General features: G+C 35.9%; 2 protein-coding genes across 2 annotated transcripts; both read right to left on the bottom strand.

Annotated features, from left to right (window-relative positions):
* Positions 1–40,498: 40,498 nt before the first annotated feature.
* LOC149202723 (uncharacterized) lies at positions 40,499–44,079 on the bottom strand. Its single transcript, XM_089403233.1, has 6 exons — positions 43,241–44,079; positions 42,326–42,558; positions 41,923–42,199; positions 41,584–41,669; positions 41,342–41,433; positions 40,499–41,186 (listed from the first exon to the last, which is right to left on the bottom strand). Exons 1-6 carry the CDS (start codon positions 43,367–43,369, stop codon positions 40,915–40,917), a joined length of 1,089 nt encoding a protein of 362 aa, XP_089259359.1. The 5' UTR covers positions 43,370–44,079; the 3' UTR covers positions 40,499–40,914.
* Positions 44,080–51,408: 7,329 nt separating this feature from the next.
* On the bottom strand, positions 51,409–56,572 carry LOC149202722 (uncharacterized). The gene is made up of 2 exons (XM_089403232.1): positions 55,216–56,572; positions 51,409–52,355 (listed from the first exon to the last, which is right to left on the bottom strand). The coding sequence occupies exons 1-2, from the start codon at positions 55,239–55,241 to the stop codon at positions 51,707–51,709; spliced, it is 675 nt and encodes a 224-aa protein (XP_089259358.1). The 5' UTR covers positions 55,242–56,572; the 3' UTR covers positions 51,409–51,706.
* Positions 56,573–72,089: the final 15,517 nt, after the last annotated feature.

The raw sequence follows: 72,089 nt of genomic DNA, 5'->3' as shown, positions 1-72,089 counted from the left end.
GAGTTATGGTTGTTTTTTATTTCTCCAAAGCATAATTGGACTTTGATTCTATTGATAGCCCCACTATAATTGCAATGATTATGGGTTCTAAGTTTGTTAGCTTTAAGAACCTTGGTTCTCTCGTATGTATTTGCATTTATGGTTGGCACTTGTTCTCTTTTCTCTACTTGTTATTGTTGTTATCTCTTGTCCTTGTATTTCTTTATGCAGTGGTTTCTCCAAATAAGACACTAGAGAAGAACCCTTCCCTCACCTCACCTCAACTCAAATTTTTCCAAGGATCTTCCCTCATTCTTGGCTCCATCTTAGTTCTCCTATAAATTGTCCCCATCCCCCATAATTTTTGACTTGTTGTAGGCTTCTCCATGGGTGGTTGTCTTTGTCCCTTCTCACCCTCTTAGCTCCTATAGGGGATGCCTTAAGGGAAGAATCATTTGTTGAGAGGATTAGATAGTTCCACATATAGGTATAGGATATGTTGTAGAAGTCATAGGAAAAATACAAGGTAATGTATGATCAACACAGAACAGAGAAGTCATTCCAGGTGGGAGACATAATATGGTTACAGTCAAACAAGGAGAGGCTACAGGATCCTGGTAAGAAAATCAAGGATCTCCAATATGGTCCCTTTGAGCTACTAGAAAATATGGGATATAACACCTATACACTTAGTGTCCTCCCATACATGCACATTTACACAGTGGTGAATGTACAAAATTTGAAACTCTATGAGCCTTCCATGCTAGATAAGGAAGAGTAATAGGTCCTCCCTTTTGTGGAGGACCTAACAACACATGCTCGAGAAGAGTTAACAAAGGATATAAATTTGCAAAAGATATCTAGAATTATAAGACTAGGGAAGTATGACCTTTTTCAGATTGGGTTGAAAGGATAGCTTCCAAGCAAGGCTAAATGGTACTCCAAGGAGAAGGTAGAAGAAAAATTTCCTCACCTCATTCAATAAAAGATTTTGGGGACCAAACTCCTTGCAAAATTGAAATATATTATCTATATTAGACCAATATATTATTTTTCATCCATATTGATGCTTTTAGAGTGGAAAATTTTGAGTAATAATCTTGCATGGTCGCTTTTACCTACAATCCCAGTTTGAAAAAAATTTGGTTCAAAATTTAGGATCCATTTTGAGGCTTTAAATGACCACTCTCCATGGTCATGACCTTTCTATGTGATATAGTAAATAACATACGCATTGATACATTTATAACGGTGCAATAATCACCTCAATTGGAGCTTGTAACATAAATTTTTACCTCTCGAAAGTTGACATATTGAAATTGACCACCATAATTTGAGAGGATTCCATGTCATCCCCCATTACTCATAGAAAAGGGGATATCTAGGTGGGCACTATGAAGAAGAACGGTTTGTGTCTTATAGTATCCTAGAGCCACAACTCTCACTTCTTTATAGTTTCACCCATTTCCTTTAAGAGAAAGAGAGTAGAGAAACCTCACCTTCCAATTCGGTTTTCTGCCAAAAGGGTTTCCAAGGTCATATGTTGTGTTTTTTTTCCCATGAAAAAATCGTAATTTTATTAACAAAAACAAAATTACATGTTGTAGATGCAGAAGCATTCCATCAAGCCAGTCAATGACTGGTGATCATAAAACCATGAACAAACTAGTAAAAGGAGGAAACATTATACTTTTCTCCACTTCTTCTTTTCAACTTTCTGCCATTCAACTTGTGATGGTGTGGAAGATATGATAGCTAGTTTATTGTCTTCTTCCATTCTTGGAATTTATTTTCCTGAATCTGATCTTTCTGAAGCATGATGGAACTTGATACCCCCCAAATCTATTGTTTCAGAAAACTTCTACGGTTGCACTATGGGAATAGGTATGCCTATCCCAACATCGTTTGTATCCTCCTTGTATATATTTTCTGGTATACTCGGATTTCCTTCATTTGAAGGGGGTTCCAATTCTTCTTCTTCCTCTTCCTCTTCTGGCGGAGGAAATTGCTAACCTTTGTGTTGCTTTCCTAGTTTCTTCTTCCATTGTGTCTCGCTTTTTGCATTAGAACATGTATTTTGTAGGTGTCCTGTTTGTTGGCATATTCGGCATCTAAATGTCGTGTTTTCAAAATATAGATACTGTGTAGGTCATATGTTGTGTTATTGTAGCTTTGTGAGTGATTGTTTTGTTTGTTCTCTATTTTCTCCATATTTATATTTTTAGGCATATGTTGTAAACAATAATTTAATAATTCTAGAAATCTAATAAAAAATTAACCCTCATAGTATAGATTTTAAAGTTTAGTAAATTTCGTTTATGATATTTGTGGTGACAAACTATCCAACGAAATATCCATGGGCGTTTACATATCATATTGGTATAAGAGCAAGTTTCTTTGGGTATATTGCGGGGAGTTGTAAGCAATCTAGATCAGTTAAGTTGAAAGTCATAAAACCCTATCCATTGCCAATGAATCTATTGATAACCCTCAAGATCCTATAGAGGAGAGGTTTACACAGATGGAAGCATAAGTTGTAGATACAAATTGTAATGTGATCCTCCTCATGTTGTCCCTGACAAATAAGTATGGGCTATTTCGAGAAGAAAGAGGTTCTAACACAGAGGTCAGATTGGAGGGGAGATTAGGGGTTCAGGAAGAAACGAAGAGGGAATCTAAGAAGAACTTAAATAAGAACAAATTAATTTGAGTAACATGAACCATTCATACTCCCTACTCAAGATGGAAGCGAAGGTTGACATCAAGCCATATCAAGGTGATATTGATGCTTTAAATTTAAATCATTGGTTTCAATAGTTAAAGGTCTATTCACCACATAGAGGAAGAATAAAAAATTTAGATTTCTCACTTGAAATAGAGGGCCATGCCTTGAATTTTAGGGAAATTCGAATGGAAACCTTGAGAATAGATGGATATCCTCATTTGAATAAGTGGTAGGATTTAAAAACTCTCATAAAGTCACATTTCTACCCTATTGAGTATGTAAAGTACTAGTGGATCCAATGGCACTACTTTAGGCAAAGACAGGGGTAGAGTGTGTAGGAATACATCGCTAAGTTTAGCAAGATGGAAATATTGGTGTGTATCTCCACAAAGAACCCATACATACTCCTCAAGTATATGGAGTCTACATAGTCATATGCATAATCAAATGATGATTTTCAAACTCAGGATGGTGGATGAGGATTGAGTATGAGCACAATACCTAGAGAACATAGGCTAGAAGAAAGGGAAACCAAGTGGGTCAAAGCAGAAGTGGCACAATGAAGCTTCCAAGGATGGGAAGAAGAAGTGGAAAGGGGGAAGATAAAATGACAACAACCACATCACACTAGTGCAAAGATACCAACAACCATTGTAACATTCATGGTCATACAGAGGAGAAGTGACATAAGTTGCTTCTAGAGTTAAACAAAAGAATTAAAAGAAAGTTGATAATCATAAAAATTCATGGTCACATATTTGAGTAATCAATTGGAAAGAAAGTTAGTCGTGGATGAGAGGATAATCCTTGTAGAAGGGGATAATATAAGTAGCCTTCAACAATACAAAGAGGAGGAAATGACTAGAATCTTCCAGAATATGTACATTGGTACCTTTATAATGGCACAAGAATCACCTCAATATTATCTCATGTAAAAAATTTATGCCTCTCCAAAGTTTACCTATTGTAATTGACCAACATAATTTGAGAGGATGTCATGTTAGACCTCACTACTCATGGAAAAGGGGCTATCCAGTTGTGAACTATGAAGAATACTTTAGAAGGGTCAAATTTAAACTCATATTGAGGGTTGAATGGGTCTAATTTATACCCTAGTTGGAGAGGGAGAGAGAGGGGGGATTATGTCTTTTAGCAGCCCACGGGCCATAGGTATCATTCTTTTGTTCTAGCATTCAAGGGTTAGATATTATTCTAGTGAATTATGTTCCATAATTGAGCAGAGTAAATGAATGTGTGTGTGTGTGTGTGTGTGTGTGAGAGAGAGAGAGAGAGAGGGGAGGTCTATGTCTTTTAGTAACCCACGAGCCACAAGTCTCATTCTTTTGTACTATCATTCATTTCCATTCAGATAAAGAGAGAACAGAATAGCCACACCTTCCAACTAAGTTTTATCCCGAAAGGGTTTACCAAGTCATATATTGTGTCATTGTGGTTTTTTAAGTGATTGTTATATTTGTTCTCTATTTTGTGCATATTTATATTTTTCATGCATCTGCAATAATTAATACCTTAATTATTCCAATAACATGGAAATTTTTTTCCTCATAGTGTATATTTTAGAGTTCATTAATTTTTCGTTTTATCATATTTATTATGATGAGTTATCCAATGGAATATCCATGATAGTTTACAGATCATGAGAGGCCATGGCCGCAAAACATTTATTGTGATTCTTGATATTTTAATTGTTGACGGAGACAAATCTTAGATATTAGAAATTGGAAATGGTGGACAAATGTTTGGACCATTTCCCCAATATCCATTAGTTTGATTCCTCTATTCCGAATTCACCCATCCCTTGGAAATTGAATCCTTACTAGTTCAATCACACCCCCCCTTCTTACAATCTATAAAGGCCATGCAACAACCATATAATCCTAAATAGTGTGTGTTGGGTCCCTATAATACTAGTGATTACCCCATTACTATTATAGGTATACCCCTTATTTATATTGTTGTGCCCCTATTACCCCCATATTGTTATTTCTGTGCCCCATAGAATCCCTCTATTGTTATTTTTGTGGCTTTATATTATTATTGTTAGGTCGGTTGGATTATATTGTGACTCCTTAGACTCCTATATATAGAAAGGAGGTTTTGTCATTTGAATCATCAAAGAATTGTTCATTTATGTAATGTAAAGGAGGTTTCCCCCTCGAAGAGGCTGAATTCTAAGGCGTTGATCTATCTTTTCTATCTTTTCTTGAGCTGGTTTCATAACATTTGGTATCAGAGCTTTGGATTCTAGGGTTTCGCTGCTCCAAACAAGTCATTGTGGTATTTACGCTATAAATTTTTTTCTGTGACGTTTCAGGAGTCGCAAAAAAAACCCATTTGAGAAGAAATCGTGTTGAACCTTGGGTCCAAATTTCAGAGCTTTTCGCGTGATATTTTTGGAGATATGATCTGAGGAAGTTGGTCTTTTTGCAGACTCCTGAATTACATTCAAAACAGGTGACCTGGGGAAAATTGTCATAACTTTCTCTCTGGGAATCAGATTGAAATTTCGTAAGAAGGTGCAGAAAGAGGACAGATTTTAGTTTCTTGTATATCTTTTTCAGAACCAAATATTGAAAATTGTACACGTGGCACTTCATACAACTTCGCTATTCTGGAAAGGTCTATAATCAGGTCATCTTGGGAGATTGTGCATAACTCTTTCTTGGAGAATCCAATTTGGATCAGACTGGTGGCATTAAGAGGACAAAGAGAGCTACTACAGGTCACAAATTCAGAACTAGATGATTGGAAAGTACAGAGATACATCAGAGGCAATATCAAGCTCCTACAAAGTGAAAAAAGGTGTGTAGATTTTTTTAAATTTTTGCTTAAGCTTGGTTTGAAAATTTATTTTGAAGGAATTAAAAGGGCATAGTAGAGCATTATTATCGGTAACTGATGCCCCGACGAAAGAAAATGCAAATACCTAGTAAGGAACTTGAAAGCTCTAGCATGACTCATGAAGAAGAGGAAGAAATGCTACATGATATATCAAAATTACAAGAACAAGTGCAACAAATGTCACGCTCACAAAAGTTAACAGATGCTAAGATAAATGGCGTGGAAGCTAATATAAATGGCGTGAAAGCTAAGATGAATGGCATGGAAGGTAAGATGGACAATTTGAAGATAGATTTGAACACAAATTTGAAGACAGGCATGGCAAATTTGAAGACAGATTTCACAAATTTTCTACAAGAAATACTTACTAATGGTGAAAAGGTAGTAAAGGAAACTCATGATGAGAACAAAAGAAATGTTAATCATGATTCCATAGATGCTAATGTTGGATCGAAGACTCACCATATTCCAAAAATCGATATGAGGAAGTTTGATGGCAAGGATCCCACCACATGGATATTATAGATGGAGCAATTCTTCGATCTCAATAATGTGCAAAACGCACAAAAGGTACGTATGGAAACTGTATATTTGGAACCAAATCAGTTTGTATGGTATCAATGGCTTTGCTCTCGTAAACAATTTATCACTTGGGCAATTTTTACGGAAGAATTGATAGCACATTATGAGGATACAAAAAGCAACACCTTTTTTAGCCAATTGATAAGTCTCATACAAAAGGGTTCAATAATGGAGCACATTGAGGAGTTCCAAAAATTGAACATAAGGGTAAAAGATATTCCAGAGGAGCATAGGATTGATGTGTTCATAGGGTCTTTAAAAGATAATATCCAACATGATGTTCGCCTTTGGGAACCTGATTCATTAGAGAAGGCATTCAGGTTAGCAAGAAAAATGGAAAGCAAAATTATGGCAACTAGGAAGCATAACACTCACAACTATAAAGACGGAAGTGTTGTTTCCCCTAGTCTTCCACAACCTACAAGGTTGACACCACAACAATTGGAAGAAAAAAGAGCAAAAGGGCTTTGTTACAATTGTGATAGCAAATACACAATAGGTCATAAGTGTGCTGAGAAGAAATTATTCTAAATAGATTGTGAAGAGGAAGAATAAATGGAGCAAGAAAGGTCAAAAGAAGAGGATATATTCCAGGAACAAAGCCTAGATGAAGAACAAATAAATCCGACCATATCTTGTAATGCATTGGCGGGAATTACCACTCCTCAAACCATCAAGATAGAAGGACAAATCAAGAAGAAAAAGGTAATAGTGTTGATTGATTCAGGAAACACCCACAATTTTATTCATTGTAGGGTAGCAAAAGAATTGAATTGCTTCCTATATCTAGCACCGGAGTGTCAAGTGATGATTGCAAATGGAGGAACAATAAATTTCTCTAGAAAGTTCCATAATATCAAGCTATCCATGGGAGAATATGTATTGACTAGCCCAATGCTTTCCATTCCAATGGGAGGTGCCGATGTTGTACTAGGAGTCCAATGGCTACAATCCTTGGGTACAATAGCTTTTAATTTTCAAGAACTTTTCATCAAATTTTCTACGGAAGGAAAGGAAGTTGAATTAAGGGGTATTGCAGGGAAACCAGGAAAGATAATCAGCTCTAATGGCATGACTAAGCTTCTAAAAAAGGAGCAAAGAGGTGTAATTGCACAATTATGTTCGCTAGATGTTTCCACATTGGAATCATCTATTTCTCCAGATCTCCAAAAAGTCCTGGACAATCATTCCAAGGTATTTGAGACTCCAAAAGGTCTCCCACCTATGTGTGATCATGATCATGCTATTCATCTGATTCCAGGAAGTGTTCCTCCAAACATCAGGCCGTACAGATATCCCTATGTCCAAAAAAGTGAAATTGAACGTATGGTTGCAGAAATGCTAGAGGCTGGTATAATTCAACCGAGCCGAAGTTCTTTCTCAGCTCCAGTAGTATTGGTACCCAAGAAGGATGGATCATGGCGCATGTGTCCAGATTATAGGGAGCTCAACAAGCTCACTATTAAAGATAAGTTCCCCATTCCTGTCATTGATGAATTACTAGATGAATTGCATGGATCAATTTACTTCACCAAGTTGGATCTTCGTTCGGGATATCATCAAAACCGAATGAAGATTGAAGACATTCCGAAAACAGCATTTAAACTCATGAGGGTCATTATGAATTTTTGGTCATGCCTTTTGGCTTTACCAATGCACCTTCAACATTTCAAGGTTTGATGAATTCAATTTTCAAACCATTCCTTAGAAAATTTGTGTTGGTATTTTTTGATGATATACTAATCTACAGCAAGTCTTGGAAGGATCATGTTGAACATGTTGACAGGGTGCTACAACTATTGGAGGAGAAACAATTATATGCAAAAAGATGCAAATGTTTCTTTGGAGTCCAGGAGGTGGAATATTTGGGTCATATTGTATCTCATGAAGGAGTTAAGGTAGACCCTATCAAAATTAAATCCATTAAGGAATGGAAAATCCCCACATCCATAAAGCATCTGTGAGGATTTCTTGGGTTGACAGGGTATTATCGCAAGTTTGTTAAGAATTATGGGAGAATAGCAGCACCTCTAACAACATTATTGAAGAAAGATTCATTTTCATGGACTCCGGAAGCAACAAAGGCCTTTGAACATCTTAAAGAGGCAATGTGCCAAGCACCGGTCTTAGCTACACCGGACTTCACAAAAACCTTTATTGTGGAATGTGATACTTTAGGAAATGGAATTGGTGATGTTCTAATGCAAGATGAAAGACCCATTGCTTTTGAAAGTCGTCCAATCAAGGGAAAGCTTTTAAGCAAAGCTAAGGGAAACTGAGAGTCCAATGCAGGAAATAGTCACCTTACATGACAATGGAGTAAAAGGAAAAGTGATTCCTTGCACACCAGCTGATGAACAAGAAATCAGGAATCAAATTCAAGAATTACTAAAATTGCAGCTGATAGAATCTAGTGAATCCCACTATGCATGTTCTGCATTTTTAGTTAGAAATCATTCTGAGATAGTAAGAGGTAAACCACGGATGGTTATAAACTATAAACCTCTTAATGCCATTACTCATAATTTTAATTACCCATTGCCAAGACCAGAAGTGATTATGCAAAAAATTCAGCATAGTAAGGTGTTCAGTAAATTTGATATGAAGTCAGGTTACTATCAGATACAGATTCAACCAGAGGACAGACATAAAACAACTTTCATATGTCCAGCAGGATTCTATCAGTGGAAAGTTGTTCCATTCGGTTTGAAGAACGCTCCAGCCTTCTTTCAAAGAAGAATGGATTATATCTTTGCTAAATATGATTTCATAGTCACAAATATATATGATATTTTGATTCATAGTCCAGATGTACATACTGATTTGAAACATCTAGAGATTTTTCTTGAAGAAGTTAAAAATCATGGCATTGTTTTGTTAAGAACTAAGATGTCCTTATTTCAGGATAGCATTGATTTTCTGGGCATAAATGTTGCAAATGGTTCTATTCAAATGCAGCCCCATGTGCTAACAAAATTGACACAGTTTCCTGATGAACTGAAGGACAAAAAGACAATTCAAAGATTTATTGGAGTTCTGAATTACTTGCACAAATACATCCCAAATCTCTCAGAAAATATAGCTCCTATAAGAAGATATAGCAATGGAGGATGGTCAGATGAAGCTACTGAAGCAGTGAAGAAACTCAAAGAAGAATGTCAGCATCTACCAAAGCTTCAACCACCAGGTGACGGTTTATTAATTTTAAAAACTGATGCTTCACTTGATTTTTGGTCAGCTGTAATTTTAGAGCAAAGAAGAAATAGTAAAGGAGAGATTGAAGAAAATATGTGTGGATATGCTTCTGGGGAGTTTACAGCAAGTCAGAAAAACTACTTCATAGCTGAAAAGGAGAAGTTAGCTATCTTCAACGGAATTCAGCGGTTTGAGGTATATCTAACCCCGGTTAAATTTTTAATCAGAACAGACTCCAAAAATTTTAAATATTTTCTGTCAGCAAAGATTTCAAGACAACTTGCAAAAGGCGGAATTTTGGCCTGGCAAATCTGGTTTCAGCAATTTGAGTTTGAAGTTGAGTGTATTCCAGGCAACTCAAATTTCAAGACAGGCGTTCTAACCAGAGACATGAGTAAAATGTTCATAACCTGTAAATATTCAGTTTTTGAGATTCTGGGCAAAAGCCCTGCAGATGATAGTTTTGCCACTTTTGTAGATAGATTTAGAATCTTAGAAAATTATGCAAGTTCTGTGACAGATGAAATCAAGAAAGTGGTCAGTTTCAAACTAAGGAGAAATTGGTGGATCAGAAGATGCCAAGCATGGCATTCAAAGAATTTTGGCATATCTTTAGGCCTTGATGAAAACTTGGTAAAAGTCTTTTCTTTACCAAATATGAAGGTTAAGCTTTTCTTCAGAAGCTTATCTTATTTATGGTCTAGTGTCTACACACAAGAAATGATCTGGACACTCAGAATTTTAAATTATTATCAGATCATAGGAAGTGTTGATTTTTCCCTCAGCCTTTTCACAGGTGCCAAGATTTTGGATCTAGAAGAAATTCGCATAAAAGAGGAAATGATAAAATATCTGCTTTCTTTAAGAATTCCAGATATATTTGAAGAACTAGAATCCTCTTTCCTTCAAAGGATTGATGAGAATTATGCAAATACTGATACTTTCCCTCAGTATGAAATATTTGAGAATTTTGCAGATTGGAGAATCCAGGAAGGAGAATGCAGCAAAATCCAAGTTACCAGAGTATCCCAATGCATACAAAGATCATTACAGTATTTGAAGACATATGCTTATCAGTGGGATTTTCATAGTTTAAGGATTAGAGACAGCATAAAACCAAATCCTTTTTCTCAAGTATTCAGTCATGAAAGGATTGGTAATTCTGAAACTGGTAATAATCAAGAGTTAATCAAACAGCATGCTGAATGGTTCCACGAGTTTGGAAATTTGAGATTGGTAGAGAAAATTCAAATTCTTAATAAAATGGATAGTCTACAAGGACACCCAAAAGTTTTAAAATTTACAATTAATCAAAAGGCATTAATCACCATCTCAGTTTTATCTCCAAATTGGAACAATAACGTCATCCACATTATTAGCTTGATGATATCAAAAAGGATATGCACGTCAATGATTTTTGAGTTGGGATGGCAGAATAGAGACTGTTTGAGTGAAAACTGCAGGTTATGGATTCAACACGCTATCGAGAGCTCAACCAATATGTTTCAGATATTCAAATGGGAATCATTAGATGGTGTAGAATTGGCAGTACAAAGATCACCTGCAACACGTAATGCTTTTAAAGATTCTTTCTTGGATATTGAAATAAGTGCTCTTCCTTTTTTAAATAAGTGGGAAAAACAAGAATTGATGCATACACCACAACAGCTAGGACTTCACAAGATTAAAACAAATATCATAAAGGGAGAATCGTCATCTGCAGCATCTCGCCGTATGACAAGGTCGTCAAAAGAAAAAGAAGAAATGACAGATGCACAAGATCCAAATGAAGGAATCGAAGAACAGTATGACCGACTTATGAATAGATACCATCAACAGCTCATCGATGAATACGAACCATCTGCCGGATCATCCGAAGAAGATTTATGGGAAACTAGGAGTCTAATGGGACCATGATAAAAGAATCTCTTGTCAGCAATGTGACAGTGTTGGTCACATGTTGTGACAAGAATCTGTTCAAATAGGGGGTGACCGTTCAACAAAGCAATCAATTCAACAGAATATAAACAAGATGAAGCTGGTATTCAGAACTTACTTCTTCAAATCTCGCAGCTTTCTGGAAATAAAAGTCTGACTCTCTAGTTCTTTCTCCTCAGGGAACATGCACGAGTCTTACACGACCTCTCTCCACGGGTCTTTACTCCAGCGCCTTACAGTTCAACCTCTTTCAGAAAAACAGAAACTATCCTCAGACGTGCAGAACTGTCCTCAGAGAGACGGCCCAGTAGGCTTCGATATTAATAAAAAGCAAGAACAGAATACAAAACTTATTACAATAGAATCGTCTCAGAGTTCATTACCACACACATGCTCTCAATCGAACGATGCCCTGAACTCATGAGAACTCATTCTTAAATAGACCTAAAACGAATCTAAACTTAGCTAAGACATGACATAAAGTAGAAATAATTGAGGGTCATGTGGGTATTTTTTTCCACCGAGGGTGTCTACTCAATCTTTCTTTTGTACAACAGATTCTTGTCACAACATGTGACCAACACTGTCACATCGCTGACAAGAGATTCTTTTACCATGGTACCATGGGACTCCTAGTTTCCCATAAATCTTCTTCGGACGATCCGACAGATGGTTCGTATTCATCGATGAGCTTTTGATGGTATCTATTCATAAGTCGGTCATACTGTTCTTCGATTCCTTCATTTGGATCTTGTGCATCTGTCATTTCTTCTTTTTCTTTTGACGACCTTGTCATACGGCGAGATGTTGCAGATGACGATTCTCCCTTTATGATATTTGTTTTAATCTTGTGAAGTCCTGGCTGTTGTGGTGTATGCATCAATTCTTGTTTTTCCCACTTATTTAAAACAGGAAGAGCACTTATTTCAATATCCAAGAAAGAATCTTTAAAAGCATTACGTGTTGCAGGTGATCTTTGTACTGCCAATTCTACACCATCTAATGATTCCCATTTGAATATCTGAAACATATTGGTTGAGCTCTCGATAGCGTGTTGAATCCATAACCTGCAATTTTCACTCAAACAGTCTCTATTCTGCCATCCCAACTCAAAAATCATTGACGTGCATATCCTTTTTGATATCATCAAGCTAATAATGTGGATGACGTTATTGTTCCAATTTGGAGATAAAACTGAGATGGTGATTAATGCCTTTTGATTAATTGTAAATTTTAAAACTTTTGGGTGTCCTTGTAGACTATCCATTTTATTAAGAATTTGAATTTTCTCTACCAATCTCAAATTTCCAAACTCGTGGAACCATTCAGCATGTTGTTTGATTAACTCTTGATTATTACCAGTTTCAGAATTACCAATCCTTTCATGACTGAATACTTGAGAAAAAGGATTTGGTTCTATGCTTTCTCTAATCCTTAAACTATGAAAATCCCACTGATAAGCATATGTCTTCAAATACTGTAATGATCTTTGTATGCACTGGGATACTCTGGTAACTTGGATTTTTCTACATTCTCCTTCCTGGATTCTCCAATCTGCAAAATTCTCAAATATTTCATACTGAGGGAAAGTATCAGTATTTGCATAATTCTCATCAATCCTTTGAAGGAAAGAGGATTCTAGTTCTTCAAATATATCTGGAATTCTTAAAGAAATCAGATATTTTATCATTTCCTCTTTTATGGGAATTTCTTCTAGATCCAAAATCATGGCACCTGTGAAAAGGCTGAGGGCAAAATCAACACTTCCTATGATCTGATAATAATTTAAAATTCTAAGTGTCCAGATCATTTCTTGTGTGTAGACACTAGACCATAAATCAGATAAGCTTCTGAAGAAAAGCTTAACCTTCATATTTGGTAAAGAAAAGACTTTTACCAAGTTTTCATCAAGGCCTAAAGATATGCCCAAATTCTTTGACTGCCATGCTTGGCATCTTCTGATCCACCAATTTCTCCTTAGTCTGAAACCGACCACTTTCTTGATTTCATCTGTCACAGAACTTGCATAATTTTCTAAGATTCTAAATCTATCTACAAAAGTGGCAAAACTATCATCTGCAGGGCTTTTGCCTGGAATCTCAAAAACTGAATATTTACAGGTTATGAACATTTTACTCATGTCTCTGGTTAGAACGTCTGTCAAGAAATTTGAGTTGCCTGGTATCCACTCAACTTCAAACTCAAATTGCTGAAACCAGATTTGCCAGGCCAAAATTCTGCCTTTTGCAAGTTGTCTTGAAATCTTTGCTGACAGAAAATATTTAAAATTTTTGGAGTCTATTCTGATTAAAAATTTAACCGGGGTTAGATATACCTCAAACCGCTGAATTCCGTTGAAGATAGCTAACGTCTCCTTTTCAGCTATGAAGTAGTTTTTCTGACTTGCTGTAAACTCCCCAGAAGCATATCCACACAAATTTTCTTCAATCTCTCCTTTACTATTTCTTCTTTGCTCTAAAAGTACAGCTGACCAAAAATCAAGTGAAGCATCAGTTTGTAAAATTAATAAACCGTCACCTGGTGGTTGAAGCTTTGGTAGATGCTGACATTCTTCTTTGAGTTTCTTCACTGCTTCAGTAGCTTCATCTGACCATCCTCCATTGCTATATCTTCTTATAGGAGCTGTCTTTTCTGAGAGATTTGGGATGTATTTGTGCAAGTAATTCAGAACTCCAATAATTCTTTGAATTGTCTTTTTGTCCTTCAGTTCATCAAGAAACTGTGTCAATTTTGTTAGCACATGGGGCTGCATTTGAATAGAACCATTTGCAACATTTATCCCCAGAAAATCAATTCTATCCTGAAATAAGGACATCTTAGTTCTTGACAAAACAATGCCATGATTTTTAACTTCTTCAAGAAAAATCTCTAGATGTTTCGAATGAGTATGTACATCTGGACTATGAATCAAAATATCATCTATATATGTGACTATGAAATCATATTTAGCAAAGATATAATCCATTCTTCTTTGAAAGAAGGCTGGAGCATTCTTCAAACCGAATGGAACAACTTTCCACTGATAGAATCCTGTTGGACATATGAAAGTTATTTTATGTCTATCCTCTGGTTGAATCTGTATCTGATAGTAACTTGACTTCATATCAAATTTACTGAACACCTTACTATGCTGAATTTTTTGCATAATCACTTCTGGTCTTGGCAATGGGTAATTAAAATTCTGAGTAATGGCATTAAGAGGTTTATAGTTTATAACCATCCGTGGTTTACCTCTTACTATCTTAGAATGATTTCTAACTAAAAATGCAGAACATGCATAGTGGGATTCACTAGATTCTATCAGCTGCAATTTTAGTAATTCTTGAATTTGATTCCTGATTTATTGTTCATCAGCTGGTGTGCAAGGAATCACTTTTCCTTTTACTCCATTGTCATGTAAGGTGACTATTTCCTGCATTGGACTCTCAGTTTCCCAAAACTGTTGTGGGTTATCCGAACAACTTTTTAGAAGTCTCTGGTAGATATCTCTCTGTTCTGTAGACCAATTTTCTTCAATGCATGTTGATTGCTTATTTATCTTTTCTGCTCTAGCTTCATAAATTTGTAGGACTTCTTGCCAGTCATTTGAATCTTTAGACGGCCTTCTAGTTCCTACTTTCTTTTGGCTATTCTCTTGCCTAGCTTCAGAATTTGCAATACTTATCCTGGGCACAGATATAGCCTTTTTCTTCAAATTTATTATCAGTTTATCTTCGCTGATGGTTACTGGGAGCACAGAGTTTATAAATGGCATGCCTAACATCAGACTAGCTGAAGGGTCATAGTGTTGAATTGCTGAAATTTTTACAATACTCCCCCCAATATTGTCTACATAGTGTGTGAGCTGGACAGATCCTCCAATTGTTTCTGAAACTAGTATATTCTTTAATGGTTTCTAGAGAGGTTTGAACAAAGATGGTCTAGCTAGATTATTTGATCCTCCAGTGTCTACAAATGCATCTACTGAAATCCATTCATTTTTGACTTGTACTTCCACTGAGATATAAATCAAGCTTTATGTTTTGACAATCTTTTTCAGCAATGTGTTTTGTTCATTTCTTGTAATCTCTGGCAGAGGTATACTAGTTGATGGTGCAATTTTCTTTTCGAATGGACATAAAGAATTTAATTAAGGCAAAGATGATGCAATTTGTTTACCTTTATTTGGCCTTTCTAATATTTCTGCTTCTTCTGATTCTTCTTCTGAATTCGATTCTTGCTCTGAATCATCTTCTGTCTCACTTGATGACGCAATGGTTGAAGAACTTTCAATTTCACTATAGTGTTGTTCACTAGAAAAATCATCATTAGAACAATTCAAACAAATATTCATTTTCTGTACAAGTTCTTCATCTTCATTATCTGAAACTTCTGTAAGAATATATACATCAGAAATCTCTTCATCTGATTCTACTACAGACCAATCATCTTTAAATTCTTCAATATCTATACAAGCTTTGAGTTTACTGGATGATTTCTGAGGACACTTTCTGGCAAAATGTCCTTCCTTTTTACAAATGAAACAACAATTGTTGTTCCTTGGAGCAGTTCTCTTTTTCAAATATCTAAATTTTTTGAAAGGTCTCTTTGGGTTCGATACTCTTTTGGGTTTGTATCTACCATACCTTTTGTATTTCTTCTTCTTTGATTTAAAAGGCGTCCATGGTAGTACAATTTTGCAGACATCTGAACTTGGGGTGATGTCATGCGCCTTCTTCTGCCAACATAAATATTTGACTTTTTCTGATACTCTAAACAGAAGATCAACCCAATAAACTTGTTCTAAACTTTTCATTTGAACCTCAAGATCTTTCATTATCAGATCTCCTAAGTTTCCTGGTAATTTTGATAAATAAGAAACTTTTTGAGCAATGTCATTGAAAAGATTAGCTTTAAAGACTCTAGCCATAAAATCTTTACTGAATTGATCTAAATATTTTAGATCTTTTAGTTCCATACGGCTAAGGTCAGTCAATAGCTGTTTCTTTTTATCTTTTGGTTCTGGCATAAACCTAGTTTTCAACAACATTTCTAATGTAGCTAAACCAGCTTCCATGACCGCTATTCTCTCTACTTTTGTTCCTCCCATCCACCAATCAAACACAATTCCTACCATCCTCTTTTCTGCTAGAATCATAATAGACACATTGTCTAATCTTGTTGTGACCTGCATTTGATATAAAGATCCTATCCAGATTCTAATAGACTCACCAGGATTGGATGAGTTATCTAGATCTAGAATGTAACCACTAGAATTTGTAGCAAACAGATCTTCTTCGATTCTAGGATACTTAACAGCTTCTTTCAGGATGTGAGCTTTATTTTGATTTTTTATTGATGGCATAATAAAGGATGGAAACTTTATTGCAGCTTGTTCTAAAGTCATGACTTCCTTCTTAGATTCAAAAGGTTTTTCTACCTTGAACATTCTAGAAGATCCACTAGTTAATTTTCCAGTGTCTCTGGAAGTCCCTTCTCCATCACTTGTTTCTGGTGCTTCTTCTTCTAAATCCCAGTAATTTGGGGTTGTCATATCTACATGAAATTTAGGGATTTTCTTGGCCTTTTTCTTCATTTTTCTTTTTCTTCTCTCCTCTCTTTCTCTTTTTTCTTCCTGTTGCTCTTCATACAACAATTTTAGATTTGCATTTATCAATTCTGCTTGTTGTCCTAAATTATCTAGAACATCTTCGGCATGGGAACACCAAGTAGTCAAATAATTTCCTACTTGATATACCTGCTCTAAGTCATTGGGATCTTGAGAGTCATGTTCTAGCAAAGGTGCACAGTCTGCTCTTGTAGTGGGCTGTTTTGACAATGATGAAGAGACACAAAATTTTGTTTTTGGTGGCCATTTTCCCCCTCTAACAAATCTTTTGTTAGCATACTTATATTCTTCCATAGGTGGAAAAGTATGTACATGAGTCCTAAACATTTTATTTACAGCTAAAAATGGTTTTTCTTCAGGTATATACTATTGTTTTTCAGACCGGGGTGTACTCAGCACAATGTATAATAGAGATGCTTTTCAAACGCTGCCTGGCTCGTCTCAGATTCTGTCTATAGAATTATACAGGGTCGTTTCAAGGCTTCGATACCAAATAGCGGGTGACCGTTGTTTCATCTGTAAGAGATTTGAAGAAGTAAGTTCTGAATACCAGCTTCATCTTGTTTATATTCTGTTGAATTGATTGCTATGTTGAACGGTCACCCCGTATTTGGTATCAGAGCCTTGAAACGACCCTATATAATTCTATAGACAGAATCTGAGACGAGCCAGGCAGCCTTTGAAAAGCATCTCTGTTATACATTGTGCTGAGTAGATAAAATCTCTATCAGTCAATTTCTGAAATAGAATTATACCACTCTGTTATGGCTAAATTTTTAAGATCTTTCTCTACCATTGATAAAAGGTCAATATCTGAAGTAGAAAATAGATCTGTTGAGTCAGATATAAATGAACATGAACAAGTTGAAGATCCAGAAAGTTGGAACCCCCCTACCTTAGATACTAAAGAAGTCTATCCGGTTCCAATGATGTTTAAGCTTTCGAAGAAATATTACTTCAAAGAGGTTGAAGTTAAGATCAGAATTAAAGGTCCACATGTACAGATAATAGGGTTAAATATATTCTCAGAAGATGAAATAAAAAAGTTTAGAAAATATGCTAAGGAAGGAAGATTTCATTATTTACATTTTGGAGCTATAAGGATTGGTTTGGCTCCTCTATTTAGACATGGATTAAATACTCCCTGCATAGCAGAATTGTTTGATTCAAAGCACAATGAATATGATCATGCTAGAATAGGAACAATACTGGGAAATCTGATGTCTGGTTGTCAGTATGGAACGATTTATCCTGATTATGCTATCAGTTTGACAGATATTCATCTTAAAGAATGTTGGAAAGCCTTGATAGGAGTACAAGGACTGTCTATGGTAGATGAGAGTGAATTCTTGTCTGTAATTGTTCAAACTTCCTTTCAATTAACAAATATAGTACATCCTAAACTCAAATAGCCTGTGTTGAAAGACTGTGTGACAGTCGGGATAGGAAATGCACAGATTGAAGGTGTGCATTATGATAAGGAAACACTACTCGATCACTGGTACATCCAATATAAGTCTTTGGCTTCAGATAATGCAAGCAGCAAAACCAAAAGATTGGCTCTTGAAGATGGAGGGGTAAAAATTATTCTTAGTCAGTCTATTTACCCAAGGATTCCTAAGCCAATAGTTTTGCCAGAGAAATATGTATTACCAGTAGAAAGTCCAGTCCAAAGTGGAAGAAAGTCCTTTTACAGACAGTTAACCATACCAGAAGAACAACTGTCTACTTCCACAAGTACACCCCGGTCTGAAAAACAATTGTATATACCTGAAGAAAAACCATTTTTAGCTGTAAATAAAATGTTTAGGACTCATGTACATACTTTTCCACCTATGGAAGAATATAAGTATGCTAACAAAAGATTTGTTAGAGGGGGAAAATGGCCACCAAAAACAAAATTTTGTGTCTCTTCATCATTGTCAAAACAGCCCACTACAAGAGCAGACTGTGCACCTTTGCTAGAACATGACTCTCAAGATCCCAATGACTTAGAGCAGGTATATCAAGTAGGAAATTATTTGACTACTTGGTGTTCCCATGCCGAAGATGTTCTAGATAATTTAGGACAACAAGCAGAATTGATAAATGCAAATCTAAAATTGTTGTATGAAGAGCAACAGGAAGAAAAAAGAGAAAGAGAGGAGAGAAGAAAAAGAAAAATGAAGAAAAAGGCCAAGAAAATCCCTAAATTTCATGTAGATATGACAGCCCCAAATTACTGGGATTTAGAAGAAGAAGCACCAGAAACAAGTGATGGAGAAGGGACTTCCAGAGACACTGGAAAATTAACCAGTGGATCTTCTAGAACGTTCAAGGCAGAAAAACCTTTTGAATCTAAGAAGGAAGTCATGACTTTAGAACAAGCTGCAATAAAGTTTCCATCCTTTATTATGCCATCAATAAAAAATCAAAATAAAGCTCACATCCTGAAAGAAGCTGTTAAGTATCCTAGAATCGAAGAAGATCTGTTTGCTACAAATTCTAGTGGTTACATTCTAGATCTAGATAACTCATCCAATCCTGGTGAGTCTATTAGAATCTGGATAGGAGCCTTATATCAAATGCAGGTCACAACAAGATTAGACAATGTGTCTATTATGATTCTAGCAGAAAAGAGGATGGCAGGAATTGTGTTTGATTGGTGGATGGGAGGAACAGAAGCAGAGAGAATAGCGGTCATGGAAGCTGGTTTAGCTACATTAGAAATGTTGTTGAAAACTCAGTTTATGCCAGAACCAAAAGATGAAAAGAAACAGCTATTGACTGACCTTAGCCGTATGGAACTAAAAGATCTAAAATATTTAGATCAATTCAGTAAAGATTTTATGGCTAGAGTCTTTAAAGCTAATCTGTTCAATGACATTGCTCAAAAAGTTTCTTATTTATCAAAATTACCAGGAAACTTAGGAGATCTGATAATGAAAGATCTTGAGGTTCAAATGAAGAGTTTAGAACAAGTTTATTGGGTTGATCTTCTGTTTAGAGTATCAGAAAAAGTCAAATATTTATGTTGGAAGAAGAAGGCGCATGACATCACCCCAAGTTTAGATGTCTGCAAAACTGTACTACCATGGACGCCTTTTAAATCAAAGAAGAATAAATACAAAAGGTATGGTAGATACAAACCCAAAAGAGTATCGAACCCAAAGAGACCTTTCAAAAAATTCAGATATTTGAAAAAGAGAACTGCTCCAAGGAACAACAATTGTTGTTTCATTTGTAAAAAGGAAGGACATTTTGCCAGAAAGTGTCCTCAGAAATCATCCAGTAAACTCAAAGCTTGTATAGATATTGAAGAATTTCAAGATGATTGGTCTGTAGTAGAATCAGATGAAGAGATTTCTGATGTATATATTCTTACAGAAGTTTCAGATAATGAAGATGAAGAGCCTGTACAGAAAATGAATATTTGTTTGAATTGTTCTGATGATGATTTTTCTAGTGAACAACACTATAGTGAAATTGAAAGTTCTTCAACTGTTGCGTCATCAAGTGAGACAGAAGATGATTCAGAGCAAGAATCCAATTCAGAAGAAGAATCAGAAGAAGCAGAAATATCAGAAAGACCAAATAAAGGTAAACAAATTGCATCATCTTTGCCTCAATTAAATTCTTTATGTCCATTCGAAAAGAAAATTGCACCATCAACTAGTATACCTCTGCCAGAGATTACAAGAAATGAACAAAACACATTGCTGAAAAAGATTGTCAAAACAGAAAGCTTGATTTATATCCCAGTGGAAGTACAAGTCAGAAATGAATGGATTTCAGTAGATGCATTTGTAGACACTGGAGGATCAAATAATCTAGCTAGACCATCTTTGTTCAAACCTCTCTGGAAACCATTAAAGAATATACTAGTTTCAGAAACAATTGGAGGATCTGTCCAGCTCACACACTATGTAGACAATATTGGGGGGAGTATTGTAAAAATTTCAGCAATTCAACACTATGACCCTTCAGCAAGTCTGATGTTAGGCATGCCATTTATAAACTCTGTGCTCCCAGTAACCATCAGCCAAGATAAACTGATAATAAATTTGAAGAAAAAGGCTATATCTGTGCCCAGGCTAAGTATTGCAAATTCTGAAGCTAGGCGAGAGAATAGCCAAAAGAAAGTAGGAACTAGAAGGTCGTCTAAAGATTCAAATGACTGGCAAGAAGTCCTACAGATTTATGAAGCTAGAGCAGAAAAGATAAATAAACAATCAGCATGCATTGAAGAAAATTGGTCTACAGAACAGAGAGATATCTACCAGAGACTTCTAAAAAGTTGTTCGGATAACCCACAACAGTTTTGGGAAACTGAGAGTCCAATGCAGGAAATAGTCACCTTACATGACAATGGAGTAAAAGGAAAAGTGATTCCTTGCACACCAGCTGATGAACAAGAAATGAGGAATCAAATTCAAGAATTACTAAAGATGCAGCTGATAGAATCTAGTGAATCCCACTATGCATGTTCTGCATTTTTAGTTAGAAATCATTCTGAGATAGTAAGAGGTAAACCACGGATGGTTATAAACTATAAACCTCTTAATGCCATTACTCAGAATTTTAATTACCCATTGCCAAGACCAGAAGTGATTATGCAAAAAATTCAGCATAGTAAGGTGTTCAGTAAATTTGATATGAAGTTAGGTTACTATCAGATAAAAATTCAACCAGAGGACAGACATAAAACAGCTTTCATATGTCTAGCAGGATTCTATCAGTGGAAAGTTGTTCCATTCAGTTTGAAGAACGCTCCAGCCTTCTTTCAAAGAAGAATGGATTATATCTTTTCTAAATATGATTTCATAGTCACATATATAGATGATATTTTGATTCATAGTCCAGATGTACATACTCATTTGAAACATCTAGAGATTTTTCTTGAAGTTAAAAATCATGGCATTGTTTTGTCAAGAACTAAGATGTCCTTATTTCAGGATAGCATTGGTTTTCTGGGGATAAATGTTGCAAATGGTTCTATTCAAATGCAGCCCCATGTGCTAACAAAATTGACACAGTTTCCTGATGAACTGAAGGACAAAAAGACAATTCAAAGATTTATTAGAGTTCTGAATTACTTGCACAAATACATCGCAAATCTCTCAGAAAAGACAGCTCATATAAGAAGATATAGCAATGGAGGATGGTCAGACGAAGCTACTGAAGCAGTGAAGAAACTCAAAGAAGAATGTCAGCATCTACCAAAGCTTCAACCACCAGGTGACGGTTTATTAATTTTACAAACTGATGCTTCACTTGATTTTTGGTCAGCTGTACTTTTAGAGCAAAGAAGAAATAGTAAAGGAGAGATTGAAGAAAATTTGTGTGGATATGCTTCTGGGGAGTTTACAGCAAGTCAGAAAAACGACTTCATAGCTGAAAAGGAGAAGTTAGCTATCTTCAACGGAATTCAGCGGTTTGAGGTATATCTAACCCCGGTTAAATTTTTAATCAGAACAGACTCCAAAAATTTTAAATATTTTCTGTCAGCAAAGATTTCAAGACAACTTGCAAAAGGCAGAATTTTGACCTGGCAAATCTGGTTTCAGCAATTTGAGTTTGAAGTTGAGTGGATACCAGGCAACTCAAATTTCTTGACAGACGTTCTAACTAGAGACATGAGTAAAATGTTCATAACCTGTAAATATTCAGTTTTTGAGATTCCAGGCAAAAGCCCTGCAGATGATAGTTTTGCCACTTTTGTAGATAGATTTAGAATCTTAGAAAATTATGCAAGTTCTGTGACAGATGAAATCAAGAAAGTGGTCGGTTTCAGACTAAGGAGAAATTGCTGGATCAGAAGATGCCAAGCATGGCAGTCAAAGAATTTGGGCATATCTTTAGGCCTTGATGAAAACTTGGTAAAAGTCTTTTCTTTACCATATATGAAGGTTTTGCTTTTCTTCAGAAGTTTATCTGGTTTATGGTCTAGTGTCTACACACAAGAAATGATCTGGACACTCAAAATTTTAAATTATTACCAGATCATAGGAAGTGTTGATTTTGCCCTCGGCCTTTTCACAGGTGCCAAGATTTTGGATCTAGAAGAAATTCCCATAAAAGAGGAAATGATAAAATATCTGCTTTCTTTAAGAATTCCAGATATATATGAAGAACTAGAATCCTCTTTCCTTCAAAGGATTGATGAGAATTATGCAAATACTGATACTTTCCCTCAGTATGAAATATTTGAGAATTTTGCAGATTGGAGAATCCAGGAAGGAGAAAGCAGAAAAATCCAAGTTACCAGAGTATCCCAGTGCATACAAAGATCATTACAGTATTTGAAGACATATGCTTATCAGTGGGATTTTCATAGTTTAAGGATTAGAGACAGCATAGAACCAAATCCTTTTTCTCAAGTATTCAGTCATGAAAGGATTGGTAATTCTAAAACTGGTAATAATCAAGAGTTAATCAAACAGCATGCTGAATGGTTCCACGAGTTTGGAAATTTGAGATTGGTAGAGAAAATTCAAATTCTTAATAAAATGGATAGTCTACAAGGACAGCCAAAAGTTTTAAAATTTACAATTAATCAAAAGGCATTAATCACCATCTCAGTTTTATCTCCAAATTGGAACAATAACGTCATCCACATTATTAGCTTGATGATATCAAAAAGGATATGCACGTCAATGATTTTTGAGTTGGGATGGCAGAACAGAGACTGTTTGAGTGAAAACTGCAGGTTATGGATTCAACACGCTATCGAGAATTCAACCAATATGTTTCAGATATTCAAATGGGAATCATTAGATGGTGTAGAATTGGCAGTACAAAGATCACCTACAACACGTAATGCTTTTAAAGATTCTTTCTTGGATATTGTAATAAGTGCTCTTCCTTTTTTAAATAAGTGGGAAAAACAAGAATTGATGCATACACCACAATAGCCAGGACTTCACAAGATTAAAAAAAATATCATAAAGGGAGAATCGTCATCTGCAGCATCTCGCCGTATGACAAGGTCGTCAAAAGAAAAAGAAGAAATGACAAATGCACAAGATCCAAATGAAGGAATCGAAGAACAGTATGACCGACTTATGAATAGATACCATCAACAGCTCATCAATGAATACGAACCATCTGCCGGATCGTCCGAAGAAGATTTATGGGAAACTAGGAGTCCAGTGGGACCATGGTAAAAGAATCTCTTGTCAGCAATGTGACAGTGTTGGTCACATGTTGTTACAAGAATCTGTTGTACAAAAGAAATATTGAGTAGACACCATCGGTGGAAAAAGATACCGACAGGACCCTCAATTATTTCTACTTTATGTCATGTCTTAGCTAAGTTTAGATTCGTTTTAGGTCTATTTAAGAATGAGTTCTCATGAGTTCAGGGCATCGTTCGATTGAGAGCATGTGTGTGGTAATGAACTCTGAGACGATTCTACAAATAGGAAAGGAAGTTGAATTAAGGGGTATTGCAGGGAAACCAGGAAAGATAATTAGCTGTAAAAATATGACAAAGCTTCTAAAAAAGGAAAAAAGAGGTGTAATTGCACAATTATGTTCGCTAGATGTTTCCACATTGGAATCATCTATTTCTCCAGATCTCCAAAAAGTCTTGGACAATCATGCCAAGGTATTTGAGACTCCCAAAGGTCTTCCACCTATTCGTTATCATGATCATGTTATTCATCTGATTCCAGGAAGTGTTCCTCCAAACATCAAGCCGTACAGATATCGCTATACCCAAAAGAGTGAAATTGAATGTATGGTTGTAGAAATGCTAGAGGCTGGTATAATTCAACCTAGTCAAAGTTCTTCTCTGCTCCAGTAGTATTGGTGCACAAGAAGGATGGATCATGGCACATGTGTTCGGATTATAGGGAGCTCAACAAGCTCACCATTAAAGATAAGTTTCCCATTCATGTCATTGATGAATTACTGGATGAATTGCATGGATCAATTTACTTCACCAAGTTGGATCTTCATTCAGGATATCATCAAATTAGAATGAAGACTGAAGACATTCCAAAAACAGCATTTAGAACTCATGAGGGTCATTATGAATTTTTGGTCATACCTTTTGGCCTTACCAATGCACCTTCTACATTTCAAGGTTTGATGAATTCCATTTTCAAACCCTTCCTTAGAAAATTTGTGTTAGTATTTTTTGATGATATACTAATCTACAACAAGTCTTGGAAGGATCATGTTGAACATGTTGACAGGGTGCTACAACTATTGGAGAAGAAACAATTATATGCAAAAAGATCCAAATGTTTCTTTGGAGTATAAGAGGTGGAATATCTGGGTCATATTATATCTCATGAAGGAGTTAAGGTAGACCCTAGCAAAATTAAATCCATTAAGGAATGGAAAATCCCCACATCCATAAAGCATCTGCGAGGATTTCTCAGGGTTTACAGGGTATTATCGCAAGTTTGTTAAGAATTATGGGAGAATAGCAGCACCTCTAACAACATTATTGAAGAAAGATGCATTTTCATGGACTCCAAAAGCAACAAAGGCCTTCGAACATCTTAAAGAGGCAATGTGCCAAGCACCGGTCTTAGCTACACCAGACTTCACAAAAACCTTTATTGTGGAATGTGATGCTTCAGGAAATGGAATTGGTGCCATTTTAATGCAAGATGAAAGACCCATTGCTTTTGAAATTCATCCAATCAAGGGAAAGTTTTTACACAAAGCTATTTATGAGAAGGAAATGTTGGCAATACTACATGCACTTAAGAAATGGTGACCCTACCTAATGGGAAGACACTTCAAGGTAAAAACGGATCATGATAGCCTTAAATACTTTTTAGAACAAAGATTATCCTCTGAAGAGCAACAAAAGTGGGTCACAAAGATGTTGGGTTATGACTTTGAAATCATCTACAAAAAAGGGAAGCAAAATGTGGTGGCAGATGCACTCTCAAGAAAGGATGAGGATGTGGAAGCATTGTTGTGCGCCATTTCTATTATCCAACCAGATTGGATAAATGAAGCAAGGGAGGAATGGAAGAATGATGAAGAAGTGCGGGCACTTATTCTAAAGTTACAACAAAATTTTAGTACATCTGATACATTTAGCTGGCAAAATTATTCGTTATGGTACAAAGATCGTTTATACCTCTGTAAGAATTCACAACTCAAACAAAATATTCTTATGGAATTGCATACTTCTCTCTTAGCGGGGCACTCAGGATTTTTTAAAACTTACCACAGGGTTAAGAAGGAATTTTTTTGGGATGGCCTTAAATCGAATATTCAAAAGTTTGTGGCGGAATGTTTCGTTTGCCAACAAAATAAAGTTGAAACAATTAAGACCCCGGGTTTATTACAACCTTTATCCATTCCAAGCCAACGTTGGGAGGAGGTTTCAATGGATTTTATCACAGGTTTACCCAAGTCTAAGGGAAAGAGTGTCATCATGGTGGTAGTTGACAAATTTACCAAGTATGCACACTTTTGTGCATTATCACATCCATTTAAAGCCAGTACAGTTTCTACTGCATTTATGGAAACAATTCAAAAGCTGCATGGAAACCCAAAGATTATTGTAAGTGACAGAGATCCCATTTTCACTGGAAAATTTTGGACAGAATTATTTTCTTGTCTTGGTACTCAGTTAGCTCATAGCTCATCTTATCATCCTCAATCTGATGGGAAAACTAAGATAGTAAAAAAATGTTTGGAAGGATATCTTCGTTGCTTTGTATCTGATAAACAGACACAATGGGTCAAATGGTTGCCTCTGGCTGAATGGTGGTATAACACTTTCTTCCATACAACAACAAAAACGACCCATTTTATGGCACTTTATGGATATCAGCCACCATCCATCACATCATATTTAAGAGAAAATTCTAAGGTTCAAGTAGTGGAACATCACAATCAACAACAAGTCCTCCAACTCTTAAAGGATAACCTCATGTTGGCACAGAATAGAATGAAACAACAAGCAGATCAACATCACAGTGAAATAAGTTTTGATGTAGGTGATTGGGTATTCCTACAGCTATAACCATATAAACAAATGTCCCTCAAGCAAGCTAAGAAGGATAATAAATTATCACCAAAGTATTATGGTCTGTACAAGGTGTTGCAAAAGATTGGTACTATGGCATACAAATTGGAGCTTCCTGCAGCGTCTCGAGTGCACCCAATTTTCCATGTTTCATGTTTAAAGAAGGTTATAGGAGACAAGCTCCTAGTTCAAACAATATTGCCAGAACTTGAAGAGGAAGGAAAAATTATATTGGAACCAGAAGCAGTCACAGAAACAAGAACTCGACAACTACAAAATCGATCAATTTTAGAGTATCTCATCAAGTGGAAGAACTTATCCACTGAAGATTCCACATGGGAGGATGAGAATTTTATACAGAAGCATCCAGAACTACTCAAGTGTTGAGGACAACACTTTTTTGAAGGAGAGGGGCATGTTAGGTCCCTATAATACTAGTGATTACCCCATTACTATTGTAGTTGTATCCCTTATTAATATTGTTGTGCCCCTATTGTCCCCATATTTTTATTGTTGTGCCCCATAGAATCCCTCTATTGTTATTTTTGTGGCTTTATATTATTATGGTTAGGTCGGCTAGGTTATATTGTGACTCCTTAGACTCCTATATATAGAAAGGAGGTTTTGTTATTTGAATCATCCAAGAATTGTTCATTTGTGTAATGTAAAGGAGGTTGCCCCCTCGAAGAGCCTGAATTCTAAGGCGTTTAACTCTCTTTTCTATCTTTTTGTGAGTTGGTTTCATAACACCTTCCCAACCTCTTGCAAGCACCCACTCCATTTCCTTTCGCCGATCAACCTCTACACAGTAAAAAACAGTTAAAGCACATGCATAATAAATCTGCAAAGTTACTCAAAAATACAAAAAGATGCTTTTTCCAAATTTTCCTTCAAAAGTAGCTTATTCACATGCATTTTACCTTTCCAATAGTCAATGGCATCCATTTCAGCGTCTGTCATCTCTTTTGTTGCACCAGTAGGGTTAGTCAGTAAAACTAAGGTTTGCTAGGGTTTGCATTTCCTTTCATCTTTCATCTTCTTTCTGCCAGTAGACTAGCCCCCTTTGAGTTAGCTTCCATCCATCACAGTTAAAAGCTTCTTATAAGAGCTCATAGAAGTTGGCTTAAGCTCCTAGAAAACTTGTGCCAGCTGATCAAGTGACAGCCTGTGGCAAGAACCAGTACTTGCGCATACAACACCGTCACTTCCAAGTTTGTTACGAACAACCAGGTTGATAAAAGTAAAGAAGGGAGTCCCAGGAGTTGCAGCATCATTACTGCAATACTGGAGCCCGCCAATTTGTATCCACGGTCTATCTTCATCAACAAGGATTAATGTGACCATTAAGAAAAATGGGTGGTGGCATGAGGAGTGAACTAAGAGCATCCTTGAAGTTGCGTGAAGGGAATTGAAGTATCTTGGGTCAATGCAATTCACTAAGTGGGCACAAGGGTTGTTGAGAGCAGGTATGTAGAGTGAATGGTGTTGTTAATTGTTGTCATTATAAGTATTGTCTATGAAATCATACTAGAGAGATTGTAGTTTTCAATGATCATCTAATAGTGGTGTCTAGTGGCCATCACCATCTACAGTTGCTACAAAATTCATTTTCTCTACTCCTAGTGGATAAAGTAGTTGATGAATTCTAACACTACTTTATAAGTACCCTCTATGAAGAATCTTTAAGATGGTTGAAGTATAATGACTTCAGTAATACACAGAATTACATAAATATTTTATTAATAATTGAATGATGATTACATTTTTGTGAGAGGCCCTGACTATATACTGCCTTAGGTGCCCCTTGGTGAACGGGCATGATCTTTGATCATGCCCTTTTTCCTAATAAACTACAACTAACTAATTTTTACATAACATTTCCTTCCTCTGGAAAGAATGCTTTGTCCTCAAAGCATACATAATAATGGATGTTGTTGACAAAATGCTTCAGTCTCCCAAGAAGCTTCTTCTTCTGGTAAGTCCTTCCACTTAATCAAGTATTCCTTGATTGTACAACATCAAAACTTTCTTTCTCTAGTAGATAAAATACCCTCTGGTTCTAGAATGACCCTTCCTTCATCATCCAGGGAGGGAAGTGTTGCTTGCACTGATTGATGGTCGCCTAGTGCCCTTTTAAGACAGGAGACATGGAAGACGTCATGAACACAACTTTTCTCTAGAAGGATTAAACCATATGTGACTTGGCTGATCTTTTTATTGATCTGACAAGGTCCATAGAACTTAGGTTCCAATTTATTTTTTCCTTTTTGTTTTAAGGACAATTGTTTGTATGGTTGTATCTTGACAAACACCCATTCTTCGACTTCAAATTCTCTTCCGATTATGTTTCGGTCTGCTTGTTGCTTCATATGATTCCTCGCATTATTCAAGTTTCTTTTAGTATTTGGACGATTTTTTGGGTTTCTTCTAGTTGATTTTTAACAGTAGGTAGTTTTTTCTGGACAATAGCTAGATCCTTCCATTTTGGGGGCTCATATCCATACAAAGCTTGAAATGGCGTCATTTTTGCTGACGTATGATAAGTAGAATTATACCACCACTCAGCGAGATGCAACCATTGAGCCCACTTATTCTGTAGCATAGCAACATAGGTAGGCCTCCAAACATTTATTGACAACCTCTGTTTGAGGGTGATAAACGGAACTCATATTTAGGTACGTTCCTATGTGGTTGAACAACTCCTTCCATAAATTACCCTTCAATTTGGGATCTCTATCACTCACATTGACTTTCGAAAAACCATGTAATTTATATATATTTTTGCAAAATATTTCAGCGATTTGTTTAGCTTAGTATGATTTCTTTATTGCCATAAAGTGAGCATATTTGGTGAGTCTGTCGACCACTATGAAAATCTTGTCCTTGCCTTCAGATACGGGTAATCCCTCAATAAAATCCATTGAAATTTCTTCTCATTTCTGATTTGGAATGTTTAAAGGGTGAAGTAATCCAAGTGTCATAATATTTTCACTTTTATTCCTTTGACATGTGTCACACTCTGCTACATACTTCTGAATATCACAACTCATCCCTTTCCAAAAGAAGGATTGACATGCATTGTAGTAAGTCTTAAAGAATCCTACATGTCCGGCTAACGGTGAATCATGTGACTCCTTGAGTATCTTAAATTTAAACTTGGAATTTGTATTTAGATAAATTCTTCCCTTGTACCATAGAATATCATTCTTCCATTCAAATTTTGAATTGTTGGGAAGGTTATTGATTATCGTCGTTATTTCTGGATCCTTGGCATACTCACTTCGAATCTCGTTAAGCCATTCAGGAACAACAACTGATATTGCAAGCAGTGTTGGCTTTTTGTCTTTCCTGGATAGGGCATCTGCTACTACATTGTCTTTTCCTCTTTTATGTAGTATTTCCATGTCAAAGGCAGCAATTTTTTCAATCCATTTGTGTTGTTCTTCGGAAAGTGTTTTTTGTTGAAGGAGGTGCTAGATACTGTTATGGTTTGTTCGAATGGAGAACTTACTACCCAAAAGATATTGCCTCCACTTAGCCAGTGCATGCATAATAGCAAGCATTTCTTTGTTGTATGTGGACTTGAGACGTTCTCTTTTATTGAGCTGCCTGCTCTCAAAATCTATTGGATGCCCTTCTTGCATTAACACTGCACCTATACCGAATCCGGAAGCATCACACTCAATGATAAATGGTTTAGAAAAATCTGGAGTTGCCAATACCGGGGCATTAGACATAACTTCCTTTAATTCTTCAAAATACCTTCCTGCTTCCTCATCCCAGAGAAATGAATTCTTCTTTAAAAGGTTTGTCAGAGGCGCAGTTATATGCACATAGTTTTTAATAAACCTTCAGTAATACCCAGTCAAACCTAAGAACCCTCTTAGCTTGGATACATTAACTGGTTTGGTCCATTCCTTTATAGCTTTGATTTTATTAGGGTCCACTTTTATGCCTTCATGGGATATAATGTGTCCAAGGTATTCTACTTCTTCCTTCCCGAAGGTGCATTTGGATTTTTTTGCGTAGAACTGATGCTCTTTTAGTAGTGTAAGAACTTTATCCAGATGTTGTAAGTGCTCCTTCCAAGTTTTACTGTAAATTAAAATATCGTCAAAGAATACTAATACAAACTTCCTAAGATGTGGACGAAATAATTCGTTCATAGTGGCTTGGAATTTTGTTGGTGCATTGGTTAACCAAAATAGCATTACTTTAAATTCATAGTGACCTTCGTGTGTTCAGAATGTCGTTTTTTGTATGTCTTCCAACCTTATTCTGATTTGATAATAGCCTGACCTTAAGTCCAATTTTGAGAATTATTTTGCACCATGTAGCTCATCCAACATTTCATCAATAAAGGGAATTGGGAACTTGTTTATAATTGTTATTTTGTTTAATCCTCTATAATCAATGCATAGCCTGAATGAAACATCCTTCTTCCTTACCAATACCACTGGAGCAGCATACAAACTTTTACTTTTTGAGATGATCCCACACTTTAAAAGGTCTTGGATTAATCTCTCAATTTCCGTCTTTTGGTGATGTGGATATCGGTACGGCTTGATGTTGATGGGGTCTGACCCTGCTTTGACTTTTATTGTATGCTCAACTTCTCTGTTAGGAGGCATTTTCATAGGCAGGTCTTGAAATACTTTTTCATGCTTTTGAATTAGATCTTGTATCTCTGGTGACTCTTCATTGATCATATTTGCAGATAACATTTCTAATTGGTGACATTGTACTACATAAGTGGGTGCTCCTTTTCGAATCATCTTCATCATTTGAGATGATGATACAATTTGATTCTCTGGTGCTTGGAATCTGTGTAATTTGTACCTCTGATCTCCCCATTTAAATCTTATGAATTGTACTTGATGGTTGGCAGCATAAGTGCCTAGAGTTTGTAGCCATTGTATACCTAAGACCACATTTACTCCACCTAATGGTACAGTGAAGAACGAAGATTCTAAATTAAAGTCTTGAATCTACAATTTGACCTTATGGCATTTCCCTACCTTTTCAATCTTCTTACCGTTAGCTACCATCACCACCATGTTTGGTAAGGGAAATGAAAAAAATGTTGAGTCCCTTTGCCACGATTGCATCTAAAAAATTGTGTGTGCTACCAGAGTCGATGAGAACCACTACGTTGTTCTTCTTTATATGTCCTTTCAACTTTAAAGTCCGAGGTTGTGATATACCTGTCATAGCTGATAGTGACACTTGCAGAATACTTCCGTCATCTAATTCTAGTGAGAATTCTAGGACATCTTCTATTTCTTCTATGTCAGAATCCTCACTATTTGAATCATTAGTTGCTTCACACTTATATAGGTTTTTTTATTCTTTTCCTTTAGCACACCTATGTTTGGGGTCCCACTTCTCACCATAGCATTTGCATTTGCCTTGTTTTATCCTTTGTATTTCCACATTAGATTTTTCACCTTTACGACGATGTGGTGGAACATATCTTGTATTATTTGAATCCACTGACTGGGGCATTCTTCGTCTTCAATATACCTTTTCCAGTTTTGACCATAGTATTTGTTCAAATTTCTTTTCAGCAATTTTTGCTTTTCGTCTTGCTACTTCTATTGACGTAATGTCATGAAGGTCAAGTTCTACTTGTAAATGAGTTTTAAGTCTAGATATGTATGATTGAACTAGATGAGACTCTGATAACCCAAGTACTCATGTTACTAAGGTCTCCCATTCTTGAGTGTACTCATCCACACTTCCTTTTTGTCGTAATTTGATGAGTGTTGAAAAAAACTCTTCTTCCCTTACACCTTGGAATCTTTTAAAGAATGCATCTTTAAATTTTCTCCAATTGATGGCAATTGTCGTCTTCTTCCACCACATATACCAATTATATGCTTCTCCTTCCATTTTCATGGATGCGTGCCTAAGCTTTTCGTCATCATCGTTGATGTCATAAATCTCGAAGTATTCTTCTGCTTTATTCATCCATGCAACACTGTATTTTTCGTTCCCATCGAATTTAGGCATCTCGACTTTTGCCCTTCGTTGATATGTCGCTAATGGTTGAGTGAAAAAAGGGTGTTGATTGGTAAATGTATCCTAGAGTTGCTTATTTGAAAAAGTCGCGTTACTATTTCCTTGGTGGGGCGTCACTGATTTTTTTGGAGATTCAGCTTTTTCTTGAGAATCTGTTGATTTTGTTGAGTCTGATGAATTGTGCTCTTGATTTCCTCCATCTTCTTGGAGTAGTTGTTCGGGTGTAATATTCTACTTTCCACACAAGTGGTTTAGCAATGCTATGGTCTGGTTATGATTCATTTCAGATTGGATCTGGTTCTACCCTAGCTGTAGTTCTATTCGATTTGTCGTATCTTGAAGCCTCTTGATATCATCAGAATGCCTAATAAACTTACTCTCAAAATTGACTAATTTTTTATTCAAATCATCGGAGTGGCTAGTAATCCTATTCTCCAATTCAATCAATCTTTTACTGAAATCGGCCATTGACATTGACGACATTGAACGAGTTTGTGGGGGTGTATATTTGTCTACCAGCTTAATTTTTTTTAAATAATTAAATTAAATTAATTAATTTAATTATATGACATATAATATATAACTATTTAATATAATATAGTTATAACTATATATAACGATTAAAATCAATATCGAAATTAAAATTTATGCTATTAATCGAAATGAAATGGCAGTCGATGGATAGACACGACCAGAGAGTCAATGGCCACGTTGGTTGGCGGGCAGACGTGGGTAGATAACGATGGCTTGGAACAGCGACAGAACCAATGGTGGATCGAAAACAACAGCAGAGAGAAGCAATGGTCGGTTTTGAGAAACCACAAGGTCGACAGTGTTATGGAGGTGGAGCACAACAGTAGAGAACTGAGGGCGACGGTCAAGGGATAGGAGATAGGGAGACCGGGACAAGCGCAGAAAAGGATAGTGAGAATTAGGGTATGTCGACGAAATAGCAGAATGACGGCTAGGTGGGTCAACAGGTGGTTAGGAACGAGGCCAACTTGTTGGTCGGGAACAAGGGTCAGAAATCAGCGAACAAGAGGATAGATGGCCGGGGAATAGCAACAGTGAACAACAATGGTAGGAGATGTGGTGGCTTGGATAGTCAGATAGTCAGCAGAAGGTGGCAGAGAGCAGAGAACCTGGAGCGCAGATTAATGACTGATGGTGATGATGATGTAACGCAACAATGCAGGGACGAACGAATTGTCTTCAGCGAACTAGAAGTGTGGCTGGCTCTGATACTAGATGAAATATAATGACTTCAGTAATAAACAGAATTACATAAATATTTTATTAATAATTGAATGATGATTACACTTTTGTGAGAGGCCCTGGCTATATACTGTCTTAGGTGCCCCTTGGTGAATGGGCATGATCTTTGATCATGCCCTTTTGCCTAATAAACTACAACTAACTAATTTTTACATAACAATGGTGGGGAAATCTAACACCACAACCTACCATGATTCTGGAATTTATGTACAACGTCTTTCACGGAATTATTAAATTACAACAATTAATCTCATCCATCACTTTCCACTTCTATATCCTTACAAATTAACAATAGGATATGTCTAACGTCAAGATCGCTAATTCTTCTATGCCTCTTCATGATCTCACCATAAATATAAGCTAGAACAACAAACATCATATGTCCACAAATTCATGCATGACTTCACAATGAGTTATACCCTATCTAAATATGTATACACTCAATCTCTCTCACCTCTGCACACCTGCCTCCTATGCCACCTTATGGTGAGCTAAACTCTATATATCTCTTAAGTGCATGCACACCAAGTTCTTATGTGGATTTGTAAGGAGGCCATGCAATGTAAAGTATTTCTTCCATTTTGTTATTTGGAGAATATTTTGGGAATGTCTCTAAGTCATTGTTCCTATAAATAGTCACATCATACCTTTTAGATCAACTTGTTCCTCCATGTAAGCCCCCTTCTTTTTGCTAAAGTTAAGTGATTATTGTCATCACCTTAGGAGTGGCCACTCATTCCCCATTCTTTCTTCCAATGTCCCCCACCACCACAATCTACACAAAGCCTTTAGTGTTTAGTTCATGGACCTTATCAACTTACTTGACAAGAATGTCATGTCCTCCGACAATTAATCTACCACCAAACCCTTCCTACCAACCCTTGTAAAACCATGATCCCAACACATACCATGTTTTCCATCAACCTTCTCCACATAGTACAAGCAAGTATTCCCCTCAAACAACTTAATTAGAACATAATGACACCTCAACATGTTCATGAAACATGCAATGGAATGATACAATAGATCAATCAACCTAACTAATATGTCATGTTAGTGGCCATAAGTCTCAATGGAATGGTAATTTAGAAGTAACATCTTCTCAACGTCATTTTCCCATAGTCAAATACAAAAATTGGTTTTGAATAGTGACACAAATTGATATAAATAGTGTAGAATACCTCATGTTCCATGCCAATATTAAATGTGTCCTCATAACTTAGTATTCCCTAACCACTAACCATGAGCACAACATGCTTGCACATTAACCACTAATAATGAGTACAACAAGCTTGCACATTTCTAAAAAAGATGGACAATCTAGGATTTGGAAAAATTGCCAAACAAAAACAAAAATATTGCATCATTAATAGCATGAAGGTGTCTCAACAAGTATAAAATCACATCCAACCTTCTCCTTTCTCTCATGCTGCATTCTTTTCTCTTATTTTCAAAGTCGAAATTGGTTTTTTTGCTCATGCTATAGCAAGGGCTTTGGCCTCATCTGTTACATGCTAGTTGCAATGGTGCCTTCCCTCTATTATGTCATCCTTAATTTTCCTTAGAACCCACTCTTGGGCACTACATCATGCCACTTTGTAATGGCACACTCTAGGCACTTGAGTTACATGACTCATCAACACAATACCTAGGCTCCACTTACTACATCTATTTCACTCCCTGTAAGAGTGTCTTACACCTTGACGTTAAGATTAAACTTGAACTCCAATTAATTTCCCTAGAATATTCTTATCAATTTGTAAATTATGATGACTTCTTAGATACCCTCATTGAGACAAAGCAGATCAAGTTAGATGGCATAGAACATGATTCCCTAATTTTCTTTGATCTGCTAACTCTATGATACACATCCACTAATTATCTTCCATTTCATAATGTGTGCTCACTACATATTGCTATAACATGTCTTTACCCTACTAATTTGATAGTGTTCACTCTCAATTAATTAGCACAAACAAGGTATGAATGTGTGCATTATAAATTCTTGTTTCACATAAGATGTTGTTTCTTTTCTTAAAATTTGACTACTCATACATGTTACAATAGGTTTATCCTAATTTTAGTTCCATCTTACCAACATCACCCATATTTTGTATATATAGCGTGAAATTCACCTAGCATTCCAAGGACTAATGTGGAACACATAATTACCAACATCAACCACTACCCTCTTCCTTCAACTTACAACAAAACCCATAAACACTACCTTTATCATGGTTCACAATTTTCTTGGTACATTTTTTAACTTTAAAAAGTATTTAATAGTAGCCCAAGTACAACAAAAAATGGTACAAAAGCACACAAATTCTTCATTCATTTTTTAATTTTAAAAAGCATTTAATAATAATCAAAGTACATTAAAATATATTTAATGATAACCCAAATACACAATGAAATGGCACATATGAATAAGAACAATTTCTTTTAATCATGGGATTTAATAATTTAATGGAGCAATTTAAACTAGGCTCGAGACTAAACTTATTAGTTGCTTATATAAACCAAGAGTATATCCAATAGTGTACAAGCCAAGTATACCAATAACTTGTGACTTAGCAAAGGCCAATATTTCTCGAGACACACTAAAATGGATCTCTATCTTAAAGAGCATCTATGCTTCTAACATTATCTCAATAAGTCAACTTATCATTTATAAACTACCTAAATTATAAACCCAAATACCATTAACATAAACAATTACCCAATATTAATAATGATTGATTCATCATTTTCACAATATTATCCACTTACTTAAAAATATTCAATAATTCTTATCCACTTATTAAAAATATTCAATAATTCTTATAATATTGGGAAAAAAATTGCCTATAGTCTTAGAAATGGACTTCCAATACACATTATTGAAAACCCATAATTCATATATTATCCACTTAATTTAAGGATATTCAGTAATTCCAATGGTATTGGGCCAAAGAAAATAGTCTATAGTCTTCAGAAATGGACTTCCAATACACATTATTGAAAACCCATAATGCATACATTATCCACTTAATTTAAGGACATCAAATTATTCCAATGATACTATGCAGAAGTGTCTATAGTGTGCAGAAATGGACGTCCAATACACAAGATTGAGAACCCATAATTCATACGTGGACCAGAGGATAATTGGTCTTCATATAGTGGGGTCCTCTAGGCGTAGGCACCTCAGCATACATACACTCATTTCGTTTCATAGCATTACCCACCCCACTATGCTTCAGTTTACATCAAAAACTACTTTCCCAACAACAACTTTTTATTGGATAAGGTTCACATTAAAAAAGTTGTCACTAAAAAACTGTGCAAAACACAATGATGGTCAACCTGGCCCCATCAGTATTTACATTTCATAACATTCCAAACGCTAAAAATGTCATCAAAGCATGAAAATATCATATTTTGGACCATCAGATATAAAGCCAAAAACACTATTTTGGCCCATTAACATGAGATATGATAGAGAGAGGGGTCCACATGGAAAGACCAAATATTTGGGACACCACCCATTAAAGTTGTGCAATACCTTGTACCATCACAATACAGTACAATCCTGATAATCTGTGGACACGCAAGAAGTGTTAAATTCAATTCTTGTTACATTGCACCGCGTCTTTGACCCTACAATGTGTTCTCCAGTAAAATTGATCCAAAAATATTAGTAAATTTGATAAAGAAAACTATTATTTATAAAAAATCAAATATATATTAACACAAAAAAAATATAGAAGAATCTCTCCTCTGGTTTTTTGACTGATGCTTTTCTTATATGCATTATATTTACAATCTGGAACTGTTTTTAGAGCTTTAATATAACACTATATAGCTTTTTCTTTCTGGAAAAAAAACAACCAAAAATATTTTTAAAAAATCAAAAATTTGAAAAGAAAACAAAAAACAAAAATATTATAAAAGATAAAATTAATCCAAAAACTGGAAAAGCTCAAGCTAAGAAGAGCAGTGAGTGCAGCTTATCCTTTCCACATTATAAAAGATAAAATTAATGAAAAAACATTAATGGAAAAGCTAAAGCTAAGAAGAGTAGTTAGTGCAGTTTATCTTTTCCACATTGTTAATTGTAATTTCTAGATTAGTGGTTTTTTTTGGGTAAGTATAGTTCAAGTGGTGGAGAGGAGTTGCTATTATTCTCTTCCACTTTGTTAATTGTAATTTCTAGACTAGTGGTTTTTTTGGGAGTCAGTGTAGTTCAAGTGGTAGAGAGTTGTTATTATTCTCTTCCACATTGTTAATTGTAATCTCTGGACTAGTGATTTTTTTTGGGAGTCAGTGTAATTCAAGTGGGAGAGAGGAGTTGCTATTATTCTCTTACATTAGTCAGTGTAGTTCAAGTGGTAGAGAGGAGTTGCTATTATTCTCTTCCACATTGTTAATTGTAATTTCTAGACTAGTGGTTTTTTTGGGAGTCAGTGTAGTTCAAGTGGTAGAGAGGAGTTGCTATTATTCTCTTACATTGGTAATTGTAATTTCTAAAAGAGTGACTCTTTGGGAGTGAGTGTAGAATAAATGGTAGTGAAAATTTGCTATTATACTCCTCATCTCCCCAACACTAATAATTGTAATTTCTAAACAAATGATTTTTTGGAGTAATTTCTACATGAAAAATAATGGAGAAGCTCCTAACTATAACTCATACAAGTCTAACTAATACAGTGAATTACAATCTAGCTAATACAGTGAACTAGTACATTGTAGCTAGTCTGATACAGTGAACTAGTACATTGTAGCTAGTCTGATACAGTGAACTGCAACCAAAGGAAAAGAGTTACTGTAGCTAGTCTGATGCAGCGAACTACAACCAAAAGAAAAGAGTTAGCAGCCAGAAATAAATGTACAAGGGACCACAAATATCATCATAGAGTGTTGTCAAGTCATAGACAGCACTCTGTATCAACAAACCACGGCAGTGTGGCATTGACTGTAATCGCATTGTCGATGATGAGACGCAGCGACACGACACGTCCGTACGTGGACAACCCTCCCTGCCACACTGACATACCACAGCCACGCCCATGGCATGGCCTGGCCTGACCCCACATTGCAGTGATGACGTGCTACCTTATCCTTAAGAACACCAGTATGTCAACGAGACAAAATCTAAATTCTATTCATTTATGGTCGTCCTTTTTTGGACTAAAAATCTCCGAAAACCAAGAAAGGTAGATCTCTGAAATCACAGTGCGAAGAAAACCAAGAGGAAGATCTCCAGAGTCGGTGCGGAGCTCCCTTTCCATCTGATTTGTAGGGTGGCTATCTCTTAATACGAGTTTGTTCATTTATAATCATTTGGTAAAGCGCTTATGACGAGCCTCAAACCACACAGGATTTGTAACTGTGAACAATTTATTCATAGTCCAGGATCAAAATTAATAAAAACCATTTTAGTTTTCTGCTTAAGAATCACAGCTTAAAAGGGCGCGAGCAGATTCTATTATAGAAGAACAAGCCACTAATTCCAGTGTCAAGATTCATATTAGATCAGTAGAACTGAAAATATCTATTATTTCACAAAATACAGAATAGATCCCTACTCGAGGGATTTTCTCTCAAAGAGATCCACTCAGTTGGCCAGGTTCAAGTTTCATACTTGTCAGTGCCAGAATTTTTTTTTATCATTTTGTAATGAAGACAAAACGACAGCACACGGTGCAATTATCAAATGCTGGTACCACAAAGTTTCATGCAAATTTCTAACAACAGTGACTTTGAAAGCTATTAAAAACGAACCACATAACATGGCAGACAACAGTGACTTTGAAAGCTACTAAAAACCACAGAACATGGTAGACAACATTTACTCCTGCATAACCATGATAACAGAAAATAATTGAAGACCACTAGCAAACCAAAACAACTTTACCAAAATTCCAGCATTTACTCCCACCATATGCATGAGAGGAGAGAAAAAAAGACAAATGGTAAACAAAGGAACCATCACCAAAAATTCTCACATGTTATCTCAATTAAATACCAAAACCCAGAACTACATCATCCTTGAAGAATATTGCAGAGTTCATGCATTTCATTATTTTCTACTGCCAAATGTACTACAGTTTACTGAACAAACTGCATGGCTATTTCTTTGGAACGATTGCATTCACTATGAAAAGATGGCTTTGTTGCAACACTTCAATGTTGGCAAAATGCTCCCAAGACATTAATTGAATTGCAATCTACCATAGAAGTTATCAAGAGCCAAACAAAAACAGGGCATTTCTGTTTTAAGCCATTCAGATCAAACCAAGCACGTCATAAAATCAACAAAATATGATATCAAGAAAACAGCAACTGCGTAAGATTTGTTTGATTAGGACGAAGTTCCAACACTGTACACATGACGATTTCTCAATGAACATTACAGATAGCCTAAAACTACAGGGCACAAGCAACCCAATTTACATTTTTTTTTCCTTTTTTGGCTCATTTTCTTTAACTTAATCTACAAAAGCCATGTGTCTATCCTGATCTCTTTCCTGAGGATATATATCTTTCAAAACATTTACAGCCTTCATATCCTACAAGTTCTCTTCTGTTCTCTGCACTCCAACAGGTTAATCCTACATAAATAAAGCTACTTGCCGCTTGTAGATAACTCAGTTCTCTGCCTTAAACTAGCAGAGGGCTTCAAAAATAGGAAGAAGAGTACAGGTATTGTTAGGTTACTCCAACAATGGATTTGAAATGGATTCAAACATTGTGAGATGCAAAAAACTCAAAATCTGGATGCTCAAAATCTGGATGCCTAACTCTTAGCTGCTTTAACCAGGAATCGGCAGAGCTATACAGAGCGAAAATCCGTTGTTGATCAGCACTCCCAGTAGAAGTCCAAAGACTTCCTTGCATTTTGTATGTGGCAAGTCCAAATGGAGGAAGACTTATGCGTTGGGAATCCTTAGGATTCTTTTCGGAAAACTCAGTCCCAGATCCAGACACAGTATCACCTTGTCCAATCTCATTCTCTGCAACAAATTTGAGATCCCAGAGTCAACATCAGGCTTCCTGTTTTCAAAAATTGATTTTCACTTGCTTCTGATATCATATTAAGCAGAATCGAATTACCTGAACAATTTAAATCAGCAAAGGACTATTTCAAAACACAGTATCCATCACATACCTTGGAAGGAGAGAGACAATGTATGATAAGTTAAGAAGCAGGCCGAGAGATCCCTAACCGTACGCCCCGTTGGAATGTGATAAATAGGATACCTAGAATCAAGAACATAAATCCCAATTTCTTAGAGGGTTATATTTCACCATAATACTAGTGTTGAAAATTGAAAGCTTTCAGCATATGTGATGCAATCTGCTATATAAGTAACCGTCAAATGATTCCACAATAAGATGCAGAAAATTTACCATGCAACTGACATCCAACTTGCTGGAGAAAGATCAACGCTTCTTAAAGAAACCAATTCTGGAAATCCACGTGCTAACTGATTGACCTGCATGGAGCAAAGTACAGCTAACTGAGAATAAAAAGAATTTTATACCGAAAGGAACCGAAGAAGAAGCCAACTAAGAGATCTACTCGAACATTAACTTCTAAGATCTTAAGCAATAAATTCAATATCTTTCTTCACCCTTGTATTGCCTCGAAAAATTCACTGAAATGTTTTCAGAAGGCTTTACAATAGATAAACAAAGGAATCGTAGAAATCAGTGAAGGATTTGCTCCTCAGGTAACACAGAATCTACCTTTTCCATTAGAGGGACTCTTCCATAAGGCAACGCTCGCTCAAAATACTGGAAACACAGGTGCCCAAGTCGATCTTGTAGATGCCATAAATGATCAGGATCGGCCCCAGAATCTTCGGAGACACCATCCCATGCTCCTACTCTTTCACTGGAATTGCAGGATTCACTTCTGAAGCTTAAAGATCTATCAGTACCATGTCCACTTTCACTATCACTGCTCGAATCGCTGCTCGAATCCCTCGATTCAAAGTCTCCATCACTCTCATCCCTCATACTCCTGGTCAATCAAATGACAATCGCTTTACCCAACACGCAAAATTCACAGAAGGAACAAAACAATTTGCAGGTACAACTTTATAATAATAATTTTGCTAAAAAAAAGACTCCGAGATGTGAACCTCACCTGAAGTTTGAAGACGATCTAATGTCAGTCGAGGTATATATCTGAAGCGCGGAAAGGTAAGGCACATAATATTGAACTACAGTTTCTCCAGTATTCAAACGGATCGGTACTCCTGTTCCGTACACACTTGATTCATTGTAGTGATCCCAGAGATCTCCGAGGCTGAAATACTCTGCAGACTCTGCTTCGGAGGGCTGCCACCACTTGTTCAATGCAGAATCTCGAAGAGATGTCTGTTTATCAAAGGGTCGTTAGAAAATCAAACACTCAAACCTCTAAAAGAAATTAAAGCCAGAAAAAAGAATCTAGTATTAACTGCGAGGAGCTAAGATGCTCTGCATGCCAAGCGTTTCACAACATGATAGGACCGAAACATGTGACACTACTGATTATTATGCACTTTTCCCTCAAAATCCCCCAACCCCAACCCCAACAAGCGGAATCGAACCTTGGTGGGTTCTCGCTTCGCATTCTACTGCTTTCATCACTGAACATCACGATCCCATTGATTATATGGGCTAAATTTTGATAAATGAATCTTAAAAAGGTAAATAAAAGCGATTGATTTTCTCAAAATTAGATTGCAGATAAAAGGCTCTGCAAACTAAAGGTTAGACAAAAATTACATGGTAAATAATGCCGATTAATTTTCACAAAATTAGATTGCAGATAAAATGCTCTGCAAACTAAAGGTTAGACAAAAATTACAGCCTTTCAGTCAAGACCGACCTGATATAAAGCTTTCAAGTCATAACAACCATACTGGAACATTCTGATCAACGTTCGGGATACGAAAAGCCTCAAATGGATGCAAAATACTCTAAAAGAAACGGATTCTTGCATAGATAAACCCTTATTTTGATCATTTATCTGCATCAGATCAGAGAGTATGCTCAAAAGCATGATCAGCCTTACCTTGGACAAATACTGAACTGGCATGATTGGTGTAGTGCGGTTCAAAAAGCGCTCCAGATTCGTCTGGAACGAATCTTCATACGCTGAACAATTAGACATCTTGTACGCAAGAGAATTACGATCGGCCATATAAAAGCCCCAAAGAAGAAGAAAGTGCTTCGAAATTCTCCCAGAAAACAGTCCTCTGCCACCGATTTGTCTTTTTCAACATGCATTTGCAATCAAAACCACAGAATTAACGCCGAAATTCAGAGCCACCATGCCAACCATCATCATCCGCTCCATCAATACTGGCATTGGGATGGAAGAACCCCAAAAGCCAATTTCTCCCACCAAACAAATCAAAGCCGCAAGCCCCGCAACACGCAATTTATTTCGAACCCTCAACCACCACTGATGAAAGATTCAAAGACCCTTCTTTCACCGCAACCGAATTCTCCAGCATTACTGATACAGAAACTCAGAACCCCAAATTTGAAGAACCCGAAGTGCAGGGCTCGGAGTTTTTCCCTTTCTTGAATTCTGGGACCAGAAGCTCTTCTCAAGAGTCACTCCAGGGATCGATCGGAGGACAGAATCGAGTGACGCTCTGGTGTCTCAAATACCTGTAAGGGTGGCAAACGTGGCAAGTGATGAGCAATCCCACATCAACGAGGAGAGAAAACAAGAACTTCCGAATCCGTCTAAGGGGGCGCACGGAAACCGATCCCCGGTCGCTAGATATTTGAGTGTGGATTCTGACTACAGAGCTCCCATGCCCGCCGCTTCTCAATGCCTGGTGTTCCACGACCAGCCACAGTAGCATAGACGGATTCCAAAGCCCAGTTATTAACGCTATTGTAATAGGACGTGGCGCATGCCGGCTCTTAAATGTTTTTAACCTTTTGCGTTGCGGATTTTATCGTCCGGCAGATCCACGTCATTCCGGTAGGAGAATCTGCCAAGGAATCTTCCTTATCCCCGTCGATGTGGGAATCATATATAGAAATGCCTGTCGGATTTGATCATTTAGCCAGCTATGTATGTCAATCAAGTTATGGGGCGCATACATATCCATAGGCATCGGGACTCCGGCGGCCACCTCGCGTTTCCGATGACCCTCGCGGGACCCACCCCGTCTCGTTCAATAACAACGGCGAAAATAGACCGCGCGCCAAAACGCCATTCACAACTGTTCGAAACATGAGCTCTGTTTCATTCCCAAAACATTCCTGTTACATTCAAACGATTGAGGACTGATTTCTGTCTCGTTCTTTGACAACGGCGACGGCGAAAATAGCCCGCGCGCCAAAACGCCATTCACAACGGTTCTAAATCGGCAAGCGCATGAGCTCTGTTTCATTCCCAAAACTGATTTTGCAGAGACCTGGATACAGGCAGGGAGTTGCAAGTATCAAAGCGATTTTAGAAAAGGTTCTAATTCTATTTTCTATTTACTATTCTGAGCACATTATGCTGTTCCTGAATCCTAACCAGCACCCATTTTGAAATGCAGTATTAAAATTCATACATTCAAATTTTGTTTTTAAACAGTGCTGTACCATATATTCAGAATTTGATTCTGAATATTGTGATGTACCGTGCGCAACACAAATTAAAAGAGATGTATGACATGTATTATACAAGTAAACCAAAATGGAAAGAAAATAGCTATGGTAAATCCATACTGTTCCCCCAGAAGTTTGCACCTAAAGCTTTTGTAATTCCCCTGGCGCTATATAGATCCCAGGTCAAAAAGGGATTAAAGATGGATTCATGCTATACCCCTGGTGCTTTATATATCCCACGTCAAGATGGGATTTAGTATGGATTTATGTTAGTAGCTACAAAAACAGCAACCTTGTTTATACAAAACACAACCGTCCAGCCCTCCAATGGTACTCATACTAAAATTCTGACCCATTTTAATAATATACCTGTAGATTGCTTGAATTCATTTTATATCTAGTTACAATGGACAGGCAAGAGCTTCTATTTCTAGTTTCCCTGTCTCTTTCACTCAAAGAGAATAAGCACACTGCCATCATGGAATCCTCCAACATAGCCATCTGCAGCTTCCACATCCATATTCAAATGGATGTTGGTCATAGACTTCAGCCTTCGGTATCAACATGGAAGGTCCATAGAATAGACTCATCTGCCTTGCCATGATTATAATCCCTTACAACATCAACAACATGAAGCATTTATGCATTCAAAATCATTATCTGCTCAGCGATATCTAAGAATATGAAGAATGATACAACCTTTTAGGTTGTTAATTAGGCTGAAGTTATGTAAAAGCCTTAAGCACTAGTAAAGAACATGACTAAAAAATTTAAAACATAAATACATTGACTATAATAATGATTTCCTGAATCATTAATAATGATTTCTCAAATTTTGTTTTGCAATTGTCATATTTTTGACTGCCCTTTACAGCCCAGAAACTTCGGCAATCATCACTCACAGAAGCACAGGGGAGATTTATTCAGGATATCAAAGGGTTTTTTGTCACAACTAAAATAAATACTTGAAGCGGCTTGGTATGGACTCCTCAAAGAGGTTGAACATTTAATACTCACCTTTTGGTGTATATTTTGACCCTCTGCCAGTTTCTTCTTCAACAGGACAGTCATTAGTTCTCTTGTCACCTCTAGAAATAGACAGAACTTTCTGCAATGTTAAGCAGGTGAAAATTTTAGTTTGTTATAATCCATGGTTATGAAGTCCTATTCAGTAACTTGCAGGACAGAGAAATTTCAAACTAAATAATAACAGATAATGATCACTTACAGTAAGCTTTGGGTTTCCAACATCCTTTGCACCAAAATTTTCAGTTGAACTGAAATCTGAAACTTCGATATCTATCTTTACACTCGATATTGATGTTTTGTTATCATTTTCTGCTGAAAAGGAGTGGTCACTGTGATTGTTGCTTACATGCATTTTTGGCATTGGCTGCTCCTCATATAATGCTCCACAAGATGTTAATGAAGTTGAAACTGTCATATGAGGCATACCATTAAGCAATTGGAAATCCTGGCCAGTCACAAAAGAGGTGTCTGATGAATTGAGTAGTGGTTCTGAAGATAATTGTAACAGTGCATCAGTTCTGTTAATCAATGTTGTATTCTGCAACAGGAAAAAGGGGAGAGTTTTAAGTATATTAGACTATCTGAATTACTGTTGCAGCATTTAGCAATCTTCTCTATATAGGACATGGTAATATTCTCAATATATATGTGGTTCTTGATCTTCAAAGAAAACTTCAGATTTGTAGGTCCTGCTGCAGGCAAGGGCACAAATCAAACATTATCTTATCCTATATTCATAAACACAATGCCTCATACAAGATAGCATTACTATATCATACATAAATTGTACCTTTACAAGAACATGCTCAATTATTTTGCAGAGCATGGAATTTGATTTGACAAGATGTTGCTCCGGAGGCCATATCTGATGACTCATCCTCTGACACTTGCTGATGCTGAGGATGTGCATCCTCTAAGTCTTATCACTGATATTTGATTTTCTGTTATTTTTCAAGGATGTGCATTCAGACTTGAGGTAGCATAAAAATAATCAATTTCAATCAGGATATTTTGTCATGTTAAAGTATTCTAACATGAATCTATTTTGTTGTTGTCACTATGCAGTGCTTCTAAGCCCAGGAATGGTGGAAAAGTGGACACTGTGCATTGAAGTATCATGCCGCCCCAATCCGGGTCCAGCATCTTTAAAAATTGTCCTTCACAATGGGGCAAAAAATCATGTGATTTATAGAATATGGGAAGTGCAGGGAAAGACAACCAATAACGAAGCATACTACATTACACTTGTTGCAGGTTTAAAAGAGGCAAAACACAATGGGGTGAATAACATAACAGTGCTGAGAAACTCAGAATTAATCTGTAATCACATGGAAGGCATCTACAATGTTCGCGCAGACAATTTGAAGCCCCTCTACAGAGAGGCAAAAATCTGGAGTGCTCGATTTAATTCTTTTTCGATAAAGAACGTTGCGGAGATCCATAAAATCTCTACTGATCTAATGGTTGGAGCAATCTCAAGTGTAGATGCAGGTGCCAGAGATGATTCAGGATCATCGTTCATTCCACTGGCAAACATTGATCAGCATCAATATAGGTCTCGACTATGTGTATACACCATGGTTGTCATTTTTATTGGGATTCTCATACCGTGGTTCTTTCAGTAAAGTACTCGTTAATGTACTTTTTTTTGGTTTTGTAATATCATTCACCTTGGATGTCCAATCATGTTATAACTGAATTCATGTGTCCAATTATGTATATTATATTTGATGTGAACTAATTATTCTTAACCTACTGGTGATTCTGAAGGCCATCCACAAGTTGGCAAATGTGTGGATCATTGCTTTCAGTGCATATGAATATGTGAATGTTTGATTGGTTTTAATTATGTCCATTTAATATTTTTCAAACTTGACTAGACTACTATTGGACATGGAATTATAACTCCTCAGCTTAATAATATGTATGCACAATCTTCTTCAAGCATCATTCATGATTGCCTATTAATACTTGTTTTTATAGTTCTTTCATTAAAAGGGTCACCTTCCAACTTCATTCTGGGAGTTAAAAATTTATAGAAAATTTCATTAAAGCAACTAATGTCAATATTTTTTATCTCGAGTGGTGAAGGGATTATTATGCCAAGTCATGCCACATGTGTTTGGTATCTCATCTAGATTGTGTTATGGTACTAAGATACCTAGTGTTTGCTTGGAGACTCTAACCCTGCAAATTTTAATTTATTGGCAGTTTTGTAAGACTATCAACTCAACAAAAACATAATTTGGGGGAAAAACAGTAGGAAAATGGTTGAAAGATATAAAATAGAAGAAAAAAAGAAGAGACTCGTGTTCATAATGCACAAGTGCAAGCAACTATTTCAGTTGTTGGTGTAGATTTTGTCATTGTTGTAGTTGCAACTGCAACTACTACATCTTCTAATATTGGTTAGAGTAGTCAATCAAAGACAAGTATGGCAGTTGCATCAACAGCTGCACTTGTAGCAAAACCATGTGTTGAGATTGTAGAGTGTATGGGAGAAGACATGGAATAAATGGCATCCATGGTAAGCTCTGTTGTCAACTTCAAAATGCATGTAGATATTATGACCCTAACTACCAAGGTAGCCACAAGTACTCAATTTTTCCTGAAGAACGAACCTTTCAAGCAACTTGCATCCATTTTGGAAAACTGAATATACTAGATTTCCTGTTTAAAATGTAGTCATTGATTGCATTGATAATTTCTTCCTCTATCACTTTCGAGTTTATGTTTGCATGATGAAATTAGAATCTGTTAATTCCAACCAAAAGTTGACTACCATAATATCTTGTTTGATCTTGAACACAATATTCTTACAACTTTTTCGGTTGTTGTGCTAAATTATTTCATTAAATGTTATCTTGCTCTATGCAATCAATATATGATCAAGTTTGGACATGGAATTATAACTCCTCAGCTTAATAATATGTATGCACAATCTTCTTCAAGCATCATTCATGATTGCCTATTAATACTTGGAGGGTACCAAAGGCTCATAGTTACCTTGTTATCTACACCTGTTAATTCCATCCACATACTTGCAGCTGCTCCATAAAACAACACAACTATCTGCACAAGCAATCTTATTTCCTTCATTTGAAGCATTTTTGTTGAGTAGGGTTTGCAACACACAAGCAATTCTAGGTAATGTATCCTTTCTTTTCCTTGCTTTCCATACTATATGCACTCACCACATATTTATTTCCTTCAACTTGTTGCTTGACACGAAGTTGGAATCCTTAACACCTACATATAAACTTAGAATGCTGATCACTTGGAACATGTAAGTATTAATTCTCTTTTTGTTTCTTTAAGGACAACTGTTTTATAGCCAGGTTCAAGCATGTTTGCAAACCTCTGGTCGTCTGATGATAACCATTCTTCGACATTTGGGTGAGACAACCGTCACAACTGAACTTTAGTAACATTCATGTTAGACCTCTTATTTCTTGTAGGTTAATCAACCTCCATGCATAATTACGCTACACTCTCAGTGCATGGATGCTCACATTATCATGGAATAGCATTAATGATCCACAACTTCGTTAGAATAAATTTCTGCAAGAATACATTTCATACATAGAGACTACTCACTCAGCTCAAAGAGTCCACTTATTTCCTTTCAACATGTCAATTTACTTGTTTTTCCTAGAAGCGGGGAAACAGCAACCAAATGGTAATAGTTTGTTTACCTTCAATGGCAATCTTCCCTGATCTTGCTGGTTCTTCATGAAATGTTTTCCAAAGGGGTAAGACTACACACTCAAAAGAAGCATGAAAATGCATCATAAATTTGTATGTGTCATATAATAAGAAAATACATGATAACCGGTGAAAAGGCTCATGCTCAAGTGAGATAAACAATGGATCGGATTAGCTATTGATGAGGCCAAAACATACAAATTGTCAACTCTTAAATCAGAATTCTAATCTAGGTAAGAAAGAACAGAAAAGGCTTCCTTCTCTGTCCAAACACAGAGTCATGTCTTGTGCAGAGGCCCCACAATCTACTCTAATACCACGTTGAAAAACATCGTAAGCACCAAAAATGAAAAGAGGGGCATTGCATTTATGTCTTCAAATAATAGAGCCTATAGATAGTTGAAAAATGTTCAAAACCTTTATTGCAGTTACATAGTTCCTTCATGTCATTACCTATTTCTGACCTAATTTTACACTATCATTACCCACTAAATTAAATAAATTTGAATGTTCAACTGCTCTGCCAAAATAAAAGTTATATTCACCTATCTGTTATTTTGTGAAATAAGATAGGAAATTTTTTGAGTTATAAAGATGAGCAGTCTTCAAGGCAAGCGCAAAGCATTACGTATGGATGTGCTTTATGAATAGAAACCCTGAAAACATAAGCAGAATCATAATATGTATTGAATCTGTTAGATGCGAATGAGTTGTAGCAAAAGAAGCTTCATTTAATTGGAGCAGTGGTAACCATAATTCAATGCTTGTGTAAAATATTTGTATGGTTATTGTATTTTAGGTATATCGTTTTGTACATATTTCTAATGTCTCTCTTCAAAGATGTACTATTTTATCACTGATGTAACATATAAACTCGTTAATATGCTGCTATGGTATGTTGGATGCTATTTTTCTTGAAGTTTTTGGCAGAGGATGTTGTTTTTAATATATTGTCCTGTGCACACCACTTGTTGCGGGTTGCAGAGCACTTGTTTATTGGTGTGGCACTTGTTTATATATAATATGAGGATGGCAAAGAAAGTTATATACCAGTATTTTAACAGAGAACAGGGAATCGAAGAAACCACTAACAGAACCTAAAGAGGGAACTGAAAAACCAGTCTGCAAAATTAGCATAGTGGTTGGGTTTTAAAACCTTGTTTCAAAATGGAAAAGAGGGGCAAGGGTAATTGAGTTGAAGGGCCTGGAGATATATATTAAAAAGGCACACGGATGGGGGCACTAAAATTTCAACCTGCGAACAATATCTTTTCATTCAGTTAACAAGTAAACAAATCATTAAAAAGTCATGTGCCCTGTGATGTTGTCGTAACTTGTAAAACTGTCCTTCAATATATGTGTTATATCAATATATGAGAACAGGGTATAGTCCTAGTTGATTTATATATATAATGTTCTGGCCAAACTGAAAAGGAAAAATATTCACACAAAAAAGATTGTAAGTGAAATAAGCCGTTAAGAAATCATATATGTAGCTGAATAAATTCGGTTGTAAGTAATATTGAATCAAATTTACAAGAGGGGTGAGTGTTAGCTCTGCAGCTAATGTCCAATTGCCCTTTTATCATACATTTGTCACAAAGTTGTGCAGTAAACATACTACTACAACAGGGACAGCAAGCTGCTCCTGCCTTAGTAGAAGTCTACTTATCATCAAAAGATGTAAAATGTTTCTCAAGTACTGATCTATTAAAAAGTCATGTGCCCTGTGATGTTGTCGTAACTTGTAAAACTGTCCTTCAATATATGTGCTATATCAATATATGAGAACAGGGTATAGTCCTGGTTGATATATATATATAATGTTCTGGCCAAACTGAAAAGGAAAAATATTCACACAAACAAGATTGTAAATGAAATAAGCCGTTAAGAAATCATATATGTAGCTGAATAAATTCGGTTGTAAGTAATATTGAATCAAATTTACAAGAGGGGTGACTGTTAGCTCTGCAGCTAATGTCCAATTGCCCTTTTATCATACATTTGTCACAAAGTTGTGCAGTAAACATACTACTACAACAGGGACAGCAAGCTGCTCCTGCCTTAGTAGAAGTCTACTTATCATCAAAGATGTAAAATGTTTCTCAAGTACTGATCTATTATGAATCCCGGATCACCACCAGCAATGTTCTGAAATGAATCTCTGTATATGTATCAAGCTTCATCAATCAAATGGATGCTGCCACCATTGGAGCAAAGTGCTGGAAGATGATTGATTTTCAAGCTGAGCTGCAGAGGCTGCAGTGCCCAACCATTCATCTAGTTCACCTCTTGGCTGCAGCTCTTCCCAACTGGCAGTTTGCAAGCTGGCAATGCATTTTTCTTCTCTGAATGGAATCTCCTTGATGGAGTCTAAGTTTGACAGAGGTTCCCCAGTAGATGAAACAGAGCCTTTCATGGATGCAGAAAGTACAAATGAGCCAGGCTGGTCCAAATAATTCTTTTCAGCTAAATTTGGAAAACAGCTGTAGGGATCTATTAACTTGACTGATTGTGACCTTATCATTCTTGTGGCATGCACCATTTCTGTGGGAGCCTTTTCAAAAGGTATTGCAGTAATTTCTCGTGGCTTATCAAAAATGGATTTATCCTTGTCGTCCACTCCCTTTTCCAAAGAAAGCTCAAATAAACTTTCAGCAACCATTGGTGTTTGTACAGAGTTGCATTGTTCAGACGCTGGAATTTCCATTTTATTTGTTTCCCCCCGGTGGCTCTTTGGTACACTGACAGATCTCTTTGTCCATTGTATTTTTGTCATTTTGTTTGCATGTTTCTTCCATCTATCTTCAATTTGACCATTAGAAACCACTGCACTGCAAAGACATCAGATATATTCAACAATTATTTACCTGCTCCAAAAAATATAGAAATTTCTTTAGATAAATGAAAAACTCGACTGACTGAAGTCTCCATTTTTCTATAAATTACGCAGGCTAGCATAATGACGAATCAAAGCAGGAGTGTTAATAGTAATAAATGTTATGGGTGGTGTATTTGAGTGTATCTATGTATCATTTCAGTGCAGAAGAGAGCAGGTAAAAGATGGATATCAAACTTAAATGGCTGTTGGAATGAGTAGATTTTATGTTATGCTCAGTTTGGAACTTGAATGCCTCAGATTAGAAGATGCCGTTGGTTAATATGAAATGCAAAACCCTATAAATGAGGCCTTTACGTTATTTAAAACGTTACCAAATAAAAAATGCAAACACTGGATACCAAATAAAGTACGGATCGGCATATGCTTTGGAACCCTAACAAATTACGGATGGGCACATCGTGATTATAAAAAATGCGAATCAAACTCCTTAAGCAAACAAAGAGATTTATAATTACAGAATGTTGAGAGAATGCGAGGGTTTTAGCAGTCTTTAAAACAGTGATTATAAAAAATGGAATCGAACTCCTTAAGCAAACAAAGAGATTTATAATTACAGAATGTTGAGAGAATGCGAGGGTTTTAGCAGGGTTTTAGCAGTCTAACAAGACTTACCCTGCAAATGATTTACTTATTCCATTCTTTATAAATACAAGGGCAGAGAAAATTCCAAGGATGTTGAAGAAGGTCAAATGGTTAAGCTATGATCTCTCTTCCTTGCATGCGCCTAAAGATATTCAAACCCTGCTCCCCATATTCAGATTAGAGATGGAAAGCAAATTTTAGAAGAGAAATAAGTTTGGCCTCCCTCACTTCTTGATAAAAATAATTCCTTCATGTGGGTAATCAACATATTGTATCCACAAATAGCATCTAATTTCACAAATCCATCCTTGGAAGACAGCTCCAAGACCACAAGATGCATAAAAAAATGAGATGCTTTCCATTAAAACCTGTAGCAAAGGAAAGGATTTGACAAAGTTGTGGACCTAGATAGATTCATGCTCAGAGACTCGCACAACTTGAGAGTTACTTGCACTTATGCAGATCAAGATTATCAGTCCTAAATATCTGCAACTTGTAACAGAACACCAGTTGGAAGGTATATTTGGGAAAAAATAACTGTTATTGCTGCTACTACCATTCAATTTGGCCAATGCATTATTTTCTTATAAATAGGGTGATAAACATTATGGATTAGAATGATTTCCTTCATTTATATTTGTGAAATCATTCCCACACCCTCCATAAAGCTTTCAACTACATTGTCTATATTGCTACCACAATTAAATACAACATTTTTCTCAACATAGGTTTCTGTTTCAATTTGAAATACTTTGCTAGAGGAATCCTTTTCAGCACTAGCTATTCTAGTATAGGAGTCCTTCTTAACTTTAATTTCTCCATTACAAAAGCCTTTATAAAGCTGAAGAGCAGCAACGTCTACACTGAAATGATTAAGAGTGTTATTGGGGTCAAGCTGCAAGTTGTGTCGTCGGCTGGATCTACCATGGGTAAAAGCTGTTTCTGCTGCATGCCTAGTTATGTACATGACACATACACTATATTTTTCTGGTGCCTTAGATGTTTCACTTATGTTACCTTCCACATCATCAACTTCCACAGAGGAGATATCACCATACACTTCCTTTCTTTCTTCAATTTACAAATACATACACAACATATTCACCAAAATCAGAGCCACAAGAAAAGATAGCAGTGATTATTAATTCATTGGGGAAATGATATGCACAATAACAAATTTTGTCACATCAGCATTGTAATGTTAGATCTAAACAATAATTATTGTTCACACCAGCACTGTAATGCTACATCTGATTTTTTTCTTTTTTCTTTCACACCAGCAATGTAATGTTAGTTATAAACACATTATTAAGACTGAATTCAACCATAGTCATAATCACTTGCATTGATAGTAAATACACAACAATATTCCAATTTGAAGACTGAAACTTAAAAAAACCAATTTCTCTCACACAGCAATGGTGAAAAATAAACTACTTTTCCCCTTGACCAGAGCTTCAAACAATTTGATGTAGCTCTATCCAGCAACCTAGAAATGCCCAATCTCTCACATAGCCATCAACACCCAGCACATTGGTGTTTTCCTATTTTCCCAATCTATCCTCTGCCTCTAGCAAAACAATTTCTCCCTCTTTTTATTAATTTTAGTAGAGTAGATGCTGAAAAAATAGCCATCGACCACTCAGCATCCATAAAAAATTCGTCGTCTCACTCATTAAAGGAAACAATGTTAGAAATATTTTCTCACTGGAAAAAGAAATCTATCGCTTTTGTAGTTCAAATAAAGTAAAATTAAGCATCCACATTTCTTTAAAACCATTGGCCTCCATGTTTAATGCAACAAGAAATCAAAACATATTTCTCTCTCACTCTCTTATTACCAACGATTTCCGGCAGTTAAGTGAAAGGTAAGAATTAGCTACGTGGGTTCACTTGAATTCCTTAGAGATTGTTTAGGTGAGAAGAAACAACCACAAACACTGTAACAAAGAATATCAAACAGATTTTTTGTTTTTGTTTTTTTTTTTTTTTTATGCACGATAGCAAGTAATCCAGGGATGCTCCGGCATCAATATTTTGCAGAAGTGTACGTGACCTAGTATCACGTCAACTTGCACAAGTGTGGATGACCATGTAATTTCCAACAAAATCCTGCAATCCTATTTGCAATATGTGACTATATGGGATTTGGAGGCGAGGGTGTGGGGACAAAATCACACCATTTCAAAGCCTAAGGTTTCTAATCATACCTTTTCAATATTTTCACAGTTTGCATACATGCTCGATCAAGTTGAATTCCAGTTCTTTATATTTTGTAATGGAAACCCAAGGAACCATGATCATACCCATGTCCAATATACCCTACAATCAACGAAGTTCATAAGATGGCATCTCGTATGTCATTTGATCAATCAATAAGCTTGCATCTTCCATTCTCCTCTGTGCTGCGTCTAACTAAAGCCTCTCGAGGCCTCCCCAGAAATTCCATTATATGCATAGCTTGCAATCAAGCCACTTCATGGGGTCAAATTTCATTAAGACAATTTTTCAAACACTTGGCATACATTCTAATCAGTGTAGTCCTAACAAAGATATCCACCTCAAACCCAATTCTGATAATGTAACTGTAGAGACAGCTGCTCTGATCTGGAGCATTCAGCCTAGAGAAATACCAAGGATAATACAGAAGGTTATATGTTCCAGCTTCACAGCTACACAATGCATTTTCTTGCACAAGCTGGGCACCTCCTTGTCTTGCACTTGTTCGATATATCTACCCATTTTTAGCATACACGATACCACAGTTCTCCCAGGAATTCTTTCAAAATTTTGGCATGCATACTCAATCTCCCAACACAGAACTTTCCTTACCAAAGGTGTCCCATATCAGGGCTTTGATCATTTTCCCATAAACATTAATGCTTCGTGTTGCAAACTCCACACCAATTGTAGATTTTGACTCCAGGATGAATTCATTCCAGTAAATCTGGAAAGAAGATTGGACTTACCAATACCAGAATACCCAATTAGAACCACCTTAGACAAATAGTCAATCATCATCTACTTTGCAACCCATCTTCCCACAGCACCAATGAAGTTTTGGGTTTGCTCAAGAGCCCAAAACCTGACTGGAATACGGTTAATTTCACCTTATTGCAGAAACCCAATAGCTATACGGTTAATTTCACCTTATTGAAGAAACCCAATAGCTCTTTCAATGGGTAGATAATGAATATTGGCCTATTACAGAAACCCAGTATCTGGGCAGATGGATACACCATGGATATCAAGTTAATCCAGAAATACACGACAAATATCGTCCTATTGCATAAATCCAATAGCTACTTCAATGGATAGATAATGAAAATTGGCCTTCTCGATGCTCCTTCCAGGTCTCTGCAAAATCAGATTTCAATCGATAGAACCTAACAGGAATGTGCAGCGTCAATCCGGGTTGGATTTCGAACGCGTTTTGGCGCGAGGGGAGGTCGACAACAGCAAGTTCGAGACGGGGCCGCGGTTGGTGGGTCCCGCGCTCGTCACCGGAAACACAAGGTGGTCGCCGGAGTCCCGTTCCATGGATATGTATTCGCCCCCCATGCTGTGATTGACATACATAGCTGGCCCAGCATTTAATACACAATATATGGCTGGTTAGCCCTTGCCTTTTTTTCCTCCCATTTTCACTAATATCTTTCTCTTTTAAATTTTAGGAGTTAGGTAATTAGGATGTTTTTAGCCCATTATTTTTTTCTCTCCATAAAACAATATGTTTTTAAATTTTTAATTACAAGAATTAAAAAATTTCACAATTTTTTATTTTTTTAAATAGCGTGTTGAATGTCACTGTTAGGCCTAATCAATTTTTATGATTTTGGTGGGGAGGGGAGGTCACTGTTAGGCCTAATCAATTTTTATGATTTTGGTGGGGAGGGGAGTCCACTCCTTGAGCCGCATTCCAAAGCCCAGTTATTAACGCTATTGTAATAGGACGTGGCGCACGCCGGCTCTTAAATGTTTTTAACCCTTTGTGTTGCGGATTTTATCGTCCGGCAGATCCACGTCATTCCGGTAGGAGAATCCTGCCACGGAATCTTCCTTATCCCCCGTCGATGTGGGACTCATATATAGAAATGCCTGTCGGATTTGATCATTTAGCCGGCGGATTTCTTTCGCTTTTTTTTCCTCCCATTTTCACTAATATCTTCCTCTTCTAAATTTTAGGAGTTAGGTAATTAGGATGTTTTTAGCCCATTATTTTTTTGGTCTCCATAAAACAATATGTTTTTAAATTTTTAATTACAAGAATTAAAAAATTTCACAATTTTTTATTTTTTTAAATAGCGTGTTGAATGTCACTGTTAGGCCTAATCAATTTTTATGATTTTGGTGGGGAGGGGAGGTCACTGTTAGGCCTAATCAATTTTTATGATTTTGGTGGGGAGGGGAGGTCACTGTTAGGCCTAATCAATTTTTATGATTTTGGTGGGGAGGGGAGTCCACTCCTTGAGCCGCATTCCAAAGCCCAGTTATTAACGCTATTGTAATAGGACGTGGCGCACGCCAGCTCTTAAATGTTTTTAACCCTTTGCGTTGCGGATTTTATCGTCCGGCAGATCCACGTCATTCCGGTAGGAGAATCCTGCCACAGAATCTTCCTTATCCCCCGTCGATGTGGGACTCATATATAGAAATGCCTGTCGGATTTGATCATTTAGCCGGCGGATTTCTTTCGCTTTTTTTTCCTCCCATTTTCACTAATATCTTCCTCTTCTAAATTTTAGGAGTTAGGTAATTAGGATATTTTTAGCCCATTATTTTTTTGGTCTCCATAAAACAATATGTTTTTAAATTTTTAATTACAAGAATTAAAAAATTTCACAATTTTTTTTTTTTTTAAATTTTTTATTTTTTTAAATAGCGTGTTGAATGTCACTGTTAGGCCTAATCAATTTTTATGATTTTGGTGGGGAGGGGAGGTCACTGTTAGGCCTAATCAATTTTTATGATTTTGGTGGGGAGGGGAGTCCACTCCTTGCGCTGCATTCCAAAGCCCAGTTATTAACGCTATTGTAATAGGACGTGGTGCACGCCGGCTCTTAAATGTTTTTAACCCTTTGCGTTGCGGATTTTATCGTTCGGCAGATCCACGTCATTCCGGTAGGAGAATCCTGCCACGGAATCTTCCTTATCCCCCGTCGATGTGGGACTCATATATAGAAATGCCTGTCGGATTTGATCATTTAGCCGGCGGATTTCTTTCGCTTTTTTTTCCTCCCATTTTCACTAATATCTTCCTCTTCTAAATTTTAGGAGTTAGGTAATTAGGATGTTTTTAGCCCATTATTTTTTTGGTCTCCATAAAACAATATGTTTTTAAATTTTTAATTACAAGAATTAAAAAATTTCACAATTTTTTATTTTTTTAAATAGCGTGTTGAATGTCACTGTTAGGCCTAATCAATTTTTATGATTTTGGTGGGGAGGGGAGGTCACTGTTAGGCCTAATCAATTTTTATGATTTTGGTGGGGAGGGGAGTCCACTCCTTGAGCCGCACATCATAGCAGGGCAATATGCTCAATGAGATTCAAACATTGGCCTCGAGGTTTCACCCAACGAACCCAGTGTCAAACCACACACCACTATATAAAAATTCTCACAAAATTTTATAGTGATGAAACTCTAATTTTTTAGGCCTGAAGTATGTCCTAAAACTATTTTTGTTTGGCTAAGGGTTTGTTTTCCTTGGACGTAAGGAAACATGTTACCGCCCCAAGACCCAGAGGCATCTAGCAACACTGAAAGTCAACAGACCACCAGGGGGTTCTAGGTGGCGTGGTTTTCCTTGATTAACAGTGATGAGTCAGCATGCCAACGGGTTCTAGGTGGTGTGCTTTCCCTTGATTAATAGTGATGAGCCAGCATGCATTCCCGGTTAGCAGCCAAAGATGGTTGTCCTCACCGCTGGTTTGACCACTGAATTATGATAAGTTTTCCACCTAGTAAAAAACTCTAATTTCTTATGGGGCAAACTAAAGAAGCTTGTTATAAAATTATAAATTTAAATGATTTTTACAAAAAAATTTCTTTATAATTTTTAATTTTCATATATTTTTATTAAAAAAAATAAAATCAATAACATTATATAGTATTTAATATGGAAGAAACTATTTATTGTTGTTTGACTCAAAAAGTGTAGATTAATTAGTTCCTGTGGGGTTTACATTTTACTAGATTAGAGGTTCAAATCTCATGGGAGGGGTTTTAATGAGAGGGATTGATAGTGAGAACCACATTTGATGAATTAAACCATCTCAAAAGGCATCTAAAATCGATCAAGCTTCACACAAAAATCTCTTCACACAAAAATCTCTCAAAGTGGGGTTTATTTTTTACTATATTAAAAGCTCAAATCTCATGGGGAGGTGTTTTCATGAGAGAGATTGAGAGTGGGAGCCACATTTGATGAATAAAACCATCCCAAAAGGCATCTAAGATCAATCAAGCTTCACATAGAAAATAAAATAAAAAATAATATATATATATATATATATATGTGTGTGTGTGAGAGGAGAAATAAGTAGTGAAGTTTTTTAAGCAATTTTTTATATTTTTTACATAAAAGTTTATTTGGAAAGTTGAATTGAATGTTTATATAAAAATGTGATTGTTTATTGACTTATTAGTATATCACATAATGTAAGGAAGTGTTAATTTTATCTTCTTATTTCTACTTTTTAAATAAACTCTTTCCTTTTGCAAGTTCTTTGGTTGTTTTCATCTCTTTTTTTCACATCTCACTCTGTGTGCTTTGGTTCTTAATTGCATTTTTGGTTGTTAATTACATTACTATTTGTTTTTCACATTATGAATGTTAATTTTCAAATAGTTTTACAATTTAATCTCTTTTTTTTGTCAAGTTGTCTATGATCCGCTAGGCTTGACCTATGGCTTGAGGAGTCACCACCAATGGGCTTCTAATCCTTCAAAGTCACCCAGGGATTGCACTTGACCTAGGCCACAATAGCCCTTAGCTCTCTGGATATTTTAGCATGCTTGACACCCGACCTAGGCACACCAGCCCTTAAATAAGGGGATATTTTAGCATGTCTCCTGGATATTTTAACATGCTTGACCTGTGGCTTGAGGAGCGGGGACCCATGGGCATCTAAGCCGTCAAAGTCACCCGGGGATTGCACCTGGCCTCGGCCACACCAATCCTTAACTAATTGGATATTTTAACATGTCTCCTCCCCTAACACAAGGCCAACCAACACAAGGTCCAACCACCCCCTGTGAAGTTTAATCCAGAGTGACCTTGTTCATGAAACCCATCCTCAACTAATTGTGCTAGTAAAACTTAACACACATCTTTTTATATTTACATAAAAATCAATTTAAATTTTTAATAAACACGATTTACATTAATTCTTAATAGCATTATTATTTGTTTTTAATAGCAATTAAGTATTAACATTTATATAATGTTGCACTTTGATTTTCCCATATTTACATACAAATCACACTAAAAGTTAGATAAACATTATATAATTTACACATAAGTATTCAATTCTTTTTATATTTTTTATAAACAATAAATAATTATGATAGATAATTTAAAAATTTGATAACCAAAATCATAATTTTTAATCGTTAATATTAATTTTTTGACAATAAATTTTCTTATTTAGTTTGGTGTGCTTTCTCATCAAACAAATTTTTAATATAATTTTAATACATTTTATATATATTTACCATCTAATTTAATTTTAATACATTTTATATATATTTATAATTATTTATATTTATTAATAATTTTTTTAATAAGATAAACCTTTTTTCAATTTTATACTTCAAACCAATTCTCATATATATTTATGAATAACTTTCACATGTCAAACTTCACAATCAATATAAAATAATACATTAAAAAAATAAAAATAAAAACCTAATATTCCAAAATACCAAGCATTACCGCCACACACATACAGCCCATATAATGTGTTCAACAATGACCCATAAACGAAGATTATTTATATCATGTCTGTTATCCCACATATGTCCCTCTGCATCATGTCATATAGGTGTATAGTCACTGGAAAACTAAGTGACTGTAATTCATTGGTTTCACTTATTCACATGATATGTCATTGATTCCTTTTATTCTTATATAAAACCATTGTATTAATAAATAAAATTAATAATATAATTTATATTAATAAATAAAATTAATAATACAATTTATTCTAATTATTTTTTAACATAATTACATAAAGCAAATTTTATATTAATATGGTAAAATATGTTACACCAAAGTGATCAGTTTAGTTGGTATAAGAGAATGCTGTATATCAAATTTAATTAATGTGCAATTTAACTATTTTTATTATAATAAAAGATTTCATTTACCTAGTTATTTGTATTGTTAGAAATTTCAAGATGAGAAAACTATTAGTTTAGTTGGTATAAGAGAATGACCTATATCAAACTTAATAAATATGTGATTTCAACAGCTATTCATATTGTTAGAAATTCTATGATGAGCATTGATGAGAATTGTGTGATGAATTTATTACCTGTCCAACGTTTAGGAAGCTCTTTAGTCTTTGATGATGGATGGAATAACGAATTATAAATTCAATACACACTTCTCATCCTAAAATTTCATCCTAAAATTTCTAACAATACTTTTATTATATTATAAAGATTTGTATAATTATATTATTAATATAATTTAGTATTTTGATTAATATATAGTTACAATTGAAATAATTACAATCTATATTATAAATATTATATATATTAATATAATTAATTAATTATAGTATTTTGATTAAAATATAGTTATAGTTTTAGAAAAATATAAATGAAAATAATTACAACATATATTATAAATATTATATATTATATCTATTAATACAATAAATTAAAACAGGGTAGGTTTGATTAAAATATAATTATAGTTTTTGAAAGACAAATAATGAAAATAATTACAACATATATTATAAATATTATATCTTATATTTATTAATACAGTAAATTAAGACAATTTTGATGTGGTAAGTGTGATGTGGTTATTCTAGATGAAAATCAAAGAACTAATTTTATTTGAAATTTTGGTAATGTTTTTATTAATAAAGTAAAAGCTTTAATAAGTTAGGAAGGTTTGATATTAATTAGGTTTAAGGAATAACAAATATTATGGTGTTTGATATATTCATTATTTGCATTGTTAAACAATCCATAATATACTCATTAAGTTAAACTTATTCTTAGGACATTTATTAGGTCAAACTTATTCTTAGAACCCAAGCTCTGATATAAGAGTTTAAAAATATTGACTTCTTCCAAATTGTTTAAGAACACACATGATCACATTTGCAAGAGTGACTTTGGAGTTTAGTCTTCTTGAAAGAATGTTGGAAATCAATTATTAAGGTGATGGGGGGCTTTAAGGCTCTATTCCCTACTCCTTGACAATTAATTTCACTCATCCATGAATCTATCAAATCACAATATGTGTCACTTAGTACATCATGACTAGAATGCATGGGTTAAATCCCTCAAGGAAAATGATAACTCAACATATAATGTCGCCTATGTTGGGAGTTAATATTTGTGTTTTGTCATGAAATTGGGAATCACATGTGGTTTTATTGTGTTGCTTATAGGAGCGAGGAGCATAGTTGTTGATGGTTCCTAGGCTTTGAAATTTATCAATTGTGGGCATTTGGTGATCCACAACATAGATCAAGCAATTTTGAATCATCTAGTTTGTGGCATCACTAATTGTTTTTAAAAGCACATTTTTGGCGATGATAATAAGAGCATGTGTAGGATTTGTAAAAAAAAAAAAAAAAATGAGTAATAAAAAAGCTTATTTGTAAGATAAAAATCTCCATCACTAATGGTTAATGTAATTCTAAATCCTTTTACTCTATATAAAATAATTGATGTTAGGGAAAAAATCATATGAGATAAGAACCAACTTTCCAAAACTGAAATGAATTATTAATTTTATTAAAAAAATAAAATAAATAACAAAAAAACATTACAAAAATAGAAAATCAAATCTAAAATAAAGATAAAATTTACTCTTCACTTATCTATGATTATAAAAAAATCCTAATTTAAAATTTTCAAAAATAATAAAAAAATATTAATATAAATATGAAAATTTAAAAAATGAAATCAAATTTTCCATATACATGAGTCTTAAAAATACAAGATTCATTCACTTTTAAATAAATATCATGCACCACCTCTATTGAGATTTTCTCTCAACTTAGTTGAGGAAAAGTCTCAAATTCCAAAAGCCCATGCATAGTAAAAAAAAATCATTACAAAAGAGACTAGACATTTCCCTTGCATGTTTCCTCGATACACTCATTACATATGTGCTTTTACTTCTCCTTTGCGAGGGCTACAAAGTAAAGAACTACGCTCCTTTTCTTTATTGCCACATTTCCATAGGTCGTGCACAAAGATGTTCCCTTACACCCCCTTTTCCATTCCAATCAAATGGGCACAATGATTACCTTATCTTGAAATGATTACCCAACAACCATTCATTCTTCACAAAGCTTTTCCAATTCCCCTTCCATAGAGATTTATGTCATTTTTTTATTTTATTTATATTATAATATTGTTTTTAATTTTCAATATAGAAAAATTTATCATATTTTGATTATTAATTGATGGTTGATGTTGTAGTAGTATGGGGATAGGTTTTTATTTTTACCAAGAGATTTCCATGTTTTGGATCGTTAATATATTTTTTTACTTTTCCGGAATATAAATTTATAGTTAAGTTTTAGGTCTTTCTCCAAAACTAAAATGTGGTTTTAGAATAAATAGTATTTCACAAAAAAAATGAATATTGTTTGTGATCATCTTGGGGTTACTTTCAATGAGATCTTATACTTTCTAGTAACATTTAATCTTAATCTAATTTATGAAACTAAATATTTCTCATGTATAATTTAAACTCTTGCATTAAAAAAAGCTAAAATAATATTTTTTCTTCCAACCAAATTGTTCTCGATAAGGTAAGAGAACACTACAAACTAGGGTTTGTTATTGTCCTTAAGGTTAAATTTTTTTTCTTTATGATTGCTTTAGGAGGAGGTTGCAATTCCAAACGAAGGGGGTAATATAAACCCACATAAAAGAGTCAATAGGATCAATAGCATTCAACAGGAAAATCCCCTGTAGTGTAGGATGACTAGGAAACGACAACGGGGAAAGGCATCGATATTAATCAAGAGGGTTCAAATGCTAATTAGAATTGGAAAATTGGTTCATGCATACGATAGGAAATTTTCATGCACAAATACAAGATAGTATCCTCAAGAATTTCTGAAAACATTCAATACATACAACACCATGCCCTCATTGGAAAATTTATGGGCATTTGGCTAACTAAATAGGCTTTGGAGGGGTTGATCTAGGAATTTTGTCAACCAAAAGGTAATGTGGATCCTAAACTAGGCTCAAAAGGGTTCTTTATGCAATTTTCAATAACCTAGAGGATAGAGAAAGGATCCTTTAGAGTGGTCCAAATTTCTTTTAACTTTGCAAGGTTGTATCTCAGCTTCTAGGTGGAAATTTTATGTTCCAACAAAGAGGATTTGTTGGAAGTGCTTGTATGGATAATATTATATCTATTACCCTACGAGTTTTGGGACCAAGAGATCCTAGAAGGTATAGGTAATTCCCTAGGTTCATTAATGATGATCTCAAAAGCCACAAACTAAGGCAGGTATACTTCTTATACCTATATCTATGTCTACATGGATATCTCAAAATCCATGATCACTTCCATTTGTCTCATCTAATAAGACAAAATAAATTAGACCAAGATGGTTTCAAAAGGTTTCCACTATGAGGAGAACCAACAAAAAATCAATTAGACCTGCTTCTTCTTCCAACCTCGGATCTAACAATAAATATGAATATCTAAACATTCCCTCCACAGAAAATTCAACCTCTAACAAGGATCCCATAAATCCTCCAAAATTAACTACCCTTCAACCTACAAAGGAGGAAGATGAAAATAGTAAACGTAAAAAATTAGAAAGCAGTGAAGGAAATGACAAAAATAAAGTAGATATTGATATGGACCAAGTTAAGGAAAATATAATGGAAGATAATAAAGAAGAGGATATGGAATTAAATGAGTTAGATATACAATCCCTAGCAAAATCTTGGAAATAAAAAGACTCACGTACCATTGTGGACCAATAGATACAATTGGTCAAAATTTATTTCATGAAATCTCAAGCCAAGTAGGAGTAGAGATTAAAGGGAAAATACATTCAAAACTCTTAGGTTAGGGGTTAAGAAAAATCCTTTAAAATATAGTAATATGGTAAGTAAAGAGGAAAAGAAAACAAGTAGAAAAAGCAACAGGAAGCTACTGCAATACACCAATGAGATATTGGTAAACTATAAAAGAATCTCTCTGATGATAAATTCCTTCCCTCCCTCTTCTCTAATTCATTTTAACGTGTATATAAAATATTTAATGATAAAGGTAGTGTTTTTATGAAGAAAATGAAAATAAGAATTCATTTTATGTTGGATGTAAAAATATCTTCTAATATGAGAGTCCATTTGACTTTGTTTTTTTTTGTAAATATGTCTATGATTTCTATTGATAGCTGAGAAGATTACATAACATTTTACGATGGCGAGTTTTCAAAACTTTGACTGAAGCATATTGAACAAAATTCCCCACTCCATATACATGAAAATGGGGCATATTAGACATTTTTCCTAGTCCAAAAAATAGGGTGTCTCTCTTCAGATTAATACACTTGAACTATATCACCCTTTACAAAAAGATAACATAAGATTACTAAACTGGACATATTGATACCACAAACATAAAGTAGACACCACATAAGAAATTAAAAGGACTGAGTAAGCCATAAACTAGTCAAGGATGATTATTGATGATCCTGGAGATCAGCAACATAGTAGTTCTCTGATAAGGTAGGGTTAGCATTAAGAGTGTTAAGAGGAACTGCATTGATGACATCATCCTCTTCCTCATTTTCATTGGATTCAGTATAAGAATATGAAGTTATGTATTGCTCCACTCGGGTCATCCTTGCCATGATGTCGTCCAAATTATATCTAATGTCCCACGTGATGCACTTGATTTCTTCCTAGTATGTGAATATTTTGTAGTTATCAACCTGCTTATCTTAGATAGCCATGTTGAGCAGTGTCTCCATTTGACGATGGTGAGTGATGGAATGAAGAAAATGGATTCTTCATTTTCTAAATTTTCTAGGATCTGGTACCCATTTGAGGCTACCTCCACTTATTTCAGAATCAAACAAGTACTAATGATCTCCAATTTCCTTAACTTCCAGCTTTAGAATTTCTTTCCTGAATTCCAAAGGGACTCCCTCAAAGAAATTTTCCATTGATTTCCAGCCAAATAATCTTCGATGTCTAAAGGAAGATGCACCTGTCGCTCCATCCTGTTGGGTAGGTAGTCGTTGTCACGACACTGTATATAATCCTAGACATTATAATTGACCACAACTATAGACGCATAGTAAGAGACCTTAGCAGTGTGACAGACAAGGTATAATTCTAACCTGATGCTAAAACAATATGTGATTGACAAGTAAGGGAGTACAGTAGACGTATGGAGAGTTGGAGATAGATTCTGCAAAAACACTTCACACAATTGACCATACCTTATGACTATGTGGGCGTATGAGAGATGAGTGTGACGAGACTTGTTTCTAGAACCAAATAGAAAAGGTATTGGAATACCATACGCCTCATACAAGCATTGGGCAGTTGAAGGATACGTCGGTTGGGTCTGAACTTTGCAGGGAATTCAAGGACAAAACGACCACCAATTCAAAAGATGGGCCAAACCCCATATTGTGCAAAAACAACACAAAGAACATTGAAAAGGATGACTACCCTAAATACTTAAATACTGGTTTATACGACGCCTATAATCAAAGCTCAAACTTCCACCTTAAGTGCTTAAGCACTAGTATAACCAGCTACGAAAACAACAATAATGTCTACCAACCTCGATTATCAAGCTCTGTTATGCCCAACAACGAAAACATCAGAAGAATATATATAGAAGAAGGAGAGGTGGATAGGTAGGTTGATGATCTTGAAGAAATGCCACGAACCACAACTTCAAGCACCATTCAGTATAAAGCACCCAATAGAGACTATGACGAGATGTAATTTTGTTGACATAAGTTCCTCTAGAGTTTCACCACCCTGTAAATGACGTAGGGTTTTTATAAAACTTTACGAGCATGGGATATATCATGCGAAGGAGGGAGAGAAACCCATGGGATGCACACGGAAATGACCAAGTGTCCCAGGTAAAAACAAGGCTCACAAAACCAACACGAAGGCACATGATGACCTCATTAATGAGGTTAATTCTCCTGTTAGATTGATTACTAGCCATGACCAATCTGCCATGGGAGGAGGAAGCCATATCCGTAGAGATAGAAGGAATGATCAGAGTGACGATAATGGTGCGTATGAACACACGATGCGAGAGGTATATGCATTTAAGAGGAAGGACCATAACCTGTTTAATCCTTGTGCCAAGAGAGAATACCCGCCACGCGGTTTCCATGCAAGGACTAGGGGAGGGCCCAATTTGAATATCAATGGACACTTGCATGAATTTTATCATGGGATGGACACGCGTGTGAATTAGTACCATTTGGTAAGTGTGATGTGTTTAAACATGCCTCCTAGTGTTACAGGTCTATTTGGGCACATCACTCCCGATGATTAGATCAGTGTAAACAAGGTCTATCAAACCCTAATTCAATTGATACATGCCCTAGACATGCCACCTCATTGAGTTCTTTCATCCATGAGACTTTCCTGACTTCAAACCTTGTTGAAGTGCTTCCTTGGGTCACTAGCGCACCCCTGGTCAGGGGTAAGTGCTCTGCAGAGAAGGTAGCCCCATTCAAGGCTGCATTGTAGAGTACTTGAGCCTACTCAAGCCTGTGCTGGGCGAGAATCCTTGAAATGTTCATTGGATCCTGAGTATATTCCTCCTTTATAGAGCCTTCTAGAAGGAACCCAGCTCCTATCCTATTAAGATGAGCTCGACTTAGGATAGCCTTGGATCATCTAATCCTCTATCCTCTCATCCATTTGAACATGGAAACTAATCATCCAATTATGGAAAATCATTCAATGTCATATTAATGATAAAACCACTTGCATTCATCTATAAATTGGCCTCCCATCATAGAGCCAAGGAGCTTGGAGATTATAAATCATTGTCAAAGTAATGTTATGCTGCTGAATTGATGTTGCTATTGGTGTGATGAGGGCTTGGACTAAGCTGGATGAGTGACACAAGATCGAACCACATTGGGTGTAACTTCTCCTTCTATCAATCAATAAAGTTGTTTGTTCCTTTCCCAATACTTTTGTCTATATCTATGATGAATGTATGTTCAAATGTTGTCGATTCCATTTGTTTATAATAAATAGATCATATGCTTTTATTGTTGTCATCTTCTGTTTATGTTGGTAGGTACCAATTGAGCGAATTCAGTTTGAGCGGGAGTGACGGGAGCAACTCAAAGGAGATCAAAGGAAGCGAAGGATCACAAGTAGGTTCTTTTATCTTATCTGTTTATGGTAGGAAAAGGTTAAACATCTTTACCTCAGTTGTTCTAAGTGTAACTACCCACTTAGGGAAGATATACTTATCCATAGGTATAAATTTTGTATAACAAATTGGTGACCATACTGGGGAGCGACTATCGTTCCTGGTAGTTATCCCTTGTCTTAGAAGTACTAGTAGACTTTGCTTGAGTTCATTTACCTATATTCAGTCATTTTGAAGCTTGCTTGGTCAAAATGTGTGCTTATTTGTGTGCTGATAGTGCTCTATGGCATCAACGCACTATTGTTCTTGACACGGTGCGCTGCAAAGCAGCCTTAGCTTAGAGACAGTGCTCTGCAACACACTATCTCCCACACAAAGTTGCGCTGGTCCCTATCAATCCAAAAACCCATCTTTTTGCTTTATTTTTTCCAAACTGTTTCACATCTTCTTTGCTGAATGGTCAATGTTTCTCTGTCCATGAAGTCCAAATTAGCATTTCTTTTCCATGCCCACTTTGGCTTTGTTTGTTCAATGTTTCTTTATGTTTTCTTTATCGTTGTCGAATCAATCCCAAAGTTAGCTTACATTGATTAGTCTTTACTTTTCTGAAAAAGAAACTGTCATAAAGTCTTCGTTTCTTGTGAAAAGCATTGATTGATAGTTTGTGCATTTAGTTTCTTTATGTTCATCTAAACATTAAAGGAATGAAAAGAAAAACATGCCTAATGCATTTAGAAGTTTGTGTGTGCTTATAGGAATGGTATAGGGAAAGTTGCATTAGATGTGCTCTATGCTCTTTGTTTAGAGATTCTGCTTTTTCTATCCCTTCTAGTTACGATTTTCATTGTTTAAATCAAATGAAAAGAATGTTTCTTATCTTAGTTTCATTCTAGGAGTTTCAAAAACATCATGCGGTGAACCTGAAAGGCAAACATTTAAACAAGATCAACTAAAATTTATCTCAATTTGTTATCGCCTAGATTGACCTCAGGCTGAATGGAGGCAATTCTAGGGTAACCACAAACCAACTTTAACCTGGTAGCTAGCCCTACCAGGCCGGGAGAGGGCTCTCTCCTTATGAATCTTAGTCAAGATGACTGGATTAGGGACAAGATTTTATGCTAGGTATAGTAGATCAAGGGTTTTGATTGAATTTGTTGGTGTTTTGCCAGATTAGGAGGAACTGAGAAATTTGGGTTTGGGAAACTAAGTCAAAATTGCAGGGGATTCTATGGGGCAAGGTAGGTATGATCTTCAGCACCTTAAGCTTGATGGGATGAAATGCTAGACTGGTGAGGAGCTAAGAAGGGCCTGAGCAAGTCAAGGATCCTTCCTAAATAGGGGAGAAAACATGTAATACTGGTGTTTTCCTAGCAGAGCATTAAAACCTAATGTATTCCACCTATCTAACTTGAAAACAACCAATCAGAAGCAATTATATGAAAGAGGCATACATAAATAACATGACAACATATTAACAGAAGAAGAAATACATGCTAAAGGCCATACCACAAGTATCCCATAAAAATAGCTGCAACTTTATTAGTTTCCTACCACAACTGCTACAAAATGATAAGTGTTCAGTACATGAGCATCCAGCTGAATCCAACCCTTGCAAATGAGAAAGAAAATACATGATATAGACATTGCAATCCCTCATCCTAACCATCAGGGGTCGAACCATGAGAAGAGGAGTTGTTTCAACCATTTCCAAACAAGGACCAGGAATATAGGCAGTCAAACAACTTGCCTCTAAAAGAGGGGAAACTGATTCATTTGCCTCAAAACCACCTCTAACTAATGAATCTACCCTCTAACACTATTTTACCATTACATTTACATGCCATGTCATCAATTACATTAGTGAAATCATCCATGAGGAGAGAGAAATCAAATTCACAGTCAAAACAGGTGAATTTTAGTTCCCTGAGCAAAATGGCCCTAAGAGCAGCGCCACTGGTCCTAAGCGCAACGCCGTTTCCACCTGATTTTGGAGGTCTTACCCTTAACAAATTGAGCCCATGATAGCTCATTGGAAAGGTCTTCAAGTCTAGTTTCTGGAACACTTAGAAGTTTTGAATTTGGAGGTCATTTTCCCTCTCAAAAATTGAATCTCCCAAGACTGCTTCTGTGTGTCCAAAAAGAGGCAGAGAGGTCATTTTTGGTATTTTTGGACCTTTTGGTGAACCGGATCTGCTCCAAAACTTCTGAAAATTTCCAAGGTGAATGTCCTCATCATTCTAAATCCAAAAATGTCAACTTTTTCTCCAATGGATGCCCCAGGAAAAAGCGCAGCGCCGGTGGCACTGCGCTTTTGGACAAATTTTCTGTGTTGTGAATTTCAAAATTTCAAAAATACAAAAACTTCTCAAAATTTGCCCAAATTTGGCATGGAGCACCACCATAAACTACTTTGATGGGCTAGGTAGGCTTCAACCAACATATTCAATCTATCTTGCTTCTTTTTGCCTTCCAAAGATCTCCTTAGCCTAGCCTTTAATTTTCTAATCCTCATGTTACAAATTTTGTTGCGGGTCATGTAATGGTATGCCATGTGTCAAAGCATTTTCTTATCCCTATTGGCCTTCTCAATGAGTCCTTCAGGATATATGTTGACTCTCTCAAGCCAAGTTTCCCTATCATTTTCAATCTCCTACTTAATAGGAGTCAATGTGACATGAGCCTCTTTGGCGATTTTCCTATTTGCTTTGATCATTTCCAACTCCATGAGGACTTGTTTATCACTCAATTGTTTGTTTTCCTGTTCCAAGTATTTGATGATGAACTTGGCTCTCTCTAAGTTGTCTTCCAAAGCTTGTATTTGAGCTTCCCTTTCTTGTATGATGATGCCTTTGATGGTTTTTTCATCATGAGCCTCCAAGTCAATGATATTAACTCCATGATGAGTATAGCACTGCTGCGGCTCCTCATGCTCAATCAAGTCAAATTCTCTTTCCTCTTCATCGCTAAGGTTCTCCTCCTATACTTTTTCCTTGCCTTTTCTTAGCTGTTCAACTTGTACCTATTTTTTTTTATGTAGAAGGCAAAGCCCCTTCCACACCTCGTGGAGATAACATTTTCCTATGGACTGATGAAGAAGGCAAGGTCCCTTCCACATCCTGTGGAGCAAACACTTGCCTAGTAGTTGTAAAAAGTCTCCTTGTACCTCTTTGACATGTCAAGTACACTGGCATCTCAGCAGTTTTGGTTTCCTTGACCTCTTTCCTTGTTTCCCCATGGCTAGAAGGCCCACCTTCTTCTTGATGCACTGGTGAAGGGATCTGTGGACCTTTGAACATCTCATGAGCAATGAAAGTCTCCCAAGGAATGTTAAGAAGACTAAGATGGTGAAGAACAATGATTTTGATCAAGGAGTAATGATAGATGTTGTTCAACTGCTGAGGGTATGGCTTCTTCTGCACAAGGTAAGCTATTTTGTCAATATTTCTAAACAAGAAATATGGGAGATTCATCATCTTTAC

The sequence above is a fragment of the Pinus tabuliformis genome, chromosome 2_1 (genome assembly GCF_031772625.1).
Source record: "Pinus tabuliformis cultivar Carrire ecotype Pingquan chromosome 2_1, CPIR1, whole genome shotgun sequence".
Classification (NCBI taxonomy): domain Eukaryota; kingdom Viridiplantae; phylum Streptophyta; class Pinopsida; order Pinales; family Pinaceae; genus Pinus; species Pinus tabuliformis.
This window is presented reverse-complemented; position numbering and strand designations above follow the sequence as displayed.

What these genes read in the sequence shown, in the direction of transcription:
- LOC149202722 (XM_089403232.1), bottom strand. Translation starts at nt 55,241, where the DNA reads ATGCAAACTGTGAAAATATTGAAAAG. An exon ending in ACTGTGAAAATATTGAAAAG is followed by an intron (nt 52,356 to 55,215) that starts GTATGATTAGAA and finishes ATGTCTTTGCAG; the next exon opens with TGCAGTGGTTTCTAATGGTC.
- LOC149202723 (XM_089403233.1), bottom strand. Translation starts at nt 43,369, where the DNA reads ATGGCCGATCGTAATTCTCTTGCGTACAAGATGTCTAATTGTTCAGCG. An exon ending in GAGTCCCTCTAATGGAAAAG is followed by an intron (nt 41,670 to 41,922) that starts GTAGATTCTGTG and finishes TGCTCCATGCAG; the next exon opens with GTCAATCAGTTAGCACGTGG. An exon ending in ATTGTCTCTCTCCTTCCAAG is followed by an intron (nt 41,187 to 41,341) that starts GTATGTGATGGA and finishes AATTTGTTGCAG; the next exon opens with AGAATGAGATTGGACAAGGT.